Source organism: Lotus japonicus, chromosome 1 (assembly GCF_012489685.1).
Source record: "Lotus japonicus ecotype B-129 chromosome 1, LjGifu_v1.2".
NCBI classification, from domain to species: Eukaryota; Viridiplantae; Streptophyta; class Magnoliopsida; order Fabales; family Fabaceae; genus Lotus; species Lotus japonicus.
This window is the reverse complement of record NC_080041.1, coordinates 102,083,760-102,145,311: the sequence shown is the minus strand read 5'-3', so window position 1 is coordinate 102,145,311 and position 61,552 is coordinate 102,083,760. Positions and strand designations below refer to the sequence as shown.

Here is a 61,552-nt window from a genome sequence, read left to right as displayed (position 1 = left end):
GCTATTCAGGCCAAGTGTCAAAGGTTGGAAAAGAAATATGATCGTCTGAATGCATCTATTTTAGGGCGCGCCTCCCTCCAATATGCTCAAGGCTTTCTGGCGGCCAAAGAGCAGATAAGTGTGGTTGAGCCAGGCTTTGATCTTTCCCGCATTGGCTATTTGAAGGAGATTAAGGACGGCCAAGTTGTTGGCGAGGATGACGTTAGCCTCGATCTCCTTCCTCAATTTGATGATGAAAGTGAGCGTGAAGAAGAAGAAGATGGCAGAAATGGAAATGGCCAGAACAAGGGTGAGGACCAAGGAAAGGAAGACCCTCAAGTTATTGCAGGCCAGGGAAACAGCGCCAACAATGATAATGTAGCTTGAATTTGTAATTTGTTTTTATTTTGTTAAATTAATTTTATCTTTGGGCCTTGCCCTTTTGTTTGTCCTTTCAAATCATGTAATGCTTCGCCCCTTCCTTACTTTTTAACAAAGCTTGTTTAAGTTCTTCTGTTGTTTCCATGTTGTTACCTTGATGTTGTTTACCAGATCTTGTTGTTATTTAGGTCTATATACCTTAGCCGATTTTTCGACGAGGCTTGGTTTCTAGTGGCCACTAGAATTGCCAAGGCTTTTAACATTTGATGGCGATACTTTCTTATTCCGAAAGGTTTACTCGCGGTATTGCATACCTTGATACGATTTGCATTGCATGAACTCGTAATATAAATTAAAAAATATAGGCGATTCTGTTGAAATGATCTTTTCATTAATTTTCTTTCATACATGGGAATAATTGTCCCTTCATTACATATGTCGCCTCATTAAAAACCTTTCCAAAGAAAGGGAAAAAGAGTGCGACTTCATTCACCTTTGTTGTTTTTTGTCTTTTAACTAAAATATTGCTTCAGATGTGAGGCGTTCCATGATCGTGGGACCCTCTGACCATTAAGTTGCTCCAACTTATAAGCTCCTCCTCCAACATCGCCTATAATCCTGTAAGGCCCGCCCCAATTGGGTGAAAGTTTGTTGTGTTTGTCGGGTATTGTATTTTTTCGGAGCACTAAGTCTCCTACCCTCATCTTTCTTGGCACTACTTTCGTTGTGAATTTTCTTGCAATCTTCACTTTTCCCGCCTCATTTCTTATGTGTGCCTCCCGTTGTTCCTCTGGCAACATAATTAGATTTGCTATCAGATTTTCCCCGTTGTCATTCTCGTTAAACCGAGTCACTCGCCAACTCTGGTTTTCTATTTCCACTGGGAGCATGGCGTCAGTCCCATAAGTTAAACGATACGGGGTTTCCTTTGTGCTTGATTGTTCAGTAGTGTTATATGCCCAAAGAACGCCTGGTAATTCCTCCGCCCAACACCCTTTTGCTTTATCCAGCTTCTTTTTTAAGCCTTTCAAAATAACTTTATTAGCTGACTCGGCCTGTCCATTAGTTTGTGGGTGTTCTACCGAGGCAAATCTCATTTCGATTCCCATTTCTGCACAAAATTCCCGGGTGACATTACTTGTAAATTGGGTCCCATTGTCCATTACCAAAGCCATGGGAACCCCAAATCTGCACACAATTCTTCGCCACAGGAAATTCTTGACCTTGACCGCCGTGATAGTCGCCACTGCTTCAGCTTCTATCCATTTGGTGAAGTAATCAACCGCCACGATGATATACTTCATTTGTGCCCTCGCTACTGGGAATGGTCCCAAAATGTCAGTCCCCCACATAGCAAATGGCCAAGGTGCCATCATGGTGGTTAATTCCTCCGGCGGGGCCTTATGTAAATCAGAAAAGACTTGACATTTTCCACATTTCTTAACATATTCCAGACAATCCTTCTTCATTGTGGGCCAGTAGAATCCTGCTCTCAAAACTTTTACTGCCAAGGATAGCCCACCAATATGACTGGAGCATACTCCTTCGTGGACTTCCGCCATTATTCCCGGGGCATCCTTGGTGTCAACACACTTCAGCATAGGAGACATAATGCCTCGCCGATATAACTCACCATCTACCAGTGTGTAGAAACTGACCTCTCTACGTTTTGCTCTTGAGTTCAAATCGTCATCCTGTGGAGGGTTCTGTAGAAAAATCTTGATTGATTCCATCCATGAAGGCTCGCCTTCACTTATTGACTTCACTGCTTTGAACTTCACTTCCACTAAATCAATACTTGGGCGAGGCAGGGTTTCTTGAATGACTGTTTGGTAATTGCCCAATCGCCCTGTACTTGCTAATTTTGCTAACACATCAGCCCTCTCATTTTGTCCCCTCGGGACATGTTCTATTTTAACATCTTTGACCTCCATCATCAATCTGCGCACCACTTCCAAGTATTTGGAAAGTTGCGGATCCTTCACCTGATACTCGCCTTTCACCTGCTTAACCACTAACTGCGAATCTCCTTTGATAAATAACTTCTGGACCCCCAACTCAATGGCTAGCCTTAAGCCGGCGATCAGAGCCTCATATTCAGATTGATTGTTGCTCGCCTTGAACTCGAATTTTAGAGACTGTTCAATGATCATTTTATCTGGACTTTCAATTGTTATCCCAGCCCCGCTTCCAGTGTTATTGGAGGATCCATCCACAGATAGGACCCATTCTCCTTGAGTCTTTTCGCCTTCTGTGGGCGTTAATTTCGCCACGAAGTCGATCAAACTTTGGACTGTGACTTGGCCCCTTGGCTCATATTGTATATCGTATTCCGATAATTCAACTGACCAGCTAACCAATCGCCCGGATAAATCAGGCTTTTGAAGTACTTGCCTTAAGGGAACATCAGTTTTAACTTTGACTTGGAAACTTTGGAAATAAGGCCTGAGGCGCCTTGCTGTTTTTAGAATCGCCAAAGCCGCCTTTTCAATTTTTTGATACCGCAGTTCAGCGCCTTGCAGGGTGTGACTCACAAAATATATAATCTTCTGTTGTTTTCCTTCTTCCTAAAGTAATACTGTGCTGACCGCCCTGTCCGTGACAGCTAGGTAGAGCATCAGAGGAACGCCTGGCGTAGGCTTGGATAGTACTGGCAACGTTGCTAATGTTTCTTTCAACTTGGAAAAAGCTTGCTCGCATTCCTCCGTCCATTGGAACTTGGAATTCTTTTTTAAATAATTGAAGAAAGGAGCCGCTTTGTCTTCCGCCATTGGCAAGAAACGTGCTAAAGCCGCCATGCGTCCTGTTAATCGCTGTACTTCCTTGACGCTTGTTGGACTTTTCATTTCTAAGATCGCCTTGCCTTTATCTGGGTTTACTTCAATTCCTCTTGATGTTATCATAAAGCCCAAAAACTTTCCCCCTTGAATCCCAAACGAGCATTTCTCAGGATTTAGCTTCATTTGATATTTTCTTAATTGAGTAAATGCCTCCATATGATCGCCGCCGTGATCACCAGCCTTGGCGGACTTTACAATCATGTCATCCAAATATACCTCCATATTCCTGCCCACTTGTCTTGAAAAAATTTTATCCATGAGTCGTTGGTACGTAGCTCCTGCGTTCATCAAACCAAAAGGCATTGTCTTGTAACAATAATTCGCCTGATTGGTCATAAATGTTGTACTTTCCTCGTCCGAGGGATGCATCATAATTTGATTATAGCCCGAGTAAGCATCCATGAGACTTAAAAGTTCATTCCCGGAAGCTCCATCCACAAGTTTATCAACATTGGGAAGTGGATACGAATCTTTGGGGCACACTTTGTTCAAGCTTGTGTAGTCCGTGCACATTCGCCACTTTCCATTGGCTTTTTTGACCATTACCACATTGGCGAGCCACTTTGGGTATTGTACCTCACGGATGAAGCGAGCCTTGATTAGTTTCTCAGTCTCTAATTGTACGGCCTTGTTCTTTTCATCACTCATTCTTCGCCTTGGCTGGATGACTGGGGTCGCCCCTGGTCGTATGGCCAATTTATGAGTGATCACGTTGGGGTCAATCCCTGGCACATCATTGATGGTCCATGCAAAGAGATCCAAATTATCACCTAGAAGGGTGATTAGTCTTTCCTCTTGCTATTTTGTTAAACTGCTACCAATCTTTAAAAACTTGTCCTTGACTTGCACCTGCTTGGTTTCTTCCAGAGGTTGTGGGCGAAAATCATCAACATCATCTCTTGGGTCTAAACTAAATCCTTCTTGTGGGAAGATTTCTGTAATTCGATGACTTTCCTTGGCGGCCTTTCGTCCATAAAGCGCCACGCTTCTTAAATAGCACTCTCTTGCTGCATTCTGGTCTACGCGCAGTATCCCGACCTTCCCATTACAGGCTGGATACTTGACAGTTAAGTGAGCAGTTGAAATGACCGTACAGACCTTGTTGAGGGTGTCTCGCCCCAAGAGTACATTGTAGTTGGCTCTGCACGCCAAGACTAAGTACTTTACTTGAAATTTCTTAACAAACTCCCCTTCTCCAAAAGCAGTTGGTATTTCCACATATCCCCGCACATTGACACGGTCCCCTGTAAATCCTACCAAGGTTCCTTTATATGGCCTCAAATCGGATACCTTTAACCCCAGGCGATCAAATGCATCTCCATAAATGATATCCGCCGAAGATCCCTGGTCTAAAAGTACTTTCTTCGTCACATAATTGTTAACCCTGATTGTTACCACAATTGGATCGTTGTCATGGGGGATCACATGCGCAAAATCCTGAGGTGTGAATATAATAGGGGAATGATTCACCCAACACTCACCTTCGTTCGCCTCATGTACTGAGTGTACTGCCGCCACATAGCATTTTCTAGCCTTACTTGAAATCGCACCCCCGCCGAATCCTCCTGCAATAGATGAGCATTCCCCAACAGGATCGCCCAACTCTTCAACTATCTCCTTCCCTTTGCCTTTGTCCCCTTGAGTTATCTTAGCGGCCTCTGGCGTTGTTGTGTCTTTAACGAAATTTGCCAAATGGCCAGCCTTAATCAAACGATCAATTTCCCGCCTCAAGTTCCAACAATTATCTGTCGTATGTCCCAACCAAGGTTATTAAACTCGCGATTTAAATCGTAAAATCGTACGATTTTACGTTTTTAGGTAGTGAATTCGAGTTAAATCGAGTGTAAAATCGTTTTCGGGTAAACTCGGGTAAAATCGAGATAAACTCGCTAAACTCGTGTAAAATCGAGATAAACTCGCTAAACTCGATTTTACTTGATGATGATGATCATGATAGTGGTGGTGATGAATGATGGCCATGATGATGGATTTTAAGATGTTGAAGTATTTGAAATTTGATATCATGACTTGTTGGCTTTTGTTTAATGTTTTATTATGAGTTTATGACTTGTGAAACCTTTAATTTGGATTATTTAGTGCTTTTATGTATGAACTTAAACTTGTTAGTAATTTAATTTATGGTTTGAACTTGTTCTTATCACTATTGTTGGTGATTTGGTTCATTTTTAATGTTGTTAGTGTGCGTTCATCACCATAATAGTGTTTTTTATATGTATTTTTTGCATGTTGTAAACTCTTACGAGTTTACGAGTCGAGTTTACCCCCCCTCCACGAGTTTACCTAAACTCTCGAGTTTGATTACCTTGGTCCCAACACTTTGTGGTACTCGCACCACCTATTGGTATCTACATTAGCTGGCGGCCGCCGTGGTGGTGGCGGGTACTGCACAACGTTTGTTTGCCCAACTGCCCTTAAAATGGTGCTTAAGGGTGCATTCAATTTAGTAAGTGGAACTGGAGCTGGCGAAGCACCATGCTGACCAGTTGTGGCTGCAGTGGGACCTTGGGAATTTCTGTGCCATGTATTTTGAAATCCTGGTTTGGAGTTTTGATATGGTCCCGGTCTTGGTACACGGGGGGTTTGTGCTACCCTGGTTTCCTTCCCCGCCTTAGGTTTATCCTGTGACATCCCGCCGGATTGGGCTTGCTTGCGTCCTTCCTCTCTTTCTTGTTTTTTTTTTGATCATCTTGCTCAATTAATATGAATTCCTGAACACGGGCACGAAGGTCCATCATGTCTTTTGCTGGTCGCCTCGTTAAGTCCCGATTCAAATCACCCGCCCGGAGACCATTTTTGAAAGACGCCAAACATACGTCCGGATTGTCCTCCTCCAACTGAACCGCCATCTTGCTGAAGCGTGCCATGTAGGTTTTTAACTTTTCCCCTGGTTGCTGATGTATGCTGATAAGATCAAACATTGTTGCTTTTGTGGTTTTATTGGCGGAGAATTGAGTCAGAAACTTAGTAGATAGATCGGTGAAATTATCGATAGAGAAGGGCGGTTGTCTAATGAACCACTGCATCGCCATGCCTTTAAACGTAGAAGGCAACAATCGACACTTTACCGCATCCGTTGCCCCGCCGATCACCATCTTGGTGTTGAAATATCTCAAGTGTTCCATAGGATCAGAGTTGCCCGAGAAGGCGTCCAATGCCATGGTCTGCAGGTGCTTTGGTATACCCACCCGTGTGATGGCGGGAACAAAAGGCTGGAACTCGACAACATCCTCGGCCTCGAGCCGTTGTTCTTGCTTATAGTCTTGTCGTTGGGTTAAATACTCCACCTGGGCTTGCAACTGCTCGTTCTGGCTTTGTACTTTTTGCAAAGTATCCAACATTTGTTGCAAGGCCGCCGGAGTGATTCCCGTCACTACTTCTGGTGCTTTTCTTGGAACGCTGTTTTTGAAGTCGTCCAGATTCACGTATTCAGGCGGCGCTGATCGTCGCCTGACTCCTAGATCTGATCTAGCTATCAGATCTGAAGGTCTTCCCGGAGCAGCATTCACCAACGACACCGGTGACTGCGCCACCGAGTGAACCCCTTCCGAAGAAGCCTCCTGCTCCGGCTCTTGAGGTACTTCATGGTTGTTGTGTCGTCCACCGCCGCGGCCGCCGTGACGACCACCCCCCCTCCGGCGATGATCTCGGCGGCCCACACCACACGAACGGGTTTCCATGGATCTTAAAGCTCACCGTCTACGTCAAGTTGTAGATCGAGGTAAGACCCACAGACGGCGCCAATGTTCTGTACTAGGGAGATCTGACGTAGAAGACTGACAGAAAGTAAACCCTAGCAGAGTATTAAAAATATCATAAAAGGAATATTCTCATTAAATGTTCAAAAGGTACTTTTTACAAGGTGTTGACCTCTCCTTTTATAGAGAAAGTGATCATAATGTGGACTTTCACTGTAATTGAGCCTGACAACCGGGGCTCAAGTCTCTATGCATATAAGACAAATCTAAAGGAATCTTCCAGCTGGCGTGTGGGCCTGACTAAAGGAAATGCGGGATTCGATGTTGTTCCGTGAATCCCGCCAAGGTGTCTTTCGTTCATCTGATTACTCGATTTGGGCGGGCATAAGTATCCTTTATGTCCGGCCCATTCCATAATTTAATTTTAAAATTTGTATTTGAAGTTTGTCATGGATATATTTTTGTTATATTCTAATTAAATATATATTTATATATTATTTATTGGAAAAATATAAATACAATGATCCCCTCATATGTATTTTTAAAAATTATTTTCCCCGATCGACTTCTAAGCCTAAAGCTAGGTTTGATAGCATCATAACTGACCCAAAGAACTTGCACGTAAGAAAATGTCATAAGTGCAAACTTGATGACTAAGAAAAGGAACATCTTATCTAGACCAGTGTCCAAGTGATCACATGAAGGTCAAGATATAACAAGCAAATCAAAGCAAGGCAGCCCAAGACTGACCATGCGCTCAGAAGCTCCACATAAAGACTTCCCCTGCAGAGGCAACCACCATATAACATGAGCCTACAAACATAGTGTTGACAGTTCATTTGCATAACAAGTTATTCATTCTAGCATTCATTTGTGTTCTTTTAAAATTCAGAGATTCTCTCCTTAGCCTCTCCACTGACTCGAGTGTTAGAGCGTCTTCTGTAGGTACCCCACGCATCGTGGACAACACCACCATGTATTCAGAGCCACTCTTGGTGAGTGGCTCTGAATGCTTTTCTTATCGATGCTTTATCCCGCTTATTCTAACTCTATGGTTGAGCTAGAGCTATAAGATAACTAAGGAGAAGTTCTTAGTTGGAATGGTGATAAATTTATATTTTGTAGTGATTGTTCTATTTTTTCTGATTTTATAATGAGCTTAATTGTTGTAGTACTTTTATAAAACTCACATAGGGATGGCAATTAGCATGGTCTAGATAGGTTGTTATAATACCCATCCTTATACTTACGTTTACAAAAATTATACATACTCGTCTCTATACCGACATGGTAGCAACTAGAATGAATGCATGTCCCGTTTGGATACATATATAATGCCTGCAACATTTTAGTTATAATTTTCATTGTATTTATTTTTCAATAGAAAATAAAAATACAATTACTACTATAAAATAAAAAAATATTAATTAAATGATAAAAGATCATTCAAATACTTAACAAGTAATTATTTGAATAAACAAGGACGTCTTAGCATAAGAGAGGCGCACCATTTGAAGGTGGAAGCTACCATACTTGCCAAAGATAGCTAACTTGGGTTGCATACTTAACTAAAACATCTGCTACCATATTACGCTCCTGCAAAAAGTGTCTAACAAACACTTACCAACCTCTACATGACAGTTCACACATTTGTTGAATCAAGTTCATATGCCAGTACTGCCCCACATCTCTGTCACCCGTCACAACATCTACCAACTCAGTGCAATCCGAGGGAAAACCTAAAACATGAGACAATGCACCAATGAGCCAACACCGAAAACTAGGGGTGTAAGCGGGTACGGTCCGATCCGTGAATCCGATCAAACCGAACACATTATGGTGGGTTGGATTGGATCATCGGTTCGGTTCGGATTTTCCTTACTGCATCCGGTCACTATTGGTTTGAGTATTGGGTTTGGGAATTGAAAAACCAATCAATCCGAACCAAACCAATAAATTGAGAATTATTGTTTACACTCAACCCAAACACTCTAGTCCATTACATTGCCTATTAATATTTGTATTAGAGATGTTGGTTTTATTTGGATTATATGAATTATGTCATTATCAAAATGTTTTGCTCTTTAGAGATGTTGGATTTTTCTATATTTTTATAATTTTCACGTTTTTAGAATAATTTCTGTGCAAATTTTGGAATAATATTTTTTTTATTCCAAATCCGACCATCTGATCCGAACCAATCCAATTGAGATTGAGTTGGTTTGGTTCGGATTTAGGAGCAAAAATCAAGAAATCCGAACAAACTAAAACCGAACATGTTTGATTGGTTCGAACATTTAAACACACTAAATCCGAACAAATCCGGTCTGATTACACCCCTACCGAAAACCATCAAGAGATTTGAATACCACAACCTAACCCAAAACTTTAAAGCATTGAGTTTATGAGTCACACCTCTTACAAAGTTTTCACCTCACTCATTCTTGATCAATGTGATACTTCAACTCACTTGAATACTTAACAACACACCCACTCCAAACGACGATGCGAACCCGAAGATCCACCATCTCCATATCTCTAAGAACACCACCCTCTCCTATAGAATTGGAACCCGGAATCATGCTCCCATAAGTACACAATGTAAACATTCCAACACGCAACACCCATGTTATTATTCTAAACACTTTTAATTCCCGTGTGGAAATTTAAGAAAATTTTCCATAATCAATCTATTGGGAAGTGCTATACTGCCGCCTGCCGGGTTGTTAGTGCTCCTTGGTAAGGTTTTATGCAATTATTAGTTTTAATTTTAGAGTATAAACTTAATAAATAAGGGAAAACATTTCATGAGAAAAATGATTTTGTATGAGAATATGAATAGTTAATGATTTAGATTAAAATATGAAGTTATATATTACGTAACTATTAATTTATTTTAATTTGTATGTTTATGATTAGATTTAAGAGTTGTGATTAATTCTCATGTTCTCACATAAAATAACATTTATCATGAGAAACATATCTCTTTTTTTATATGTATACAATTAGAACTCTTTAAACAAAAAGATTTGATTTGACACACCACTCATTAGAAATGTCACCCCACTTAAAACATTTTCGGAAACTTAATTTCCGAAATATTTCAGAACTTATAAATTCGAAGTATTTTCCCACTCAAAAATAGGGTATTACATTGTATTTTACACCGCCGAATATTTAAATTATGAATTAATTTCGGAATATAAAATTTCGAAATAATTCGGAACTTAAAAATAAAAAATTGAGGGTGTGAAATCTAGTAGTGACGGTGCGAAATCCAACCCTCTTAAAATAGTGTGTTGCTTCAATTGCTAGCTCATGCCTGAAATTTGAAAACCTATGAACACACGGTCCCTATCAAACAAGAATCAATGTCTTTCTCTCCTAAACCTGTGTCGTTCCATCGACCAACTCCATCAAATCCAAGCACAGTTCCACATCCATGGTCACTACCACAACACATACTTGCTCTCAGAACTCGTCTACGTTTGCTCCCTCTCTCCCTCCAAGAATCTCACTCACGCCCGAAAACTCGTTCTTCACTCCGCCACCCCATCACCCATTTCATGGAACATCCTCATCAGGGGCTTCGCCACAAGCGATTCTCCCATTGAAGCCATCTGGGTATTCCGGAAAATGCGAGAACGAGGAGTTAAACCCAACAAGCTCACGTTCCCTTTTCTCCTCAAGTGCTGCGCGGTGGGTTCTGCGCTGAGAGAAGGGAAGCAGGTGCATGCGGATGCTGTGAAGTTTGGTTTGGACTCTGATGTTTACGTTGGTAATAATCTGATTAACTTTTATGGTCGTTGCAAGAAAATTCTGGATGCGAGAAAGGTGTTTGATGAAATGCCTGAGAGAACCCCTGTTTCTTGGAACTCGGTTATAACTGCTTGTGTTGAGAATCTTTGGTTACGTGATGGAGTTGAGTATTTTTTGAAGATGAGGGGTTCTGGGTTTGAGCCGGATGAGACTAGCATGGTGTTGATGCTCTCTGCTTGTGCAGAGTTAGGGTACTTGAGCCTGGGAAGATGGGTTCATTGTCAAGTTGTTTTGAGAGGAATGTTTTTGAGTTGTCAGTTGGGTACTGCTCTTGTTGACATGTATGGAAAGTCTGGAGCTTTGGGTTATGCTAGGCTTGTTTTTGAGAGAATGGAAAAGAGAAATGTGTTGACTTGGAGTGCAATGATATTAGGGTTAGCCCAACATGGTTTTGCTGAGGAAGCGCTATCTCTGTTTGAAATGATGAGTGAAAACCATGATAATATACGCCCAAATTATGTAACATATCTTGGAGTTCTATGTGCCTGCAGCCATGCTGGGATGGTAGATGAGGGGTACCGGTATTTCCGTGAAATGGAATATGTCCATGGGATCAAACCTCTGATGGTACACTATGGTGCAATGGTTGATATCTACGGCCGTGCTGGCCTTCTTAGAGAAGCTTATGAATTTATACAGAGCATGCCTGTTAATCCTGACCCAATTGTGTGGAGAACATTGCTTAGTGCATGCAGTGTTCACGATGCTCATGACCGTACAGGAATAGGGGATAAAGTGAGGAAGGAGTTACTTCTTGTGGAACCAAGAAGGGGAGGGAATTTAGTTATTGTTGCTAACTTGTATGCTGAAGCAGGGATGTGGGAGAGAGCAGCAAATGTGAGGAGGGTCATGAGAGATGGAGGGATGAAGAAGATGGCTGGAGAGAGTTGTGTTGATTTAGGTGGGTCCATGATTAGGTTCTTCGCAGGGTATGATTCTCGCCCTGATTTGATTCCCGTTTATCATCTGCTAGATGGACTGAACCTGCACTTGAAGATGGCTAATGAGTTGTAGTAGAAGTTGCTTTTATTGAATTCTACTTGGAGCTGAATTCGAAATTAAAATAGGACAATTGATTAGGGGTATGTTTGGAAACTCGTTGGTGCCCGTGACTCACTTTGAGGTAAAAAGTGAACGAAATTTTTTTGTAGATTGGAATGAATACGCTTTCACATTAGCTCTAGTATCCGAATAGTACCCACTAGTTCTTTGACATTTTGTAGTGTTGGTCATTTTTATAAACCAACAGTTTTACCATGTATTTGTAATTTGTTTTCTAGGATGTGTCATGTTGGCACATCCTAGTTATGAATATCTGGAAAATTCTTATAATCTTAATGTTTTCAAGCAATTATTCTGCATAAATAAGAAATTGATTTTGGCCTCAAAGCGCTTCTAAGTTATTAATTGTTGGATGTCAATAAATATGACAGGAACCAAAAATAATTTGTGAACGTAATTCATTCTCTAGAACAAACCGAGTCAAGCATTATCCAATTATACACTGATTTTAACATCTTTAGGTACAATTTCAAACATAAATTTTTTTTACCAATTTTTTTACAAATACACTTTTTTTTCTTTCTTCTCAATCTTTCAATTTTATTAGTGATCGCATCTCATCTCTTCCTGTCTGATTGTCAAAAAATAGTACAAATTTATTATGCAAGTATAATTTTAAAACAAGAATAGAATAAGGTGGCAAAACTTGAGCATATGATGCATCAACAGAAGTTTTGGTATTAATCCAAATTCCGAAAATTCCACACTGCCACTTCAATACTTCCAAGTGTATGGTTGTGACTTGTGATCATATAGATGATATTTTCTACAGTCCCTCGCTCTGTGCTCTTTTTGCCTGAGGCAATCACATCATTTGATATTACCATTTCTAAAGGAATCTGAGAGAGGAACATAGCAGAACCTTCATGAATGAAGAACAGGACAAACATAACAAATATCCCTACTTCAAGAAAATTCCAAATTAAAGCACCAGAAGCTTCCCATTTCTCACTATTTTAAAGCAAAATCTGCTCCTTCCCTCCAACTCAATTTTTGCGCACTACACAAGTCATTGAAGAAAGAGTGCAACACCACAAGCCTCTTGTATTATCTCATCACTACAAATTCAAACTAGGTAACTACTTTGCATTTATAAAATGTCTTCTGCTCTATCTCTCTCTGCCTCCCCCACTTTGATCCACAAGCCTCAAAATATTTCCAAGCACACCCCATGTCCACAAACTCCTTTAGATTTCAAAGTTAGCAAGAGGAAGCTATTATCATCAACTGTGATTGGATTGGGACCAAATTGGGTTGGGCTATCTGCTGCTCAGCCTACAAGAGCTGAGCCAGAGAGCCCTGTTGCTTCCACCTCAAGTAGAATGTCATACTCAAGGTTCCTGCAGTACTTGGATGAAGGTGTTGTCAAGAAGGTGGATCTCTTTGAGAATGGCACAGTTGCTATTGCAGAGATATTCAATCCAACATTGGGAAAAATCCAAAGAGTCAAAATTCAGTTACCCGGGCTACCTCAGGAGCTGCTCAAGAAAATGAAAGATAAAAATGTTGACTTTTCTGCTCACCCCATGGATGTAAATTGGGGGGATGCAATGCTTGATTTGTTGGGAAATTTGGCCTTTCCTTTGATACTCCTTGGCAGTCTACTCCTCAGGACATCTTCAAGAAATTCTCCTGGTGGTCCTAACTTGCCCTTTGGACTAGGAAGGTATGAATTTTAGTATATGTTGAGAATACACATTGACTAGAGATAAGACCAACATAAAAATTATAAAGACATGGGGAATCCTATTCATTAGAGCTAACTTTTGGTTTTGAGTTAGGCTAAGGTCCGGTCTGGAAGAGCTTATTAGCTTAAGAATATAAGTTTATTGTTATAAGTGCTTAATTAAGTTTCCAAGTCTAAGTTTTGAGAGCTTATGACTTTTCCATATTTATAAGTTAGTTATAGGTTGTACCCTTTGACATTATTTGGTTTTTTCATCTTTACTTCAGGAGTAAGGCGAAATTTCAGATGGAACCAAATACAGGAGTGACATTTGATGATGTGGCTGGAGTTGATGAAGCCAAGCAAGATTTCCAAGAGATTGTTGAGTTCTTGAAGACTCCAGAGAAGTTTTCAGCAGTTGGAGCCAAAATTCCCAAAGGAGTTCTCTTGGTTGGGCCACCAGGGACTGGAAAGACATTGCTGGCCAAGGCAATTGCAGGAGAAGCAGGGGTTCCATTCTTTTCTCTGTCTGGGTCAGAGTTCATTGAGATGTTTGTTGGTGTAGGGGCTTCAAGGGTGAGGGATTTGTTCAACAAGGCCAAAGAAAATTCACCTTGTTTGATATTCATTGATGAGATAGATGCTGTGGGGAGGCAGAGAGGTACAGGTATAGGTGGAGGGAATGATGAAAGAGAGCAAACACTGAATCAATTGCTCACTGAAATGGATGGTTTCACTGGAAACACTGGAGTTATAGTTATTGCTGCCACTAACAGACCTGAAATTCTTGATGCAGCATTGCTCAGACCTGGGAGGTTTGATAGGCAGGTAAAGTTTACTTATTGCTACTAGTTTTCAAATTTTCTTTATAATTGAAGTTGAAGCCAGAGTGGGTGAGCCTCAACACAACAATAAAGTTGATTGCATGTGACTTTGTACTCACAAGTTCAAAGTCTCAATATCTTGCAAAAATGCAAGGTAAAACAAATTACATTAAATCCACTAAGTGGATCCAGCCCTTCCTTATACTTCGCACATTGCGGAAGTTTTATAGCACCAGGTTTTCCCTTTAATTGAAGTCGAAGCTAGAGAGCGCGAGCTTTGGCTCAACGGTAAGGTTGCTACCATGTGATTTTTACTGTCACAGGTTCGAGCCTTGGCCTCCTCAGCCTCTTGTAAAAATGAAAGTTAAGACTGCTTACATTTGATCCATAAAGTGAGTCCGGCCCCTTCCTGGATCTCATGCATAGCGGGAACTTTATAGCACCAAATTTTTCCTTGATTTGAAGTTGAAGCCAAACCAAAATATAGCTGATCAAGTTTGTGGTTGTTCCAATAGGTTTCTGTTGGACTACCAGATATTAGAGGGAGGGAAGACATACTGAAAGTTCATAGTAACAACAAGAAACTTGACAAGGATGTATCTCTTAGTGTTATTGCCATGAGAACTCCGGGTTTCAGTGGTGCAGACCTGGCAAACCTCATGAATGAAGCCGCCATTCTAGCCGGTCGTAGGGGCAAAGAGAAGATCACAATGAGAGAAATTGATGACTCCATAGATCGCATTGTGGCAGGGATGGAAGGAACCAAGATGACTGATGGCAAGAGCAAAATTCTTGTGGCTTACCATGAAGTTGGACATGCTGTTTGTGCGTAAGTATATCAAATCATCAAATACTTGTTCATAGTGTCGATAGGAAAAATATGAAAAATATTGTAAGTGTGAATCTAGAGTCTCATATTGATTAATGAATGTGATAAAGAAACTCTAACAGACTCACATACCCAAAGCTTTAAGGTTTTGCGTAAAAATGTGGTATCAGGTTCTCTTGGTAGTCTTTGGTGTCGGTCCATCCGTGTAGGTTCTCTTGCTTTCAGCTCCAGCTGTCTTCCCAGTACTTTGTATTGTTGAAATTTAAATTGATGTCTTCTCTCTGCAGGACACTGACCCCAGGGCATGATCCAGTACAGAAAGTTACTCTAGTTCCCAGAGGCCAAGCTAGGGGCTTAACATGGTTCATACCAGGTGAAGATCCTACTCTTATCTCTAAGATGCAACTGTTTGCTAGGATAGTTGGAGGCTTAGGGGGTAGAGCAGCAGAGGAAGTCATATTTGGTGAAACTGAGATAACCACCGGAGCTGCTGGGGACTTGCAACAAATTACACAAATAGCAAGACAGGTAAATTCATGTCTTCTACAATTGATTCTTAAAGTTAAAACAAATTTCGGAGTAATCTTTTGTGAGTAGCTTTTTGGCTGTGAAAAAATAAGTTGATTCAAACATGTTATTAGTTTCAGGCTTGTCTAAATCACTTTAAATAAATGAGGTAAAATCACCATAGGGTTAGGTGGTACATGTCAAAATATTACTGGGCCGTCTAAACTAGAGTAATCTTATCCTTATTTACTTGGGGTCATTTAGACAACCCTGTTTCGGGCTTGAGAGAGGAAATTGCATTCTTCTGAATAATGGTTCTATTTTGCAACAGATGGTGACAATGTATGGCATGTCTGAGATTGGACCATGGGCATTAACTGATCCTGCAGTGCAAAGCGGTGATGTAGTGCTGAGGATGCTGGCAAGGAACTCAATGTCAGAGAAACTAGCTGAGGACATTGATCAAGCTGTGAAGCAGATAATAGAGAAAGCATATGCAATCGCAAAGAATCACATAAGGAATAACCGGGATGCAATTGATAAACTTGTGGATGTGCTGCTTGAGAAGGAGACTCTAACTGGAGATGAATTCAGAGCAATCTTATCAGAGTTCACTGATATTTCTTCAATTAAGATAGATAGAACCTCTATCAGAGAAATGATCGAAGCATAAGTATAGTTTCAGTGACAAGGCAGACTGTTATAGCTTTGTAGGACAGTAGGATGACTTTGTACATGAGTATATAAGGATTCTAATCCAGCAGCATTCACACATTCAAAGATTTTGAGTCATCCGATCACTCACTCATTCAAGGATTTTGAATCATCCAATTAAGGTTGGATGACTCCGATTCTGAGTTACTATTTCAATTTACTTATTATATATAACTTAGAACGTGAGTTGTCCAATTAAAATCATACGACTAAAAATGCTTGACTGCGTGAATATGAATGCAGAGAATGACCTCCATGAAAAAAGAAAAACAACAATTATCTAGTAATACTATACGAGAAACTAATATAATAAGTCATGGGCAATTGAAATTCAAGTTCTGACAGAAGGAGCACAAGATCAGACACACAACCTTGGAGGTTCCGCTTGTATACAAGTTCAGCAAAAAAATTTAAGTCTAACTTCATTAGTCAGGTTCAAGCGTGCTTCAAAAGTCCAAAAATTACAAATGATGGACTATCTCATTGAGTGACATGTATGTTCCAGATATTCCCATTGTTATACCTAACAATACTATTACCACTATGGCTATTGTCTCAAACCTAAATTTCTTGTAACTCTGTGAAATTTTGAAGTAGCACAAGCATGGAAGTAGAATAGAAGTTGTGACGTTTAGAAGTGCTCCAACTAAGGACATGAGATACCCAAAGAAAGGAATCGTGAGAGCAATAATGACAGTGCTGATCACAAGAATAGTGCTAACTAGGATGTCAGTGACTTTATTCTTGTACCTCCTTGGAAGCAAATCTTTCAAAGCAATCTTAATTGGTGTTATCATCAAAGCATACTTGCATATGGGATTGGCCAACGTTGTATATATTGCTATTCTTGAGCTTATTTTGTCTAGTGGTAGGTTTAAGGTTACTTGTGATTCAACTTCTCCACCAAACATTAGGTAACCAATTATAGCCATGGATGCATAACCAATGGTGGCTAGAATAAAGCATACAAGTAAGACCTGAAACATTAAGAAAACAAAATTTGTTGAGAAAGAGATTAATCAGAAGCAAACACACCCAAAAGGGAAAGCACTTACACTAGAAAACTGATGTTTGTTTCTCATGGAATTATATAGAGTAGGGAAGAGTGAATGTGCACCAAAACAGAAGGTGTACAAGCTAATAGCTGTTGGGATTCCATTCCAATGAACAAGAGTTCCCTTTTGATGAAAACCAATTCCATCAAATGTTGCAGTCCATAATATTGATAAGATGATGATACCAGTCCCAAACACACCACTTGCAGATATGTAAGAAAGTAGACCCAAGTTGTTCATGAAAACTGTAGGCAAGATAACAAGAGCAACCAGTACTACAAAGAAATGTTTTCGACCAATTGCTAATCCAGCCACTTGAATCTCCCCAATATGGAATAAGTTACTCAAATTATCTCCTTCAAGAATCAAGAAGCCTGTTGAAACCAAGAAGAGCTCGGTGTATATGGATATTGTTACTGTTAGTCTTCCTATCTTTCCAAATGCAAGCTCACCTATATCAGCATAGGTTCTAATATTCGCATTCTTGTCCATACAATTCTTTATCAACAAGCCTGTGTAAAAGGTTACAACAGCAATAACAAATAGAAGAATTAAGCTTAACCACCCTCCGGATGCTAGAGCAAATGGAATCGAAAGTATCCCAACACCTGGAAACCAAAGCCACACAAGACATTAGCATCTTATATGACTCTATTCCAACAACATCTTGAGGTTGGGATGACACCAAATGTTAAGGAAAAACATTAAGGCTTAAATACTCTAGGGGTCCCTGAAATTGTACCCCGTATCAAAATAAGTCCCTGAAAATTTTTTTTCCGATTCCGGATCCCTGGAATTGTTTTTTTAATCAGAATAAGTCCCTACGCCGGAGAAGACGGTGGTTGACGACGGCGGTCATGGCGGCGCTACGACCAGGGTGTTGGGCCGGCTTCGTCTCGTCCTCAGGAACTCAGTGGTGGTGGTCTCGTGGGCTGGTTCGTCACAGTTGAAGAGAAAAGGCCAGTCGCAAGTTGATTTCTTCTCGCCGGAATTTATGGAGCTTCTCGGTTTCTTCGTTTTAGCTTTGATTCTTGCGATTTCTTCGCCCAGATCAGATATATGAAGGTCTAGGAGTGTTTTAAACATGTTATTTCATGGTTTGTGGAAACAATGAGGAGGCAACCACTGTCTTCTCCGGCGTAGGGACTTATTTTGATCAAACAAATTTTTCTAGGGACCCGGAATCGGAAAAAAAAATTTCAGGGACTTATTTTGATACGGGGTACAATTTCAGGGACCTACAGAGTATTTAAGCCAAACATTAAATAAGACATGGCGAAATCAGAATGATACATGCATTATATTGTCACACATAAAGTTTTAGAACTCATGTTAGTACTAGCTCTATTTGGAAAGCTAGTGCAAGGAAAAAAAAATGTTCTACCATTTATAAGGACTTATACTATCATATTTGTGTAGTCAATATGTAATCTTAACACACTCACATTCAGAATTTGGTAAATCAAGACTGTGTTGTTTCAGAATTGGAAATCTATGAGGGAATTTATTTATGAATGACCAAATAAATGAATCTTGGATAAGATCTAATACAATTTTAGAATTCGAGTTAGACATAATTAACTCTGAGCTAGCTTTAGAGTTAGGTTGCCTAACCCAGGATAAAATTTGATATTTCAAGAGGAACATCTACCGATATTAATGTGCTTGTTAAAAATTAGAATGCCCCAAATTGGTGGGTTTACAACTAAAATCATATTGTATTAGTGAATATGTAGGAGCTTCTTAAACATGTTAAGGCATTTCTGCATCACACCACACCCAGAACTAAGTTCTTTTTTTGAAACACAACTAAGTTTAGTACACTCTTTTCGACCTTGAGAACTAATTTGGGTCTACGCTTCCAAGTCCAACAAGTGGACTCACGAAAAATCTATATATCAAAAAAAGAGAAAAATAAGGTTACAAAAAAGAAGGAATGGGCCCAATGACAAAACATAAAAGAAAAAAAATTTGTCACCTGAGCTCAGCTGAGGTTCGACCTGAGTGCAGACTCATGTAGAACAAGAAAACTAGAAAGTCCCTCATTCGTGGGTCTACAACTAAAATCAATTTATAATATACAAGTGAATGTATATAAGTCAACAAGTGTCTCAAGCCATTTTTAGACCACACTAGATTCACAACTAAGCCTAATATACTCTCTTGAACCTAGAGAATCAATTTGGGTCCATACTTCTAAGTCCAACAAGTGTCCTCAAACATCCAGATGATTTTATTGAAGAAAAAAAAGAAATTCATATAACTAAAAAATGGGGTGTGTTGTGGATATAGGAAAACCTGATATTGCATTGAGTCCGTTAAAACACGTGCGAAAGAAAGACACGTTACAATTTGTGGTAGGAGGGGAAGTGACAATAGTTTTCTCCGCATCTGTGGCACAACGTAGCTCATAGGAATAGTTGCCATGTTTTTCTTCCATTGGGACAAAATCTGATGAGAAAACTTGGATTATCTCGTGGTTTGCAAATTTATAAGGTTTAGTATACGTATATATAATAGGTGGTGGGTCGCAATCTAAGTATCAGCTGGCCAAAATATCTAAATGTTCAACTCTGAGAGTGTGTGTGATCGTTACCAAAAAGCATGGGATATATGCAAAAAAGACTAGACAACATCACCAACTGTATATTTACTTGCATGAAACAATAATCAGCAACAAAGACATGGCATTACATATTTGGCAAATCATTAAATTTAAATCCATTAAGAAATATGTGGCAAATCATTGCAAGAACCGTTATACCTGAAATTGGTAGAGAAGGAGTGTGTTTTTGTATTTGGTTATTACTTCATCTAATTAAGTACAAGACGTATTCATTTGGCAAGCAAATTGATGGTCCCGATTCAAGTCAAAGTTCGGCTCTAGTTTGCTAGAAACACTATATTAGCAAAGTTTTTCTTTGTGAGCTTAATTAATTTAGCTACATTCTTAGACTTGGATCCGGACATTAGATTAGTCAAGATAGATCAACTCTTAATTAGTCCTCGCTCATGTGGTGGTGGAATTTATGATTTATGAGCTAAAATTTACTCCCTCTAATCTGTCCCCTATTATAAGTCACTTTTACCTAATTTTCTAGGATTAAGAAAAGTTGTTATTAGCAATAAATTTGTAAAAAGCTTTATTAACTTTCCAAAATTATCCATCAATTTCTCTCTCCAATTAAAGAAATTTTCAAAACCACACCATCTCTTTCATATTAAATATGAGGGTAAATTTGGAAAAATGTAAGAAATGTTTCATTGGTACTCTAAAGTGACTTATATTTTGAGACTAAAAAAACTCTCAAAATGTGACTTATAAATGGGGACGGAGGGAGTAATATGGTAGGATTACAAAACCAATATAATCACTTTCTTGGTTCCAACAACCGCTCGCCACCACAGCGAACACAAATGATTAGTAAACATATGGTTTTAGTTGGCCATAAATCGACACACAATTTTGTGGCGGTTTATAATGGCTGCTAATATTTGTCATAATTAAAAGTTCTTCGGCCTCCCAAGCCCCTTTCATCTCCTTTCAAACCATAACAAACCCTCATGAGTCGCGCCATACCTCGACTACCATCCTTGGTGTCTCCCCTGCTATGAACCGCTTCCCAAACCTTCACTTATCTCATCTTTGGTGGCCGAAAGCTTCACACGCAACCACCGCGTTGCGAGCTCTGACACCTCGTTTCTCTCTCTCTCTTGATCTCTCTGAAGACACTACTCTCTCGTAGGGTTTCTAGAAATGTGCTAATTTCGTAATGGAAAATAATTTAATTGACATTTTAATTTCACCTCCACCTATTGATATGGGAGGGTGGGAACCAAGGAAAGGACCTTTGGAAGTCGGGGCTCGTCCCCGGTTAAGGAGGGAGGGAGAGAGAGAGAGAATGAAAATGAAATGGAAAAGAATTAGGTATAAATCTATAAAAAAAATTATGATTGAATTAGACTCTTACGTTTGCTTAAAATTGTATGTGGGTCAAGGACATACATGGACATCGGCCCAGTTTCTAGTTTGAGGAGCGATCTTTGTTTTAAAGGTTTTAAATGTTAAGTCAGGTTAATGTTTTTTTTTTTTGCTTAATAGCTCTTTTGGTCCCTCACTTATCACAATTTTTCACTTTTGGTCCCTCCAGAAAAAATTAGTAAAATTAGTCCCTCACATTTACACACTTTTTCCGTTTAGTTCCAAGTAGGGATCATTTTTGCAAAAAATTAAGCAATGTAGTTTGTAGAGGACCAAAAGTGCTAATTTTTTTTATTGGGGACCAAAAGTGAAAAATCGTGATAAGTGAGGGACCAAAAGAGCTATTTAGCCTTTTTTTAACAAGTCAGGTTAATGTTTTTTTTTTACGGTCCAGGTTCATGTTATCAAAGAAGAAAAGAATCAGCAAAAATTGGTAGGTTAGATACTAGTTGGGCCGAGAACCTCACTCACATATTCGAGGTTATTTGTTATTGTAGGTTAGAAGGGCTCCATTTAAACTTATGTTAAGAAAAAAGTGTTGCACTATTCAGGGACGGACCTACATGTACTAAACTGGGGCGGTCACCCTTTAAGTGAAAAATATTTCAATAGAATATTATTTTCGCCCTCTAAATTTTTCTGTGTGTGAATGCCTAATTTGGTCCTTTAACTTGTAAACCTATGGCTGGTTGGCCCTCCAACGTAACTTAGAAAATATCTTCAGAAGTCCCTCAACTTGCAAAGCACTTTCACGTTGGTCCTTTTACTTTTCTACCGTTAGTCCATGGATGGAAAAGCTCACGTATCGCGTCCTGTGTCACATGGGTTTCAATTTGGTCCCTAACATTTTGAACTTAAAGCCAATTTAGTTTGTGCGTTGAAGAATGAAATGAACACAAGGGAGAGAAGAGTGGGGCTAGTGAGAATGGGTGAAGGAAAAGAGGGGTGAGAGAAGGGTGGTGGTGGTGGTGGAGAGTGAAAGGGTGAAGTCTGAGGGTGGAAGAAGGGTAGTGGTTGTGGAGAAAAAAGGGGTGGTGAAGGGAGAGAAATTTCATTTTTCAACGCGACAACTAAATTGAGATTAAGTTGAGAATGTCAGGGACCAGATTGAAACCCACATGGCACATAATGTGACACGTGATCTTTTCCGTCTCAAGGACTAATGGCTGAAATGAAACAGGACCAATGTAAAAGCGTTTTGCAAGTTAAGGGGCTTATGAAGCTATTTTCTAAGTTGGAGGACCAACCTACTATAAGCGCACAAGTTCGGGACCCAATTGGATATTCACTAAAGAAAAAATCATACTGTCTATTTCACTTAGTGACGGTTAATTTTGCTTTATATACTAAATTTTCGCCCTTTTACCCAACTTTTCTCGTTCCGTCCTTGACATTAAAGAAATTGATAAAATTAAGTGTCGTTATTTTTTTTTTGAAATCAACCTTGAATATATTATGAAGAAACATGCATAAAAAACAATGCATCAGAGTTTACAAAAGATAAAGCCTCAGAAGGAATCTCCTCCACCCAAACTACATTAGAGAAAGTGGATGCGTCTTGACCAGATAATAAACAATTGAGTTTCCACTTCTACGATTCGTTTAAAAATAAACTGAATAATATTTTCAGATTATAGTAACTTGAAGTTTAATATTATTTTATTATAATATTTCTAGCACATAAATTAGCACTTTTCAATTTAGAAATATCAAAGGTAATTTTTCATTTCCGCCAACTTTTTTATTTTATTTTTTGTTCATACTTACTAGTCATCATATGTATCTCTGTCACCCTCCCTTTTATTCTCATATCTCCATAAGGTAAGGTGGAGGTAAATTTGGGTGGTGGAGGAAAATTTTCCATACCTATTACAAAGCAAAACCGATACACCGCAAATTATCTATGGAAGTTGTCAATGCTAGTAAGTTAGCGAGCAAAAGTATCGTCGCTAATTCCTAGCTAATTGACAGCTATGTATAGCTAATCATCCTGTATTTGATTACATCTCTATGACATATGATGAACTATTTTATTGAGTGACATGTATGTCCCAGACATTCCTATTGCTATACCTGATAATAGTATTACCACTATGGTTATTGTCTCAAACCTAAATTTGTTGTAATTGCATGAAATCTTTAAGTAGCACAAGCATGGAAGTAGAATAGAAGCTGTGACACTTAGAAGTGCTCCAACTAGTGACATGAGATACCCAAAGAAAGGAACAGCTAGGGCAACAATGACAGTGCTCATGACCAAGATAGCGCTAACTATGATGTCTGTGACTTTGCTATTGTATCCCCTTGGAAGCAAATCTTTCAAAGCATTGGTAATTGGTGTTGTCATCAAAACATATTTGGATATGGGATTGACCAATGTAGTATATATTGCTATTCTTGAGCTTATTTTGTCTAGTGGCAGGTTTAAGGTTACTTGTGATTCAACTCCTCCGCCAAACATTGTGTAACCAATCATAGCCATGGACGCATAACCTACAGTGGCTATGATAAAGCATACAAGTAAGACCTGCAAAGTTAAGAAAACAAATTTGTTGAGTGATCAAATAAAGGGAAAATTCTCTGGCACTAATGTTATGTAGACATCTATGAGCCTGTTTGATTACAGTTTTTAAAATCTATTTTTTTTATTTTTAAGAATTGAATCGGTTTGTCACAACCTGTTTTTTAGAAATTAAACTATCTTTAAAAACATTTATTATTTTCAGTTTTAAAACTAAAATATTAAACATGTCAGAGATTTCTAGTTTTGTTTTTTGTTTTCAAAATGAAATTGAAATCAAACAAATTTTCACTCTCACCTAGAGTGAAAAAGAAAGAGATGAACTAGAAGCAAACAGGCCCAAAGGCAAAATACTTACATTTGAGAACTGATGTTTGTTTCCCATAGAATTATATATGGTGGGGAAGAGTGGATGTGCACAGAAACAAAAGGTGTACAAGCTAACAGCTGTTGGGATTCCATTCCAATGAACAAGAGTTCCCTTTTGATGAAAACCAACTCCATCAAATGTTGCAGTCCATAATATTGATAAGATGATGATAGCAGTAGCAAACACACCACTTGCAGATATATAAGAGAGTAGACTCAAGTTATTCATCCAAACTATGGGCAAAATAACAAGAGCAACCATTACTATAAAGAAATGCTTTTGACCAATTTCTAAACCAGCCACTTGAAGCTTCCCAATAGGAAATAAGTTACTCAAATTATCGCCTTCAAGAATCAAGAAGCCTGTTGCAACCAAGAAGAGCTCTGCATACATGGATATTGTTACTATCAATCTTCCTATCTTTCCAAATGCAAGCTCACCTATATCAGCATAGGTTCTAATATTCGAATTCTTATCCATGCAATTTTTTATCAGCAATCCTGTATAGAAGGTTACGGCCGCAACGACAAATAGAAGAAATAAGCTCAACCACCCTCCGGATGCTAGAGCAAGTGGAACTGAGAGTATCCCAATACCTGGAAACCAAAGCCACACAAAACATTAGTTATTAGCATTATCATAAGATTCTATTCAAACATATATGTTGAGGTTGGGGGTGACACGAAGCTTAAAGATTGATTCCTAGAATATGACAAAATCAAAATCATTACTCTATCTTTTATAAGGACTTATATGTATCATTGTATCTTTAATCAATGTTGGACATTAAGACACCCTTCTCATGTCCAGGGATTGAAATATAGAGCGTGAAGTTTGCAAGAATTTATAAATGCCAGTGGACTATTTATGAGTTGTCTAATATACAGATCAAAGATAATGTGTGATACTATTTGAGAATTCGAATTTGACATATAACTTCATCCCGAGTTAGCTTTTGGAATAGAGCTAACCTGAATCCTAAGGTAAAGCTTGATATATATTTCAAGAGGAACATGTCTACCTATATTGTGTAAATGAAATTGTAGATGTATAAAACTAGAAATCTATAACTAAAAAAATGGTGTGTATTGTGGATAGGGAAACCTGATATTGCATTGAGTCCGTTGAAACACGTGTGAAAGAAAGACATCTTACTATCTGTGGTAGGAGGAGCAGTGGCTATAGCTTTGTCCTCATCTTTGGTAAACCGTAGCTCATGATATGAATTGTTGTTATGTTTCTCTTCCATTGAAACAATAACTGATTCAGTATAGCAGACAGGAAAACATGGATTTTCTCAAGTAAGTTGGGGTTTGCAAATTTATAAGGTTAGCTCACGATGCTAAGTATATTTATATATATATACAAAGTAGGTGTGGGATTCACGATGCTAATTAAGTAGTTGGCCAAAATATCTATGTCTGTTCAACTATGAGATATGTGAATTTTTTTTCCAAAGCAAAATACAATTTTATTTAGGCTTAAAGGGTCCAAAGGCCCCTGAGATTACAAAAGGAATTAAATCCAGGACCTAGAAAATTATTTCATCAAATTGGGTCCCTAAAATTTTTTTTTAATTCAATTAAGGTCAAATGTTGCCACAGCTCAATTTTGTCCTAGTCACCTTTACCACGTGGCTTTTTTATTTTTTTTAATTAGAAAAATTAATTAAAAATTATTTTAAATTGTTTTCTCAACACGCACAACATGGAGAAGTCACCATTTTCCACTTCAAAATCTCATGGTCATAATTTATGACCCACTTGCATTATAATTCTACTCACCTGCGGGTTGTTTCTGCTCTGCAGGCTTCACTTGAAATGTAGTGGGCTAGAAGAGCCCTGTCGTTGCTGCGCTTGCTCAGATGCACAATGACCAGCAGAATGGGAATCACCCAGATCCAAACAGGACCCAATAACCTAAGAAGAAGGAGCAGTCGTGATTTCATGGAGAGGCAATGATTGTTTGGCAGCGTGAGAGTTAGCGGCGTGGCGACGACACGGTGGTGCACAACGGTAAAGGTGGTCCAAAACAGAAATTGATTGAGGGCTTTTGTTCTCCTTGTGGCAAGGATCATCGTGGTCCAACTCGTTTTCCCATTGGTGGCCGGATTTGGCCGGAAAACACCTTTGAAAGCGGCGATTGTGGCGGTCGATGGCGACGGAATGAGGATCCGAAGCATGGGTTTTGTTGTGGAACTCACCAAGACCCCAATGGTGGTGGACTTGCTGCGGACAGAGGCCGGAGCATGTCGGAACCGAGAAGAGAGGGTGGTGGCGGTGACACTTTATTCTTTGCATGGTGGCTGCCATTTGGAGAGAAAGAAAGAAGATGATCTTAAATTTAGGGTTTAGTTTAGGTTAGAGATTAATTAGATTAGAGATTTTATTATGTTTTTTTTTCTATTTAAATAAATGATTTGGAATTATAAAAAAAATTAATTAATTTTTTTAATTAAAAAAATAAAAAAAAAGCCACGTGGTAAAGGTGACTAGGACAAAATTGAGTTCTGGCACACTTTGGCCTTAATTGAATTAAAAAAAAAAATTCTAGGGACCCAATTTGATGCAAAAATTTTCTAGGCTCTGGATTTGATTCCCTTTGTAATTTCAGGGGCCTTTGGACCCTTTAAGCCTTTTATTTAATTAATATAAACTTGAGAAAACTCTCTGAAGTGAGTACAAGAATGCTAGCAACACTCACTCTGTCACTCTTTTTCACCACGTTCTCATGTATTTAGTTGAAATTCATATATATATCACACTGAGTTGAAGGTGGATTCCATAATTTTAACGGACATCACATGAATTTCAACTGAATAATGAGATAGTGTTGTATTTTTGCAAGTGAGTATATTGTAACCCTCAACATAAAATCCTAATAAACTTGATAGTACAACCTACTACCATATAACAAGTACGTGAGTGTGTGATTGTTATTAAAGAACATTCATGGGATTTGGGAAATAGACAAGGGCACATCACCTACTGATAGTTATAGCCTTATAGAGTTTTAGTGACAAAGGTTAAGGAGTACATGTTTGGTAAATCATTAAATAAATTGGTACAGGTTAAGAAAAATGTGGGGCTGTTGCAGGGACTTTGATACCAGAAATTTGGCTTCTTTGAACTTTGAAGGCATTGCTGGTTTTGGTCTACAGTTTGTGGAAATGTGTGGACTCCATCATCATAACACTGCCACTCACCTTGCATTGTCAGAGAGAATGTGTACTATTGTGTTTGGTTATTAGGTTTACTGAAATATGACATGTCCAGACGGATACCAGACATTTGATTAAGGTATAAGATTAACTCAATCCCCTCGCTATTTGGTGGTGGAAATTTATGATTTATGGGCTAAGAACGAGTTATTAATGTTTTTATTTTTGGGTAAATAGTCAAGTGAAGGTGCGAAAAACACTAGAAAGGGGGGTTTGAATAGAGTTTTTAACAAAAGATATCCCTTTTTAAGTTTTACAAAACTTAAGGATAAGAACTAGGTGCAAGATATAAACAAAATAGCACACAGGTATTTTATCCTGGTTCACTTGAGATAAAAGCTCAAGCTAATCCAGTCCACCTGTTAAGGTGATTTTTTCCTTCTTCTGATGAAGGCAATTCACTAAGATCAATGAGTGTTACAACTGCACTTGCAACCTACAAGTGACTAACAATACAAAGACCTTCTCACTAGTATCCTCTCAAGAAGCTGATCTACCGATCCTCTCAAGACTAGCTAATCACTGAATCAACCTTGATTCAGTCCTCTCAAGATCTGACCAACCTTGGTCTCTTAAGGAATTACAATAAGATTGTAGTAGGTTTGTGTTTACAAATGAATGCTTTTGATAAGCAGGGTAAACTTAGAATTGTAAGCGAATGAAGAATATTGCTTGGGAGCTTTGTAAGTATGTTTGCTAAATTCGTGCAATGCTTCTTACTTTCTTCATCTTGATGCAGCGTTCTTATACTTCTGGATTCAAAGAATGTTACCGTTGTATGATCTGCTTTTGCAGAGACCGGTTGTAGTGGAATTCAGAGAATAAAGAATATTGTGCTGCCCGAGGTAGGTGTGCCATCGAGAATAAACATCCATGTCCAGGATATTCTATTCTATGACAACTTGTCTTAGTGCGCGACAATACCAGTGCACTTAATCATTACTTAATGCTTCAGATGTTCTCTCGTGAAGTTAAATGATTAGTGTAATTCTGAAAGCTTGTAATCCTTATGTCAGCTTCCAGTGGATCTTCTGAGCTATGTACAGTAGCTTCTGAACCGTTCCTCAGAACTTCTGATCTTCAGAACTTCTAATCTTGGTTCTTCTGAGCCAACTTCTTAAGTCTTCAGAACTTTGAGTCCTCTGCTTCTGGACCGTTCCATCTGAACTATCTGGTCCTCAGAACTTCTGACTCCGGTTCTTCATAACTTCAAGTTGTCTTGATCCATATCAATGCTTTCTTGTAGCTTCAGATCTTCTGAAGGATTTGTCACTGTTCTGAACGAACATGATCAGCTTTAAGATCTTTCTTATAGTTACCTTTTTGGTTTCTATCTTCTGAAATAATGTGCTTGGATCAGAATGAGAACCTGTTTGTCACACTTGGAAAAGACAAACGTTAGGGTACCATAATTGTTCATCATCACAAAACTAAATTGTAATCATCAAAATATAGAGATGCAACCACTGATCAAATCTTGATCTTACATCAAGTTGGTCCCTAAATGTGTTAGCCGCCTTCAAGTTGGTCCCTAAACTTCTAAAATGCATTCCGCGGTCCTTGAATGTGACAAAAGTCCTTCAAGTTAGTCCCTGACCTAAAAATCGTTAACGGCCGTTAACGAAAATGCTGAGATGGAATTTATTTTCCATGCTGGAGTGTCTATTTGTAAAATTAACGTCAATTTAGTCCCTCCTTAAATTAAAACAATCTTCACCTTCTTCATCTTCATCCTGTTCATCTTCACCTTCTTCATCTTCCCCAAAAACCCAGAACTCCACCCCCTCCGGCCACCACTCCAGCCACCTCCCCATTTAAACGACCCACAACCTCCACCATGTAAGTTCTTCGGTCACCACCCCCCTCACTCCTCCGCCAATCATCAAAATCAGATCTGGTTCTTAAACCTCAATCCTGGCTGTTACAACCATCGTGCTGCACCGTAGCTCGCAATCACCATCGATATGAACTCTGACCCTAAACCCTCGTCCACCACGCCGCACCGCGCTGTCGCAAGGGATGCCGCATCCTCTCCACTGTGAGCATCGCCACACTGTTCAGCCAAGCTCCCACCTCGAACCCCCCTCCGAAAGCTAAGCCTCCATCTCCTTCTCGATCCAACATGCTCCCAGGTCTCTATCGGTGCGCTTCAGATTTGATTTTGTGGTGTGTGTGCATTTGATGAGTGTGTGCATTTTGAGTGTGTTTGTGCTGGGCTAAAGGAATCTTCCAGCTGGCGTGTGGGCCTGACTAAAGGAAGGGCGGGATTCGATGTTGTTCCGTGAATCCCGCCAAGGTGTCTTTCGTTCATCTGATTACTCGATTTGGGCGGGCATAAGTATCCTTTATGTCCGGCCCATTCCACATGCCCCCAAGACATGAGGCTTAGGTTCCTTGAGTCGAGATGTCTTTAATGCGCTGCCTTATAGTATATCGCCATTCTTTGTAGTCGTGGACCTGTTGCCGCATTCTTGCTTATGAATTAATCGCCATTTTGCTGTTCGCCAATATGGCGCCGTTTTCGCGTCCCTTATTATGTTGATATATCGCCATCATCATAACCGTCAGTCACGTCTTTTCAACTGACGCACGTATCCTTGTTTTCCGGGATTTTGTCATCATTGGCCATGAATGCAGTTTCTAATTGTGCGTCTCGAGGAATTATGTCTTTTCGCTTCGCACCTTTTCAAATTTCAAATCCCACGACTCTTCACGATCTTTCCCACTCGTTCTCTCTCTTCCCTTTTCTTCTATAAAAACCCTTTTCACTTTTCACTTTTTCACTTTTCTGAAAACCCTTTCCCTCAGACTTCCTCTGCGATTTTCATCTTCTCCTCTTTGAACTCCGGCGAACCTCCGTCACCCCGGCCGTCGTCATTGCGCGGTGCTCTCCCATAGCCGACATCCTCTTTACTCAATCCTCCACTTCGTCCTCCGGTGAGTCCTTTCTCTTTCTTCTTTCCTGACACTGTTCGTCTTCTTCTTTTTTCTTTCTGCATCTGTTCATCTTCTTTTTATTTTTTATGAAATTTCCCAGTATGTCCACCCAAAATTTCAGCCTTTCTTCCTTAGAACTCTCTTCACCCTCTACGGAGGGGGAAGTTTCTACCCCCATTGGGGAAGTTTCTGCCCCCACTGTTATTGAAATTCATTCCTCGCCTTCACCCACGAGGATTCCGGTCCCGCCGGCTCCGTAGATTCTATTCTCTCCTCCAATGGAGACTTGTCTTCACCCGAATGGCGTTCAAACGCACATTTGGTTGAAGATAAATGTCTCTAGCGCTCCATCTGGGCAGTATTGGGAGCATCAACTTGCTTCGAATATCTTCCCAAGGGTTTACAAAGATAAATCCCGCCACCTCTAATAACGAAGATCACCTGTTGAATGTTCTTCCATGTGGCGAGGATGATTGTGTTCTTTTACGCAAGGAACCTTTTGATGAATCGCCCGATTTCTTTTTTGTTTATGATTATTTCTTCTTGGATTTGAATATCAAACTCCCTTTCTCGCCCTTTATATGTCACGTTCTTACCTTTTTGAACGTGGCGCCTTGTCAACTCCAACCCAACGCCTGGGGTTTTATTCGCTGCTTTGAAATTCTCTGTGAACATTTGAGTTGCACTCCCACCTATCCCTTGTTTTTCCTTTTCTATAAGACAGTCACCACAAAACCTACATCTGTCAAGTGGGTTCCCCTTTTGGCCCGCAAGAACATGAGCCGATTCACCGCCCTTAAAAGCCATTACAAAGTGTGGCAGAAAAAATACTTCAAAGTTATGGAGTCACCTGAAATGAATAACTTATTTCGAGATTCCGATAATAACCCTCTCTTCCCCTTTTACTGGACAAAAAACCCTCGCCGAAAAATATCCGTTTCATACGACGCCTTGGATGAATCTGAGCAGGGCATCGCCGATTACCTTCGCACATTACCAGTAATCTCTGGTCATGACTTGATTGAGGCGTCGAAATCCGGCACTTTAAATCAATTTTTTAGTAAGTTTATAATTTTTGCACATAACTTGTTTTTCTTTTTGTTCTTGTACCTCGCCTAATTGATGCTTTCCATGCAGCCACGATGGGAAAAAGCAAGGTTGACGCGAACCCCCTCAAGATGAAGGAGTACCTCGCCCAGTCTACTGCGGCGGCGAAGAAGAGGGCCGCCGAAGCTGAGCAAAAGAAGAAGAATGACGGCGCTTCGGGCTTTGACAACGTCAGGGACCCAAAGCGCCAAAAGACTTCAGGCGCTGCTGGCAGCAGACCTCTTCATCAATCCACACTCGATCCAGCCGGTTTAGCTTCTAAAAGTAATCCGGCGGAAAAAAAGAAAGGGAACGACAACGTCCCGCCACCCCACCAAGACTCAAGCATTATCAACCGCCCGCCAACTCCGTTTGGCCAAGCTAGCCCTAGTTCAGCCACTGGTGGCGAGGCTCCTCCCCCTTTGTTGAGCTTATCAGATCCTCACTTCAACGGGTTGGACTTTATGACTCGTACTTTTGACAACCGGATCCATAAGGATGTTTCCGGTCAAGGCCCCCCCAACATTGCTTCTGTGGCGATCCATCACGCCCTTTCTACCGCCAGCACTGTGGCGGGGATGACTCAGTGTGTAAAGGAGTTGATTTCAGCCAAGAACCGTCTTGAGAAGAAGGCAGCCGATTACAAGACTGCATATGAGCGAGCTAAGACTGATGCTGAGACTGCCCACAAAAAGCTGAAATCTGCTGAGGAGAAGTGTGCTAAGTTAACTGATGACTTGGCGGCTTCGGACCTGCTTCTTCAAAAGACCAAGTCTTTGAAAGAAGCCATCAATGACAAACATACTGCTATTCAGGCCAAGTGTCAAAGGCTGGAAAAGAAATATGATCGTCTGAATGCATCTATTTTAGGGCGCGCCTCCCTCCAATATGCTCAAGGCTTTCTGGCGGCCAAAGAGCAGATAAGTGTGGTTGAGCCAGGCTTTGATCTTTCCCGCATTGGCTATTTGAAGGAGATTAAGGACGGCCAAGTTGTTGGCGAGGATGACGTTAGCCTCGATCTCCTTCCTCAATTTGATGATGAAAGTGAGCGTGAAGAAGAAGAAGATGGCGGAAATGGAAATGGCCAGAACAAGGGTGAGGACCAAGGAAAGGAAGACCCTCAAGTTATTGCAGGCCAGGGAAACAGCGCCAACAATGATAACGTAGCTTGAATTTGTAATTTGTTTTTTTTTCTATTTAAATAAATGATTTGGAATTATAAAAAAAATTAATTAATTTTTTTAATTAAAAAAATAAAAAAAAGCCACGTGGTAAAGGTGACTAGGACAAAATTGAGTTCTGGCACACTTTGGCCTTAATTGAATTAAAAAAAAAATTCTAGGGACCCAATTTGATGCAAAAATTTTCTAGGCTCTGGATTTGATTCCCTTTGTAATTTCAGGGGCCTTTGGACCCTTTAAGCCTTTTATTTAATTAATATAAACTTGAGAAAACTCTCTGAAGTGAGTACAAGAATGCTAGCAACACTCACTCTGTCACTCTTTTTCACCACGTTCTCATGTATTTAGTTGAAATTCATATATATATCACACTGAGTTGAAGGTGGATTCCATAATTTTAACGGACATCACATGAATTTCAACTGAATAATGAGATAGTGTTGTATTTTTGCAAGTGAGTATATTGTAACCCTCAACATAAAATCCTAATAAACTTGATAGTACAACCTACTACCATATAACAAGTACGTGAGTGTGTGATTGTTATTAAAGAACATTCATGGGATTTGGGAAATAGACAAGGGCACATCACCTACTGATAGTTATAGCCTTATAGAGTTTTAGTGACAAAGGTTAAGGAGTACATGTTTGGTAAATCATTAAATAAATTGGTACAGGTTAAGAAAAATGTGGGGCTGTTGCAGGGACTTTGATACCAGAAATTTGGCTTCTTTGAACTTTGAAGGCATTGCTGGTTTTGGTCTACAGTTTGTGGAAATGTGTGGACTCCATCATCATAACACTGCCACTCACCTTGCATTGTCAGAGAGAATGTGTACTATTGTGTTTGGTTATTAGGTTTACTGAAATATGACATGTCCAGACGGATACCAGACATTTGATTAAGGTATAAGATTAACTCAATCCCCTCGCTATTTGGTGGTGGAAATTTATGATTTATGGGCTAAGAACGAGTTATTAATGTTTTTATTTTTGGGTAAATAGTCAAGTGAAGGTGCGAAAAACACTAGAAAGGGGGGTTTGAATAGAGTTTTTAACAAAAGATATCCCTTTTTAAGTTTTACAAAACTTAAGGATAAGAACTAGGTGCAAGATATAAACAAAATAGCACACAGGTATTTTATCCTGGTTCACTTGAGATAAAAGCTCAAGCTAATCCAGTCCACCTGTTAAGGTGATTTTTTCCTTCTTCTGATGAAGGCAATTCACTAAGATCAATGAGTGTTACAACTGCACTTGCAACCTACAAGTGACTAACAATACAAAGACCTTCTCACTAGTATCCTCTCAAGAAGCTGATCTACCGATCCTCTCAAGACTAGCTAATCACTGAATCAACCTTGATTCAGTCCTCTCAAGATCTGACCAACCTTGGTCTCTTAAGGAATTACAATAAGATTGTAGTAGGTTTGTGTTTACAAATGAATGCTTTTGATAAGCAGGGTAAACTTAGAATTGTAAGCGAATGAAGAATATTGCTTGGGAGCTTTGTAAGTATGTTTGCTAAATTCGTGCAATGCTTCTTACTTTCTTCATCTTGATGCAGCGTTCTTATACTTCTGGATTCAAAGAATGTTACCGTTGTATGATCTGCTTTTGCAGAGACCGGTTGTAGTGGAATTCAGAGAATAAAGAATATTGTGCTGCCCGAGGTAGGTGTGCCATCGAGAATAAACATCCATGTCCAGGATATTCTATTCTATGACAACTTGTCTTAGTGCGCGACAATACCAGTGCACTTAATCATTACTTAATGCTTCAGATGTTCTCTCGTGAAGTTAAATGATTAGTGTAATTCTGAAAGCTTGTAATCCTTATGTCAGCTTCCGGTGGATCTTCTGAGCTATGTACAGTAGCTTCTGAACCGTTCCTCAGAACTTCTGATCTTGGTTTTTCTGAGCCAACTTCTTAAGTCTTCAGAACTTTGAGTCCTCTGCTTCTGGACCGTTCCATCTGAACTATCTGATCCTCAGAACTTCTGACTCCGGTTCTTCATAACTTCAAGTTGTCTTGATCCATATCAATGCTTTCTTGTAGCTTCAGATCTTCTGAAGGATTTGTCACTGTTCTGAACGAACATGATCAGCTTTAAGATCTTTCTTATAGTTACCTTTTTGGTTTCTATCTTCTGAAATAATGTGCTTGGATCAGAATGAGAACCTGTTTGTCACACTTGGAAAAGACAAACGTTAGGGTACCATAATTGTTCATCATCACAAAACTAAATTGTAATCATCAAAATATAGAGATGCAACCACTGATCAAATCTTGATCTTACATCAAGTTGGTCCCTAAATGTGTTAGCCGCCTTCAAGTTGGTCCCTAAACTTCTAAAATGCATTCCGCGGTCCTTGAATGTGACAAAAGTCCTTTAAGTTAGTCCCTGACCTTAAAATCGTTAACGGCCGTTAACGAAAATGCTGAGATGGAATTTATTTTCCATGCTGGAGTGTCTATTTGTAAAATTAACGTCAATTTAGTCCCTCCTTAAATTAAAACAATCTTCACCTTCTTCATCTTCATCCTGTTCATCTTCACCTTCTTCATCTTCCCCAAAAACCCAGAACTCCACCCCCTCCGGCCACCACTCCAGCCACCTCCCCATTTAAACGACCCACAACCTCCACCATGTAAGTTCTTCGGTCACCACCCCCCTCACTCCTCCGCCAATCATCAAAATCAGATCTGGTTCTTAAACCTCAATCCTGGCTGTTACAACCATCGTGCTGCACTGTAGCTCGCAATCACCATCGATATGAACTCTGACCCTAAACCCTCGTCCACCACGCCGCACCGCGCTGTCGCAAGGGATGCCGCATCCTCTCCACTGTGAGCATCGCCACACTGTTCAGCCAAGCTCCCACCTCGAACCCCCCTCCGAAAGCTAAGCCTCCATCTCCTTCTCGATCCAACATGCTCCCAGGTCTCTATCGGTGCGCTTCAGATTTGATTTTGTGGTGTGTGTGCATTTGATGAGTGTGTGCATTTTGAGTGTGTTTGTGCTGGGCTTTTCAGATGGGTATCTCCAAATTGAAGATCTTGGGCATCCGATTCTGTTTTTTGATCTGATCGGAGTCCAAAAAATCAATCTTTCTTTTATTCTCTGACCAAATCTGAATCTGGGTCCTGAAAAGCTCTGAAGATTATTCATCAGTGCGCATGGCTGAAGCTGACCACAACACTCGCAAGGTTACCCAGATGGGTGAAAGCCAGGATTTGAAGAAGATTAAAGAAGATTGGGAGATTGAAAAGGGATTAGCTTTCTATTCCAGCAATAAACTTGATACACCATGCGTATAGTGTATTTTGTTTTTGGTATAATCATGTATGGTGTTTATTTTTGAATTAGAAGTTGCTGTAGTGTTGTTTTGTTGTTCTGTTGCTTTGTTTCGTGGGTTCTTTCTTAATTGTAGTTAGTGTCATTGACCATTATATTGAGAAAGTGGTACTGAGTGACGATAGATCTTGATGGTGAAAGTGCTGAAAGTCTTCTCATATCTTGCTCTGTAACAAAGTTGTCAAGGTGGGGAAAGGGGTAAGGGTGAAAAAGGTTGGTGGTGGTGGAGGGGTGGGGGTGGGTAGTGGGGGAGGGAGGTGGGAGGTGGGAGGAAGACAGAGGTGATGGTGGTGAGGGAGAGGAGAAAGAAGGTGGGTGAGAGAGAGAAGTTGACTTTTTCAGCTTGGATCAAACTGACATTAAGTTGGCAATATCAAGGACTCAATTGATATCCAAGTGGCAAAAAACATGACATGTCAGCCTTCCGTTAACGTCCGTCTCTTTTATTTTAACGTAAGGACTAACTTGAATGGCTTTTGCCACATTCAGGGACCGCGCGATGCATTTTAGAATTTTAGGGAGCAACTTGAAGGCGGCTGACACATTCAGGGACCAACTTGGCTATTTACCTTTTTATTTTTTGTTTTTTGCAAATTACAGAAAATTTTATTTAACAACTCAGATAAGGGAATACAAATATAGGCAATTTTGATATATCTATTAAGGTCCAAGTATCACCTACCCAATACACCCAGCCTTTATTTCCCATACACTGATTTGGGCATGATCATTGCCAAAACCCCACACATTGTCAAAAGCACACAAAGAAAGTAAGAAACCCCCAACATTTAATCTTACACAAATAAACCCCTAATTATTTATTAATTTTTGTTGGGTACAATGAATTGTAATTTTATTTTATTAAAAATGGTCTAATTCATGATCAAGAATGAGTGCATAGGTGGCTTGTTAATTCAAAAATGATCTTTTATTTGAACTTGGATTTATTTTTTGATGGGGAGGGGGTAAATGGTAAACTACCATCAAAGCCTAAGGTACATTTCTGACCTCCTCTTGAAGTTCAACCCTGAGGTTCATCAATTTGTTGAGTCTGCTCCAATGAAGAAGAGGAAATCCCTTAATGCTGCCAGTGAAACTATTGCTTCCTGAAGACTCTTGAACCACCATTTATAGAATCTAAGGCAGATGACCGACAACTGCCTCAGATTCTACAAATGGGCCATTGGTTACATAGTTTTCCTATGATGATTCGCACCCTTTTGAATTTTTTATTTTGAGTTAACTTCAATTAATTAACTATCATTTTTGTTTGCTTTTTAGCATCTTTTTTTCTTTTTTTTTTTCATCTGAATCCATATTAGTTGTTAATTGTTATAAACTAAGTTAAGGGTTATTGTTGCAAACTGCAGTGCAACCTTATTATATGTCTGACATGGCTGATATAATTTCTTATGTCAGTGACCTCCATTTTATTCCTAAGCCTTTCCTGCAAAAGAGGAGGTAAGAAACAGCCAAGTGAACTTAGTAGAGGGAAACATCCAAGTATTTTGCAAGGTAAGATTCTGTTTTCTTATCATTAATTGGAAGTTGGAATTAGGATTGTTCTTGTTCTTGCTCTGTCAGATTTTGTGAATTTGATGCTTTTGTTTTAGGTACTTCAGCAATTTGTTATTCAGTTTTTTGTTCTCCCCTGCTATCCACACAATGAACCTCCACTTAAATTGTGAGAGATTACTCCATTTGGAAACTATTTTCGCTCCGAACTCCTTCAAAACAATCTTTCAGTTCTAGTAAAATAAAATATGAAAACAGAGCAAGCATGAGCATCAACCATCAAACCAAGATTTGTACAATTGTACATGAACTAATAATTAGACCAACTATGTGGTTGTTGATTACTTGATTACATTTACTCCAACTGTAACAATAGAGAAATATGCTTCCTGCATCAAAGAAATTTATTAAGCATTTTGTAGCATGCAGGAAAGTCCATAAACCAAAAAGGTTAAAAAGAAAAGCAGACAGAGGACCTCTCATTTTTAATCATTTTTTCCATTAAGGATAAGTAAATTAATTAACAGAGAATTGATATCACCAGCTTCTTTCTCTAAATAGCCTACAATCACCTAAATATGAAATACTTACAGAGACCATGATCAATGAGTAGAAATGTAGATTACAACCACTTGTGTTCAATGGCAGAAATGCATGACATAATAGAGAATAAAACCTCTCTTTCCCCCTCTAATTCTCTTGTTCACAAATCATGACATAAAACTTAAGATGGTTTCATAGTATTCATTGGGGTCTCTGTAGTTTATGTATTTTGTGTTTTAATAATATGGTATCCTAACACATGTATATTGCCTTGTGTAAAACAATCACAAGAGTTAAAAAATCTATAGCATTTAATTAAACCTTTTGCCTCTCAGGTTAGGCTACTGAATTCCTTGACTTTGGCAAAATCAGCAAAATTCATAGTTGATAGAGTAGGGCAGGTGAAGTTTTTCTCTGTTAATCAGCTATAAATTAACTTATGATATCTATCAACTGTTGTGTATATTCTTTCTATGTTTACCAGCTTGATGAATTTCATGCCACTTTGTTGATTACTACTGCACACAGTTTACCTCACCCCAAATCAGGTCAAATAAAATCTTCATCAGAAAAATAAAGGAGGCCAAAAAAATATGGAATACAAATTTAATTGTGTATAAAATATAATAGGCCACTACAGTGCCTTTACAAATGGTGGATTATTTCAAGCAGTGACGTATATGTCCCAGATATTCCCATTGCTATAGCTGCCAATATGATAGCAACTATGGTGAACATCTCACACCCAAAATTTTTGTATTTACCTGAAATCTTTAAGTAGCATAAGCATGGAAGCAAAATAGAAGCTGTGACACTTAAAATTGCTCCAACTAGGGACATGAGGTACCCAAAGAAAGGAACAGCAAGGGCAATAATGACAGTGCTGATTACTAGCATAGTGCTTATTGAGATGTTGGTGACTCTATTCTTGTATTTCCTTGGAAGCAAATCCTTCAAAGCATTGGTGATTGGTGTTGTCATCAAAGCATACTTGGTTATGGGATTGACTAAGGTAGTATATATTGCTATTTTTGAGCTGATTTTGTTCAGTGGCAAGTTTAATGTTACCTGTGATTCAACCTTGGAACCAAACATTAGATAGCCAATTATACCCATAGATGCATAACCAGCTGTGGTGAACAAAAAGCATACAAGTAGAACCTGCAATGTAATAAGAAACAAATAAAAAATTGTTTAGAAACAAGAAAAAGCTAGCATGAGTACCATATCTAAAATCTATGATCATAACAAATAAGAATTTTAGTATATTAAAATGACAATTGAAAAGGCAGCAAATTAATTAGAACCCTTACTAAAGGTTTCTTAATACTATTTTAGAAGCAAAACAAACCCCAAAAAGCAGAACACTTACATTAGAGAATTGGTGTTTCTTTCTCATGGAATTGTACAGGGTGGGGAAGACAGGATGTGCACAATAGCAAAAGGCATACAAGCTAACAGCTGTAGGGATTCCATTCCAACTAATGAGAGTTCCCTTTTCATGAAAACCAACTCCATCAAATGTTGCAGTCCATGATATTGAAAAGATGATGATAGCAGAAGCAAACACTCCACTTGCAGATACATAAGAAAGTAGACTCAAGTTATCTAACCACATTGTAGGTAAGATAACCAAAGCAGCTACCACCACAAAGAATTGCTTTCCACCAATTGCTAAACCAGCCACTTGAATCTCCATAATGGGAAATAAATTGCTCAAGTTATCCCCTTCTAAAATTAAGAACCCTATTGAAACTAAGTAGAGCTCTGTGTACATGGATGTTGATACTACTAGTCTTCCTATCTTTCCAAATGCAAGCTCACCTATATCTGGATATGTTTTGATATTTGAATTCTTATCCATACATCTTTGCATCAACAACCCTGAGTAAAAGGCTACAGCAGCAATAGCAAACAGAAGAGCCAAACTTAACCACCCTCCAGATGCTAGAGCATATGGAACCGACAGTATCCCAACACCTGAAACACAAACCACAAAAACATAGCACTAATTTTATAAGATTTCTTTTAATGGAATAACAAACATGACCTGCCAAAATGAGAATGATTAATGCATTGTCATAGAAAGTTTGATGTTTCATAGCATTTTGGGTTTCACCATTTGGAAACTCTTCTACAATTAGTTCTATTGCTAGAATCAGTTTAGTGGAGAAACTTATTTACATGCCTAGATACATGGTGAAAAATTACGGTGAAGCCAAAATCACGGTCGACAATGGCAAAAGTTAAGAGAACTTGCTTCTGCCCACTGTGATTTTAGCTGACCATGGTTTTAGCTCACTGTGATTTTGGCTCACTTATATCCAAACATGCCTTTCAGAATTGATTCCGATGAAAGAGAAGCTTGTCCAAACATCATAAGTAAAACATGTTTGGATTCTATACAAAGGAAAAATGCATTTCAGAATTGATTCTAGATTCATTTCTAGTTAGAAAAGCCATAGCTTCTAAGTAAACATGTACTATAATCTATACAAAAGGAAAAATGCACTCACTTAAGAACAATTATCTAAATAGTGCACAATGACAAAGAACCATATGAGAAATTAAATTAAATTAAATGAGGTGTGAAACCTGATATTGCATTGAGTCCATTAAGACAGGATTGGAAGAAGGATAAAGTGTTTTTAGTTGGAGAATGAGAGGCTATAAGTTTCTCCTCATCTATGGCATACCCTGACTCATGGAGCTTCCACTCAGATAGTAATGGCACACCCAGACCCAATGATGAGTTGTTCTGAATTTTTTCAGACATTTGAACAAAATCTCACACAGTAAGTATATAGACTATAGAGGATGCTAAAACTTGAATTTTCTCAGAGAACACAGATGGCTCACAAAATCTCAAAGGTAGGTTGGTTGGTACTAGCTAAGGAGTAATGAAATATCTTGCCAAGTGATATATAACATGTTCTAGTCTAGTCAACGGCGGCGTTTATGACTCACCCTAGATCATTAGCCTTTTGAGTGAAAGACTGAAAGTACAAGAATGACCTTTATTTTCATAATATTACTTTTCCACCCAAGAAAGAGTGGCTACTCAATTTTTGTCCCTAAAACAGGGAGAGCGAGAGTTAGGGGCATACTTGTCATTAGGGTTATTTTTAATGTTGAATCGTGTCCACTCAATTTTCAAACGCTATATCCAACCATGTGTGTTTGAGTAAACTATGGTGGTACACATTTTGGAGTGACGCATCCTTTACAAAACCTTTCGGAGTTTTAAAAAACGTTTAAGGCATGAGCAAACAAGTTCAACAGTTTTTCCGATAAATCTGAGCCGGCAACACAGTGTCACACTACTTGCTGGAGTAGGACAGGATGAGGATTGGTGGGTGATGAGGAATCACATCATTCTACTTTGTAAAGAAAAACAACAATTCCCACATGAAAAATAACATTATTGTTTCTAATAGAGTAAACTTCATTCACGCTTTATTAAAAGTGGATATGAAGTGGATAAAAAAGAGATATAAAGAAGAGAAAAAAAAATGTGATCGGTGATATGATTGAAAGAGAACAGGAAGATCCAGGACAAATTTAGGCACTATAGAATCATGTTTTTTTCTTGTCTCTTAGCATTAGAACTATACTCAACATGCAACCTATATGCAATCCAAGTTGAAGATCTCAAACTCAAGTCATCTCGTGACAACTTAAATGAACAATGCTCCGGTGAACATTGGTCTTAACATAAAAACAACATGAGTAACAATTTGTTTGTTAACAACTTGAAAGTTCAACACTCCAATGAGTGTTGATTCAAGGAAGATCAACATTACTAATTTACTAATATTAGTAACGACTAACATTTGTCTATAAAAAACTCAATAAAAATTGCATATAATAATAAATACTACTATAAAATACAAGTTGTATGTAATTAAGTGGTAGCTCATTAGTTGCTTATTCATACTCTTTAAATTCGGACCATGCGGAAATTAAGCCCTTTTTAAATTTAGTTTAACTTATTCACACTAGTAGCAAGTTAAAATTGATCTAAAGTGTCAGGATCGGGATTTTTCTTAGAATCGATTAGGGGGTAAAAGATCGTAAATCCTAGGATCGGGATCGAATCTTAGATTCTTTAAGATCCTACTAAGAATGCTAACATATATTCTTAAATTACATATACATAAAAATTCACATACGTAAGAAAAATAACTCATGATTCACATCAAAATTCACACACAACGACATAATAAATCAGAACATAAGAATCCTAGGTCGACAGCTTCTGACGGCGGAGAAGCTTAATTCCTAGTCCTGGGTCAACGCAAAACAGAGTTAGAGACGGTGAAGGTTCACTGTATTAGTTCAATCGTCAATGGTTCGAGACTTGGAAAGTTAGGGGTTGCGTTTAGGGATTATAAGGTATCACTTTTATTTTTTTATTAAAAACATTTATTACTTTATGAGTTTTGGCTGAAATTCATCTTTTTTTTTTAGTTTTGAAATGGGACGTTGAAATGAGCCAAAAAATATAAAAGTCCAAGTGTGAAACACCCTCTCTTCAGGATCGCAAGATCGGGATCCGATGGATCCTTGCTTCACGGATCGTGATCCCGGTGAGATCCAATCCAATCTTTGATCCTACAATAGATCCAGATCGTTGAGGTTTTCTCAAATCCTAAAATTGTAAGATCTTGGGATCCAGATCAGGATCTAAACAACATTGGTGATTACTGAACTTGTCATGAGTAGTGCTTGATAGAAAGATAAAGAAAGGGTAGAAGTAGTACATGACGTATTTGGATATCCTCATGTGTTAATTTCACATGTTAATGTCATGTGTCATGTGAAAGATCTGGATCTTTAATTACTTTCTTTAATGAAATCTGATAGTCAATATAAATTAAGGATCTGAATTTCATTAAAATAGAATTATAGGCTGAGATCTTCACATCACATTATCATATGAGATTAACACATGAGAAAATCCAAATCTAGGACACGTAAAGGATGGTGAAATTCATTTAAAAAAGAAAAACCACAACCAAACTTTGCAGTGTTTTTCAAGAAGTATTAGGGGTTGTAATTAATGCAGCAAAGACAAGCCATGTTAACTACTCCTACTTTCGTAATGTTATTGCCATTTATAGAATAAAATAATTAATAAATAACGTTAGTTTGATCCAAAATACAACATTGGAACTTGAATTGGATTCTTTGATTTCATTCCTAGGTTCCATCTTATTCCAAGTGATTGTTAATACTTGAAGCTAGCTATATGCTCTATCTAGGGATGGCAATGGGTAGGGTCTGGGTAGGGTACTAGTACCCATCTCCATACCCGCGTTTTCAAAAATTACTCGTACCCGTCCCCATACCCGCGTGGGTAGCAACTTAAATGCCCGTCCCCGTACCCTCTGGGTACCTATTTGCCCATACCCGTGCCCATTACCCGCAATTTAGCTAACCAAAATATATTTTTCACTATTATTGTTATTAGTAAACAAAAATACAACTACAATTTTAAATAAAAAACACTAATAAAAATACAAAAGATTATTCAAATACTTAACAAATAAAATCATTCAACTAAGCATATTTTTTAGAAGAAATAAACGAAAAAGATATAATTTTAAATTTATAATTTAGATTTATAATATAGCCCTAAAGTTGTAGGTTAATAACTTACAAATTTTAAAAATAAGTGGGAGTAAATTAGTGATGATTATGAATACCTTAAATACTCACCTATTTTAAAAAAAAAGTAAGTTTGAAAGCTATTGCTTAAGTTAATTTGTTATATATTACCAAATAATAATAATAATAATAATAATAATAATAATAATAATAATAATAATAATAATAATAATAATATGTGTGTGCGGGTATGAGATGGATTGGGTACTATAACACCCATACCCGCTACTTTTTGCGGGTAATTACCCATACCCAACCCCATACACATCTAGCGGGTTTTTACCCTACCCATAGTGGGTATTTTTTGCGGGTACCCTATGGGTCCTAGACCCATTGCCAGCCTCCACCCGTTGCTCTAACCTAAATTTATGTGGTCTGCGACGTCCTATGTCTGTGTGGACAGTTTCAAAGGAAAACAGATATAAAGAAATAAAACATTTGTAAACATTTGCGTAGCGCTAACACCCCAATAGACATCAAGATTGAAAATAAACTGAAGTGTGAATGTGAATATATACAATATGTGTGTGAACAACGAATTAGACTTTTTTTTTGGAATTGTTATTCAGATCCCCCTCACAGCTATTCAGACCCTGATAAATTTGTAAAATTCAAAAAAGCCCTTTATAAATTTTTTTCGCTCGCACTTTCAAAGTGCGATAGTCACACACTTTCAAAGTGCGAGCGCAACATAGATATTTCTTTTTTTTTTCCTGTTTAATTTCCGGAAGGAATTTTGGACTGTCACTTATTAGTAGGTAATAGAATCATTCTAAGCTCAAATATGCAGTTAGAATCTCCAAATTCCTACACCTTCTAGTAGTCTCACGATTTTTAAAAATCATCTAATATTAATTATGTACAAATTTGCAGCAAAACGCACTTTAAAAGTGTTAAAGTGCGTGAGTAACGCACTTCTAAAGTGCGTTTATTTGTAGAAAAAAAATAAAAAACGACAGAAACAACTCCCTAAAGTTTGATATTTTCAAAAACGACAGAAGATGGAGGTTGTGGTGTTGGTGGTGGTGGTGGCAGCGGCGGTGGTGGCGGTTGGTGGTGGTGGGTGGTGTTGGGTGGAAGAAAGAGGAAAGAGGTAAGGAGAGAGGAGAGAGAAAGAATGTAAAGAGAGTGAAAAAAAATTTATATTTTTTTTCATGAAGGACATTTAGGACTTTTCATACATTAATGAGGGGTCTGAATAATAATTCTTTTTTTTTTGATGCTTCGGAAAATTCAAATTAGACTGTTTTGTGGCTAATAAAGAAATAACACATTACAATGCATTTGTTATTTCAACAAAAAATGCATAAAGTTGCTCGGATGTGTTATTTGGTATCCAAACGAGTTATAAGTTTTTTTTTAATCCATGATTGATACTAATCCAATTTTTTTTAACAAGTAAGATTGAACGTATTTGGATATTTATCGGTACAAATATATAAATGAATGTTAAGACTCAAGTAAATAAATACCGACGAAATTTCATTCATATGCGCACTTCTAATATTCAAACATTAAAAGGTGTTTCTGATCTCAGCTAAGGAGATAGTAACACAAGTTTTTTATTTTGAAAAGTAAAAGTTCATCTCATGATTATAGAACAATGACAAATTAAACGATCTTATCAAGAAGGAAAGAAAGTCCCATTAAAGATAAACACCTTCAAATAGGCTAATGCGTACACACACCTCATAGACATGGGAGTCAAGAACATGGATAATGTTCTTTTCCCATTCAGATTCAAGCTACACCAATTGGATGAGAACACAAAATTAAATAAAAGATATGACATGTGATGCGATAGAAAAATTTAATAAAATGAAGATAAAAAGAAGTGAATTATAAATGAATTAAAATTTTAAAAACATAACATCCCATAGATTAATGTTCTCTTTACGCCTCTCCACCTTCCACTTCTAGTGAGAGATAGGAATAGAGGAAAAATAAGAGTGTAAATAATATATAAGAGAAACAAGGATTGAACATATCAAAGGTCCACCTGATATTATCCTCTTATGAAAAACCTACAACCTTAAAACCCAAACCAGACCATGACAAACCGCACTAATTAGGTTGGTTCCAAAGCAAACCAAAAGAATCCAAACTGATTGATTAAGCATATGCGTACGATTCCAAGATAATGTATTTTATTTTGATCTAAAATTATTATCTTCTTACTAAAACTGGCATTGGAATCTAAATTAGTATTTAAAAATCCAACAAAAGACCCCATAACTAATAATAATCTGAGAATATGCAACTCTAACACAGGAAAATTGTTCATTCAATTCTCTTACATAGAACAACCGTAATGGACAAAAGGGCAGAACAAATAAGACATGTTTGAAAATACATACCTGCCAAAGCATTGAGGCCATTGAAACAGGTTTTGAGGAAAGTGGCGGCGCCGCCACCATTGCCGGAGCTGTTACCGGAAGTTTGCTGCAAACCACCACCTGCAGCCTGAGGGTTTTGGTCTGCAATAATTAGGGGAATCTTCAGGGAGATATCATCATCACAGTACTGCTGCTGCTGCAAACCATGCATTGGTGCTGTCTGGGGAAGAAGCCAGAGAGAGAGTTTGGTATTTGGTTTGGCAGCTAGTAAAAACACAACAGCAAGAATGTTTAGGGAAAATGAATGAAGTGTGTGAGGTTTAAAAAATAATTAATAGGTGGAATGGGTGAAGTTCATCTTTATTCTTTCTTTCTTGTCAGAAAGGGATAGTACTAGTAGTGACTTATGAGTATGCAAAAGACAAAAATTCACCACGCTGGAGTTTTTATCATGGGAGACGGAATGATAGATAAGCATACATCGCTGGACTACTTTCCGACACACGTATTTGTGATGATTTTTAACTATAAGTAATGTTTATAGGTAAAAACCAAGCTACTATCTCGTATATATATGTTATATATAATATATGTGCTGCAGAAACCATATCGCTACATATTATTACTCTTTTATCATATAGGTGGCTGCTTATTATTACTAAATTTTTTAATTTCAAAGTTAAAAAATAATTTCGTATGGATCACTCTCGCAATTAAAAAATGTAAAGAAAGTTTCCTAAAGGAGAAAATAAAAAAGGATGAAATGAAAAACGTGTCCACACTTAAGACTTAATCCAAAGGTTAGGAAGTATATATTAAAAAAATAAGTTACTTTCAAAAAGAAAAAATAAAATAATAAGTTAGTAACACATGTTTCATGGATGATTAATTTTAACAAGACTTTAAATTTTAAAATAGATAAAAAGAATGTAGATTATAAAAATTTTGGTCCATTGTTGGTATAATTAGACCGAACCGGTTGTCCCGGCTAGGACCTTGGGACGTATCATCCAGTTGTAGGATCGATTTGATTGAAATTGGTGAGAGTTGACTGTAAAAACTAAAAAGAGATCTGATCCAGCCGGTTCACACCACCATTGCATGTTTTTTTTTTATAAATTGTGATTCCATGTTGGAAGGACCATATTACATTATATATGCCACTACACCAAAACAAGGCATTTAGCGGCGGTTGAAGTTATGAATAGCGGCGGTTTAAACCGCCGCGAATATTTTTCCCATCAGTTGTACAACCGCCAGTGTTTTTTGCGCCGCAAGGCCACCTAACGTCGGTTTTAATCAACCGCCGGATTAACCGCCGCTATATTCTAGCGGCGGTTTAAACCGCCGTAAAGGAGCAAAAAAATTTCAACGTCGTTTGCAACCGACGTGGATCAAGAAAAAATTCATCACATTTTTAGCAGCGGTTTCAGCCGCTGCAAGATAAATCAGTATTTCCTTCCAGCGGTTCTAGCCGCTGCAAAAGAAAGAATTCCAACAATTTTTATTTTATTTTGCAACCACATAATTATTACTCTTGTTGGATTCCAAGTAGCAAAAATTGATTGTCACTAAAGCCATCATATCCCCTTTGTATTACGACATCAATAAAGTTTTCAATGAAACAAAGGTATGAAAAACAAAAATTATACTACACATACCAGTTTTTATAAATTTGTTGGAAAGCCTTGCAAAATCTCTCTGCTTCCTCTGTACCGACCTGTTGGAAAATTGGAACCAATAGCTAAGTCTCATTCAAGGTCTTGTTGAAAACTTATTTAGAATCACTGGTAAATGACATAAATCCTCTGTAACATCACCATCAAAATTAAAGTAGAGATAGATACTATGAAATACCCCCTCCCCCACCCCCTCCAAAAGAAATAAAAAATTCTTTTTAACTTCTGTGTGCATAGTGCCATAGTCTGTAGGTATGCAGAGTTACAGCCCTCACTAACAAGATCTCCAAATTAAAGGGTCATCAATAAATGAAATTTTCAACTGAACATGGAAATCAACAATCACTTCCTATGAAATAATATTTTCAATATAAAGATAGAGGACTTCAGTTTTATCAACTAAGAAAATAACCAATAACAAATACATAAAGGAAAATCAATGTATCCCTCCATAAATCCAACTCTCTTTATGCAATGTAAGTCAAACTGGGCTTGAAATGCAGTCTGATGAAGAAAAACAAAACTTTAGAATTGAAGATAAGATTAAAAACTCACATAATCATATTCAAGCTTTTGAGTTAAAGCCTACTATATTGTTTTTGTATAGATTGGACGGTAAGGAAAGAGTTAACAAGGGTGTGATAAAATCCCAATGAAAATGAGCTAGGTTACCTTCATAATAATTTCAATAATGATGATAATTAAATTGCAAAATCAGTATGGATATAATAACAAACAGATGAATTCAGAATACCTTCCTAGCAAATTATTATAATTTACAACACAATCTATTATAATTTCAGAAACACAATCAGCAAATTATTATAATTTACAACACAAACTATTGACTGAAGTTTAACAATAGTCACTTGTCAATTTAGTACCTAAATCCATTCTCAAATATAGAGTTTTGCAAATTATTCATAGTATGCTGTGAGGATCAATATTTCAAATTCATGAAAAAACACATATGCCAAATCTTGCCCTTGTGAAAACTTTCAAGGTAGGAAAAAAACCAAGGATTTGTTTCCTATAACATGCCCATCTCTTGCATATCACAAATGCAAAAGAGCACAAAAAGGGAAAATATTCCACACTGACTCAAATTTTTTCTGGACAATCCTAACATATGTAAGTATGTAACCAATCACCATAATGAACAGCCAGTACCACACTGAAACACCTTCATCTAAGTGAAATGAAGATGTATTGTCAAAACCATGTCTTTCATAAGAGACAACCCATAAGAAAGCAGTTTTATGACTTCATTAGAACTTACACAACGCATCCCCACTTCGCCTACACTTTCTGCACCCAAGTCTTTCTATCCCACCAGCAGCGGCTGCTTCCGGTGCATAAATAGGTCTGGCATAATCACCGATCAAAGCTAAAGTTGAACATAAACATGTGAGACACGGACGCCTGGAAATTGGTACTACTCGGAACTCCTGCACGAGAGGATGAACTTTCAGTAGGTAATTGACATATTACATTCAATTATGGGATTCATTCTGCACTTCTTGACTAACTTGCACACATAACTACCAAACAGCAATCAGGGCACAAGTCTTTGAATAACTTTCATATTTGAGGTTGGGAGATGTTGGCTATGCACATGCTAGTGAAACAATATACTATTTATGGCACATGTTCACTAGAGCTTATAAATAAAATAATCATAAGCTGAAAATAGGTTATAAGTAAGCATAAGCTGAAACAATTTACAATTTATGGCACATATGCTAGATGAATTACGAGTCATTACATTAGTAACAATTGTTTTTAATATCAATGAGTAATAAGCATAAAAGTTGCAGGACATTTTGGTTTGTTTGTGCACCTTTGGGGAGTGGTTTGATTGACTCGAAGCAGAGAAATGGATAGATGCTTAGAAACAAGGGACATATATCCTTAAATACAACACCAAACCTTCCTAAAAGAAAAGGAATCAGCCTATAAATTGTGTAAAACAGTTGAATGAGCACACTATAAAAATCAGCTTTCAAATCAATTAACAGAACAAATTGGATTTAAGGGGAAACATACCAAAATGTGAAGGAATGATAAACCATAAGAAAATTACCTTCCTTCTAACTTGTTTCGATTGAAATGAAACATTTGCTTCATTGACCATATGATATTTTCCTTCTTCCAGTCTTAAAAGTGGAGTAGCATCATTTGTCCCAAAGAAGAAGTTGAACTAGAGTCAATAAAAAAATATCTAGAAGGATAAAGTTCTTCTCATTTTTACTATTTGTTCTCCTATAGGCCCCAAACACTGAAGATTTTTTCAAAGGTTCTTAATAAAGTACCCAAACTGCACACTGCAGCAAATTACAAGCTCTGATGAAAAACTCTAGAATGCAACAAATTAGATAAGAAAGTTCCAGAACACTGATCAAAGCAAAATTAAATATCCAACTTGAATTTAAATTAAAAGAACTTATCAGATGATATGATCATAAAGAAATATTGAAAAATTAAAATATTGCGTCGGTTTAAACCGCCAATAAATAAAACAAACCGCTGCAATTTCCCATCGGTTCTGCAACCGCCTCTAAGAACAACACTTCCTGGCGGTTTCCATCAACCGCCGCTATACCAGCGCCACGAAACCGCGCGCACTGTAGTAGTGTGCACTATGTTCCTAAAATTAACTATTAAAAATTTATGTATTAATCATGTGAAGTTTTCATTAATATATATACAATTATATAAATATATATGTGTATATATATATTTATCTAAAAAATATTATTTAGATTGTAATCGAACCAATATATATATTGGTTCGATTACAATCTGATCATTGAACCTTGTAGTTGTACCAATTCGGTTAAATATTTGAACCAGACATTATGATACTAGACATCCACCGCCAACCAACATCAACAACTAATTTACGTGTGCTCGCACCCAGTAGTAAATGACTGGTCATAAAAATGTGTTTTATTCTCAAAGACGATGATCAAACCACCGATCTCATGGTTAAGAAACGAGATGAGCAACCACCACACAACATCTCATGGTTCATGATAGGATTTTAATGTTAAAGTATGAGGGGTACCAAGAGAGGGAGAACTCTATAATAATAAGCTTAAGAGATAAAACCCGAACAATTTTCCAAGACTACTTTTTGACAGAAAACCTTAGGACAACGAATTTGTGAGTCTTCACACTTACATTAATTATGTAATACTCCCTCCGGTCCTATTTATAAGCATGAAAGAGAAGAAAAATCTTGGTCTTTTTTATAAGAACCAAATGAAAGTTTGAGCTATATTAATTAATTTTTTCCAATGATGCCCTTATTAATTCTAACTTGTAAAATGTGTCTCATTAATTATTCTCTCTCTTTTCCACTTTCCAACACTAATAACAAAGGGTAATTTTCGAAGTTCATTTTAATTTAAGACAAATTTAATGCATTTTATCTAGTTTAACTACATTTCTTAAACTATGTGAATTTTTTTTTTTGTTGCTTATAAATAGGACCGGAGGGAGTAATTAAACTATTTTAAACAATATGAGAACATTGAGTGATATATATTAGGAAAATAAAAGAAAAATAGAGACATAAATAGTGAAATGGAAAACATAAGATGTCGTAAATAATTATTACCTATTTTCGTACCGCATTTAATTATTTATTTTGAAACCTTCTTACCGCATTTAGACCTAACATTTCAATATCAAAACGTTGACAAAAAATTAGTTATGAACTAACATACTATGACTTCAATATTGCATGTCGTGCATACAGTTGAACATTGGTTAACTATTAAATATTTAAATACAACCATTATTGTACGTGATTGAGATCTCCACCAATTTTTTCAGCGCATTAAAAGTTAATGTTACTAGTGCGATAACCCGTGCGTTGCACGAAATTTTATGTTATATTTTTTAATAAATAAATTAGTTTTCATATATATAATTTAAATTATAAATAAGTCAATCGTGTATAAGTTAACCATATAATAATATATGAAGAGAAAAATGAAATAAAAAAATGAAATTGTGTTGTATATATCAAACAATTTCAAAGACTTTCTTAAGCACTACATTTACAATACTGGTCTATTATTTGCCCGACTCATCCAGTTAGGAATGATAATTTTCACTTGTGTGTGGGGATCCCTGTGGGGATTACCCCATTTGGGGACCCTATCTTGAGAAATTTTCTTCCGTGAGGGTGGAGGTGAGGACGAAATTCCCCCGAGACAAATTTGGGGATGGGGTTGGGGACCACCCTCTCTGCGCCCATGTGCATAGGTAAAAATTCAATAATACGCTTAATAACTAATAAAAAAATATAAAGGATCATAAACGTAGCCGATTAGGTACTTCAAAATTTTAGTTTGAACAACATATTTTTAATGAAGATGAAGATGTTATTGAGGTAAAAAAAAAATATGTGGTTTCTATATTTAAACATTTGTGTCCCAGGTATAAATGTTTAAATACAACCATTATTGTACGTGATTGAGATCTCCACCAATTTTTTCAGCGCATTAAAGTTATTAAATACCACGTGCAAATTATTTTAAACTTTAGAGGATCTAATTTATCTGCAAAGACCTTGAGATGAAGATATATTGACTAAAAAAAATTTAAGCAAGTCTTTTTTTTGGTACAGTTTCTTTTAAGCAAGTCTATTTCTACGTTCAAAAAAAGTCTATTTCTTTAAATATGTTAAAAATGTATTGAAATTTAGATAATAACAAAAAAAAAAATTGGTGGGTTAAGTATGAGGCCGGGCTGCGAAGTTTAGGAGGATGCTTGTACTGTTAAAACTCGTAATGGAATTATGGCCATTATATATGTGTATTGTTTGAATTAGTCAAAAAAGGGAGGAAAGACAGTAAAATCCTTGTTCCATTCTTTGCTTGAGAGATGGAATTTTTAATTTCATGGAGAGAAAATGAGAAATCAGGTAGAGGCAATTCTAGTGGATACAGCGGAGGAACGAAATTTTAGGGTCCTCTCCCACTATGGTAAGGGGAGGAGACCATTTACAAGGAGACATCTAATGGGCCCAAAACCCCAATAATTAAAAAGGGAATTTTAAAATTAATTAATGTTTCTATTTTTAGTGCTATAAATAAAAGCTGAAAAGTAAATTGGGTCAGATCAAAATTATTTTTTTTCAAAAAAAGGGGTCCAACTCATTGCTGGTCCATTTTTCTTTGGCTTTTTAATAAAAGCAATACATCCCAAAAAAATTCCTTTTTTTCAAAGCTGATATTCCTAAAGTATTTATGGTAAAGGTTGCTACTTGGACATCTAAAATTAGAACATTCAATTGACAAAATTTTTGATAGATTTTTACTAGAGTTAAATAAAAGCCTTAAAAAAGATTCTGGATATAAAAACATACATGCATTTTGGTGGCCTCATACGTACTGTCAGAAATGCATTTTATAGTTTTTCAATGTAATTTATGACAGCTCCAAGTGTCAATTAGATGGCTCAATTTTAGGAAGTCTAACAATCATTTATCCTATTGCGATACGAAGAGGCTCTAAGGGCTAAAAATCTTGTTAAAGAGGGATGCTGCTTGATCATTTACCATTATTTGTGCTAGGTTTCCCCTAAGTACATGTATTCTTCATAGAACGCAATCATTTCCCCTACTCTGTTTAAGAGAAATCAAACATATATCACTTAAACTAATAACTCATATAATTTGTGCTTGGGTTTAAAATAATAGTTTTTCTTTATAGTAGAGTGATATTTTGGCTGAGCCATTAATATGATAAGTCTTAGTTATCCTGCAACTGAAATGTGCCAGAAAATTGCTTTTATGAGCTTAAATAGTTGTTGAATGTTAAGGCACGCAATGGATTGCTTTGATAAGTATTTGGGGATACCGACTATGATTATTAGTAAGTTAAAGACCCATATATTTAACTTTGTCAAAGAACGTATTTTCATGAAGCTGAAAAGGTGGAGGGAAAAGACCTATCTAGAGCGGGTAGAGAGGTTTTGGTAAAGATAGTGGCTCAAACCATTCCCTCTAACATTATGTCTTGCATTTTATTGCCTGATAGCCTTTGTTCTCAAATCGAAGGAATGATTAGCATGTTTTATTGGAGTGGCAATGTCACTAAAAGGAGAATGCATTGGCTCCACTGGAATAGCTTGTGTCGTTCAGAGGATCATGGAGGTCTTGGCTTCAATGATTTAAGGCCTTTAACATGGCTTTGGTGGGTAAGAATTGGGGGTGTGTTATGTCCATCCTGATGCTTTGTTTAGTCGAGTTATTTATTTCCCTCCTTGAGATATTTTTGTGGCTAATAAAGGTTATTGGTCTAGTTTTTCTTAGTATTGTTTGTTCTTGTTGGATTTTCTAAAAAAGTGTGATGTGGAAAATTAGGGATGACAATTCTGAGAATTCGAAGATAACTAGATTCCTAATGGAGCCCCTAGTTTATAAAGAGGATGTGGCAAACGAACTTGGTATTAAGTTTTTTCTAGATTATTTGTCATTTTTTCGGTTGTGGAATCATGATCTTATTGATTATTTGTTATAGCCTCCCACAACCTGAATTTTTTTGTCCATACCTTTGATGGAGTCTTTATATTCTGGTTGGGGTATGAGTCGTATGACTTTATTCGGCATCATAATGATATGGTTTCATCGTCGAATTCCTTCTATCCATCACTTCCTAAAGATAATTGGAAGTATGGGTAGGAATAGGCCAAGTCGTTCATAGATGCATGTGGCCTAGCCTACCACAGGCCCATGCCCAGGTCAGGCCAGACTAAATTGGTAAATATGCAAGATTTAGGCTTTTTGAAAAGCCTATTTAGTTTAAAAGGCCAGACTCAGGCCATTTAAAAAGTCTTGTAAGCCTTATAGGCTAGCTTATTTAAGTGAATATGATTAGTATTTTTATGATGCATTGTAAATATGACTAGTATAAGTATATTTTACCGTTGATGATGTCTATATATTAGAAATTTATCATAATATCTTGATATTATATACTTATTGACATTTTTATATATTTAAGCAAATTGACTTACATAATAATTCAAAGTTATAAGTCTATTTAGAAATAAATATATGACATATTTAAATACCTTAATTTGAAGTGTGATTTTAAATTGGCTCTCCAACTCTAAGAAATTACATAATCTCGTTTAGTTGCATCTCTACCCAGTAGCTTATAATATTATAAGTCTGATTGTTGAAAAAATTGTGTTAGTATAATTTAACCCGTTAGCTTATAAGTTTAATAGCTTCTTTACAGATAAATTTGTTAGAAAATGTAAAAATCTTGTTGTGAAACTGGCTTTTAAATAGGCTACCAGGCAAAGCCAGGCTTTTTGGGAAGACCAGGCCAGACTCGAAAAAAAGCCTTTGACAGGCCACAGGTCAGGCTCAGGCCTAAAGATTTTTAAACAGGCTAGGCCTATTTATGCAAAGCCTATCAAGTCTCAGCCTATTCCTGCCCCTACTTGGAAGAAACATTGAAAGCTTGATACCTTTCGTAGGTGTAAAGAGACAACATGGAGGGCTTGTCTTGAGCTTCTGGTGCATTCTTCTCTTTCGTTGTGATATTCAGAAGGACTCCTCTTACCTCTGGTGTGCCTTAGAGCCATAAATTGTTCAGGATGCTTTACTTTTTTGTCATGTCCTGTGATTAGACGTTTATGGGTTGCCTATCCTTTGTGTTTGAGGTTGGATAATGATTGTGCTTTGCGTATTTTTTTTTTCTTGCACGTACATGTTGTTCCTCATAGCATTTATTGCTTTGTTGTATTATATTTGATAGGCTAGAAACACATTTTTATTCCTTTAGGGTCGGACTACGTTGTGGTCAATGTTGCAGCATGCAACTTCCATGCGCCCTTCCCTGGTGGCGTCGCAGACACCTGTTCAGATGTTCCTATTCTTCAACCGGTTTCTTAGGCGCATTAGGAAGCCCAACTAGAAGTGTTTTCAATCTCAATTTTTATGCATATGCATATTTCTCAGGTGAGTTGGGTATGATTTGGTTGTGTGGTTCGTGATCAAAATGGTGAGGTAAGGAGATCAGCGACTTCATATTTTGTTGAAGCCCTCTCCCCGGAGATTGCGGAGGCCCTTACTTCCTGATGTTTTTTTGTTTCTGATATTTGTTTCTGCGGGGTTTACTTTGAGACAGACTATCTTACCATCTTTTAGGTATGGAAAAGTCCTCTAGTGGTAGTTCCTATTTTGCCACGGTGATTTCTGAATGCCGTGGTTTGATTCCCTTTTCGATATTTTAAACCTTTTTTTTTTTGCGTAGAACCAACGACCCTATTGCTGATTTAAGCCAAATTTTCATTTTCTGTTGGGATGTTTGTTTATGGGCTGAGGAAGCTCCTGGTGGAGCTCTTCCTTTTCTTGAAAATGATGTACTGATTTCTGCACCTGTTTCGTTTGCTTAATATGAGCACGTTTACTTTTTTAAAAAAATTATATTGATCTACTAGTCCTCTTCAGCCATCGATAATGTTATAATCAATATTATCACATTAACTATTACAAAAATATCGCATCCATGGCATTTATTTTCGAAATTATAAGTAGTAGTATGAACATGGCCGGCAAGTATAAGCAACGTTGCCTCCCGACCCAACAACCAAAGGCAACAAACAAATCCACCAATAAGAATTAAATGATCCATGTCCATATATAACAAAGTTACCGCCATGATATAATATGAACCAAAACTTAAAGTGAATTATGCTTATAGTTAACAACTCCCTTAATCTATTATTAAAACATGTCCATTATACATGACTCGTGGTTTCGTCCACCACCTGCATTGTGTCTTCAGTCCACGACTTTACTCTATGAATTCGATTCACATGGAATTAATGGTTAGGGAGGCCCACGAGAGGGAGATTATAAAAGGGCTATGAATCATAGCCATATTACTACTTGTGGTAAGCAACATATATATATAAGATCACATTCACATCACATTCTGAAATATATTTCCCGATAAGGTATAAACAACGATGGAGGGGACTAACCCAAAAGCAAGCAGCTTCGCCATTGATACAAATGAGCTGCAAAATACCACAACCTCGAAGCGATCTTTTGCGGAGAACTACCCTACTGGCTTTCTGCGAAAGGTAATTAGAAAACTCTCAATTTGGATGTAGTTGAGTAAGACCGGCCGGGGAGCCAAAATTAGAAAATTAACACCACATATTTAGATAAAACTTAAGACATGCATATGTCGATTAGAGTTATCTAAATCACTCAAGTGAATAATTTAACTCAAACTAATGGACTAATATTTTTAAGATATAAATGATTCTATTAGTTCATTAGACTTGTATAAAACTAGTCAGATGAGTAATTTGTGATTTTAACAACCTGTTGTGTGATATGTCATATTATCTCCTAACAATTCATTATTAAACAATGTGAGAATTCAAAATATAAAAAGAGCCCATACAAATACAGACACATAAGCAATTTTGTGCTATTAAACAATTATGTGTGTATGCTCACTATATGCTGTATGTGAGAGTTATTTTGAATCTTGGGTACATATATAAACTAATGTAGTATAATCAATTTCTTTATCTGGTGGTCCAAAATAACAGGTATTTGCAGAGATAATAGGCACATTCCTATTGGTGTTTGTGGGAAGTGGTGCTGCAGCTCTGAATGCTGTTGATGAAAACAAAGTTTCAAAGCTTGCAGCTACACTTGCAGGAGGACTCATCGTGACGGTGATGATTTATGCGATTGGACACATCTCTGGCGCACACATGAATCCAGCAGTTTCCTTAGCTTTTGCCACCATCAGGCATTTTCCTTGGAAACAGGTTTTGCGTGAATTCTCAATGCTAGTTCGTTTATTCTGTTATATATAAGGTTCTTCTGCACGTATGTGCTTTCTAATTAGTTCCATATATATAAACCACTATGGGGATGTAAAATATGGATGTAACAAATGTTACTTAATTACATATTACGCGTCACACTTTTCATCCCTCATAGTGGTATATTGTTAAGGAGTGATCATATAACTTTTGTCGAAGTTAATCAAGAAGATTTAGCATAGTTGATAGTTGGTAGATAGTTGATTTTTTTAATATCTAATCCAAGGTTCGATTCATGTGTAGCGCGTATAGAAAATGATTTTTTGGGAGAAATTTACTCATTTAATATGATCTCTGAGCTCAGAAAAAATTAATCTCATGACTATCGGCTGTGAGGATAAACTAAAAAAACATTTGTTCAAGTTAATTTATCTTAGAGTCTATATTTTTTTTCAAAATAATTACTTGTACATAGAAGAAAATCAGAAATAACATATCTAACAATTAATTTACTAACATTTCTAACAATTAATATTTGCCTATAAAAAAAATCAGAAATAACATATCTTTTTGTAAAAAGAAAAAACATATCATATGCGAAAATGACCTTAAAGCCATCCAGCATGTTGTGTTGGATCAAACCCACATCAAAATTCTTCAGCCAAGCAATAAACAAGTATAGATCAATATCATGTCTCACCATGGGCCCTTCGATCCACATGTCATAGCTTCTTATTTGTTTGAGCCCATAAGTAAGTTGCATACATGCATACATTTGCATCCAGAAATAATGTGAATGGTTTATTAAAGAAATGGCCCACACATCCTCCATGAATAATCCATAATAAATTAAATCCAAATAATTAAGAAGCACAACTATATATATATTATTTTTTTAAAAAGGGAAACACAACTATATTACACTAACTATTTTATTGTATTCTTGTTATTTAATTAACATTATTGACTAAAATAGTAATAGACCTTAATCAACTTATTTTATTTTATTGATTAGTCGTCAGAATTTCTTTTCAGGTGCCATTTTACATTGGAGCTCAATTCACAGGAGCCATTTCTGCTTCATACACACTGCAAGTGCTATTACAGCCAGCAAAACAGCTTGGGACAACTTCACCTTCTGGATCAAACATTCAAGCACTAGTCATGGAAGTTGTGTTCACTTTTATCTTGATGTTCATTGCCACAGCCGTCACCATTGACACAAAAGCTGTAAAATTATGCCAACAAACACTACTATGTTCTATTTTCTTTCCTCCTTGCAATGCTAACCTATTACCTTGAAACGTTGTTATTTGGCAGATTGGACAGCTAGCAGGAGTAGCGGTAGGGTCTTCTATTTGCATAGCAAGCATTGTTGCCGGGTAAGTACATGAAATAATGTGTCTCCCTATGTTAGTCATAAATGAACTAGTTTAAAATGATGAGAGTAATTTGAGTGAATGATAAAATTGGTCCTTGAAAGTGTTTGTAACTGTTTCAATTTGTGCCTAGAAGAAGGAAGTTCGCTCCGATCCACAGTCAGTCACTGATTATGTAAAATATCGATCAAGTTAGCCTATATATATGGTCAAATAAAACGCCAGTTAAATTAGTCCCTATTAACCCATGTAGAAATTAACTTGATCGACATTTTACCTAAACATGAATCGTTGGAGATATTTCGTTCTTCTATGACCAATCTGACCAACACCTAACACTTTCAGGGTCAATTTTACCATTCACTCAAATAGTCTTATACGTTCAATTATTATTTACATCTTACATTCTTTCAATTTCTTAATTTTATAATTTAATTAAAAAACTTATTTACTCAATATACAATTATGAAAGTCTTAAATAAAAATAAACTTTCTTTTTCAAAAGTGCCTATTGAGTATGCTTGAATTGAACGTTAGAAACATACATGACATAAACCTATATGTGTTTCGAAAATTAATGATACTTGCAAATGAAAAAGTTGTTTTGTCCACTATACAGACCAATATCAGGGGCATCAATGAACCCAGCACGGACACTAGGTCCTGCAATTGCCAGTGCATCCTACAAGGGAATTTGGATCTATTTTGTTGGACCAGTTATTGGGGCAATTTTAGGAGCAGTGTCTTATGATGTAATTCAAGACAAAGAAAAGCAAGCTCTTGAAACTTCACCATCTTCCCTTTCATTCAAGCTCTGCCAGAGTAGTGCAACTGACCAAGTTTAGTATAATAGCAACCCCCATTGCTCCGTATGAGCACAGTTTCTGGCCACCACCCATGGAATCTGATAAGGAGGGTCTCATGTCCAATATATGTATCAAATTTCACGATGAACCATGTACAATAACTATGCTTCAATGTAAGTTGATTTGAGCAGAAAATGCTGTATCCAACAGAGAACGTGAATATATATATATATATATATATATATATTAATTGGGAAAAATTAATTGCAAGCCTAAACTAGAATAAGAGATTCACTAGTGATCATGACATCCTCAAATATAATATGAATAATGTTTAGTTGAGACTCTAAACACACCTAAAATAAGTGAGATACTAACGGCCAAAAGAGAAATGAAAGATATAATAATTTGTGTGATAAGAACTAAAGAAAAAAATAGAAAAAGAAAGTAAGTGGAAATAAAATAAAAATGTAGGGTGAATGATAAATACTAATTTAACATTAGGAATACAGTTACAAATATATCAAGAGGTTTGAAATATGAATGCCCGAAATTGATAAATCCTAACTAGTTAGCAGCCAAGCTTATGATGAACTGAAGTTATTCGGTGATGACTTAAATGAACACTACTTCAGTGAGCGCAAACTCTAATGCAAGAATAAGAAAAAAATAGTAAGTTTTTCGTTAACAACTTGAAGGTTCAATGCTTTGGTGAATGTTGATTCAAATAAGAACTTGAGTATAAAGTAAGAACAATGAAGATTAAATTGCCTAAAACAAGTAAAAAGGAAGGAAAATCGGTTTACTTGATACTCTTAGAAGTCATTGTCATACGTTGCAGACTTGAACGTTCAGAGTGCTTCAGTAATCAAATGTCCAACCTTGATTTCAAATTAAAAACTACTACTTATAGTGCTTAAAGAAAATAATTGCAACTAGATCCTATGGATGAAATTACTGTTAATAATAGTAATACAAAGAAAGTAGGGAGAGGGAGAAAGAGAGAACGTGAAACGGCTAGGGTTACATTGTGAATATTCAGGTTCCAATTGAAAGCTACAGAATAAATATAAATAGGCAATAAGCAAAAGGCTAAAGACTTAACTACCCTTAGACCTAAATAATACAATACGCATAATATAATCTAACAATTACAACTTAAAAGGAACTTACTAATCTAGTGTCATACATTTGGCATAACAATGCCGCTTAAACGTGGGAACTAATCCTGGAACTGCCTTTGAATGTGGGCGGCTGAAGCCTTTTCAACCTTTGGGTGTTTTGAACTTCCAACAGATCTTGTATAACATGACTTCGAATTAACTTGGAGATCTTGAGTGTAACTTGGTCTGGAAGACTTGTATTAGAATTGGTGTTGGAGGCTTACCTTCGATTTGGTCACAAAGCATATATCTTGAGTTGGTTTTCGAACTAGTCATGAAAACACATTTGAACTGTTTCACTACAAGAATAAGTTGTTTTAGTGTCCAAAATTAGTTTCGACCACAACACCGACACAAATTTGACGAGTTAGGAATGGGCTAGATTGACGCAAAGTTACGCAAGTCATACAGAAAACACATTTTTAGCTAGCGTTGGCTTGACTAACACTACATTGCGTCAGCTAAGTAGTATATAGCGCCAGTTTAGACAAATGCTAAATAAACTAGCTAACACATCGTCTGCCTGGAGATAAATTGCGGCGGCTATGAGTTGACACTAAATTCACCGGCCAACTTAGCGTCGGTTGAAACTGAC

General features: G+C 37.3%; 6 protein-coding genes and 1 long non-coding RNA gene across 9 annotated transcripts; 4 read left to right on the top strand and 3 right to left on the bottom strand.

The window, feature by feature from the left end:
* The first annotated feature begins 10,090 nt into the window (after positions 1 to 10,090).
* LOC130728522 (pentatricopeptide repeat-containing protein At2g36730) lies at positions 10,091 to 12,115 on the top strand. The gene has a single exon (XM_057580020.1). The coding sequence runs from the start codon at positions 10,256 to 10,258 to the stop codon at positions 11,747 to 11,749; it is 1,494 nt and encodes a 497-aa protein (XP_057436003.1). The 5' UTR covers positions 10,091 to 10,255; the 3' UTR covers positions 11,750 to 12,115.
* Positions 12,116 to 12,515: 400 nt separating this feature from the next.
* Positions 12,516 to 16,511, top strand: LOC130728519 (ATP-dependent zinc metalloprotease FTSH 6, chloroplastic). Its single transcript, XM_057580015.1, has 5 exons — positions 12,516 to 13,463; positions 13,751 to 14,291; positions 14,803 to 15,116; positions 15,404 to 15,644; positions 15,955 to 16,511. The coding sequence occupies exons 1-5, from the start codon at positions 12,895 to 12,897 to the stop codon at positions 16,294 to 16,296; spliced, it is 2,007 nt and encodes a 668-aa protein (XP_057435998.1). The 5' UTR covers positions 12,516 to 12,894; the 3' UTR covers positions 16,297 to 16,511.
* A 149-nt stretch (positions 16,512 to 16,660) lies between these two features.
* Positions 16,661 to 19,886, bottom strand: LOC130728521 (amino acid transporter AVT1I-like). The gene is made up of 3 exons (XM_057580018.1): positions 19,691 to 19,886; positions 17,393 to 18,000; positions 16,661 to 17,314 (listed from the first exon to the last, which is right to left on the bottom strand). The coding sequence occupies exons 1-3, from the start codon at positions 19,830 to 19,832 to the stop codon at positions 16,799 to 16,801; spliced, it is 1,266 nt and encodes a 421-aa protein (XP_057436001.1). The 5' UTR covers positions 19,833 to 19,886; the 3' UTR covers positions 16,661 to 16,798.
* Positions 19,887 to 23,271: 3,385 nt separating this feature from the next.
* On the bottom strand, positions 23,272 to 25,603 carry LOC130728520 (amino acid transporter AVT1I-like). Of its 2 annotated transcripts, none has more exons than XM_057580017.1 (3): positions 25,421 to 25,603; positions 24,254 to 24,861; positions 23,272 to 23,901 (listed from the first exon to the last, which is right to left on the bottom strand). In XM_057580017.1, exons 1-3 carry the CDS (start codon positions 25,512 to 25,514, stop codon positions 23,383 to 23,385), a joined length of 1,221 nt encoding a protein of 406 aa, XP_057436000.1. In that variant the 5' UTR covers positions 25,515 to 25,603; the 3' UTR covers positions 23,272 to 23,382. The 2 variants fall into 2 exon arrangements, with proteins under 2 accessions (XP_057436000.1, XP_057435999.1); XM_057580016.1 differs by having other exon boundaries at positions 25,370 to 25,602.
* Positions 25,604 to 33,649: 8,046 nt separating this feature from the next.
* On the top strand, positions 33,650 to 36,087 carry LOC130728517 (uncharacterized). Its single transcript, XR_009015702.1, has 2 exons — positions 33,650 to 35,633; positions 35,726 to 36,087. It is a non-coding gene; the product is annotated as an uncharacterized LOC130728517 (long non-coding RNA).
* A 2,597-nt stretch (positions 36,088 to 38,684) lies between these two features.
* On the bottom strand, positions 38,685 to 46,458 carry LOC130728516 (amino acid transporter AVT1I-like). 2 transcript variants are annotated; one of them, XM_057580013.1, is made up of 3 exons: positions 46,133 to 46,458; positions 39,478 to 40,085; positions 38,685 to 39,266 (listed from the first exon to the last, which is right to left on the bottom strand). In XM_057580013.1, exons 1-3 carry the CDS (start codon positions 46,320 to 46,322, stop codon positions 38,751 to 38,753), a joined length of 1,314 nt encoding a protein of 437 aa, XP_057435996.1. In that variant the 5' UTR covers positions 46,323 to 46,458; the 3' UTR covers positions 38,685 to 38,750. The 2 variants fall into 2 exon arrangements, with proteins under 2 accessions (XP_057435996.1, XP_057435997.1); XM_057580014.1 differs by lacking the exon at positions 46,133 to 46,458 and adding an exon at positions 40,701 to 41,064.
* An 8,811-nt stretch (positions 46,459 to 55,269) lies between these two features.
* Positions 55,270 to 59,983, top strand: LOC130732348 (aquaporin NIP2-1-like). Its single transcript, XM_057584414.1, has 5 exons — positions 55,270 to 56,907; positions 57,388 to 57,612; positions 58,645 to 58,839; positions 58,930 to 58,991; positions 59,608 to 59,983. Exons 1-5 carry the CDS (start codon positions 56,791 to 56,793, stop codon positions 59,831 to 59,833), a joined length of 825 nt encoding a protein of 274 aa, XP_057440397.1. The 5' UTR covers positions 55,270 to 56,790; the 3' UTR covers positions 59,834 to 59,983.
* The last annotated feature ends 1,569 nt before the right edge of the window (positions 59,984 to 61,552 follow it).

Bases quoted from the DNA above. Each gene is read 5' to 3' on its own strand.
- LOC130728521 (XM_057580018.1), bottom strand. From the start codon at position 19,832: ATGGAAGAAAAACATGGCAACTATTCCTATGAGCTACGTTGTGCCACA. The intron at 18,001-19,690 runs GTTTTCCTATAT...TTTGGTTTCCAG, and splicing joins CGGACTCAATGCAATATCAG to GTGTTGGGATACTTTCGATT. The intron at 17,315-17,392 runs GTAAGTGCTTTC...TTAATGTTTCAG, and splicing joins ACAAACATCAGTTTTCTAGT to GTCTTACTTGTATGCTTTAT.
- LOC130728519 (XM_057580015.1), top strand. From the start codon at position 12,895: ATGTCTTCTGCTCTATCTCTCTCTGCCTCCCCCACTTTGATCCACAAG. The intron at 13,464-13,750 runs GTATGAATTTTA...TCTTTACTTCAG, and splicing joins TTGCCCTTTGGACTAGGAAG to GAGTAAGGCGAAATTTCAGA. The intron at 15,645-15,954 runs GTAAATTCATGT...ATTTTGCAACAG, and splicing joins TTACACAAATAGCAAGACAG to ATGGTGACAATGTATGGCAT.
- LOC130732348 (XM_057584414.1), top strand. From the start codon at position 56,791: ATGGAGGGGACTAACCCAAAAGCAAGCAGCTTCGCCATTGATACAAAT. The intron at 56,908-57,387 runs GTAATTAGAAAA...CCAAAATAACAG, and splicing joins CTACTGGCTTTCTGCGAAAG to GTATTTGCAGAGATAATAGG. The intron at 58,992-59,607 runs GTAAGTACATGA...TCCACTATACAG, and splicing joins ATAGCAAGCATTGTTGCCGG to ACCAATATCAGGGGCATCAA.
- LOC130728522 (XM_057580020.1), top strand. From the start codon at position 10,256: ATGAACACACGGTCCCTATCAAACAAGAATCAATGTCTTTCTCTCCTA.
- LOC130728516 (XM_057580013.1), bottom strand. From the start codon at position 46,322: ATGCATGGTTTGCAGCAGCAGCAGTACTGTGATGATGATATCTCCCTG. The intron at 40,086-46,132 runs GTATGTATTTTC...TTTGTGTTTCAG, and splicing joins TGGCCTCAATGCTTTGGCAG to GTGTTGGGATACTGTCGGTT. The intron at 39,267-39,477 runs GTAAGTGTTCTG...ATTACATTGCAG, and splicing joins AGAAACACCAATTCTCTAAT to GTTCTACTTGTATGCTTTTT.
- LOC130728520 (XM_057580016.1), bottom strand. From the start codon at position 25,514: ATGGAAGAGAAACATAACAACAATTCATATCATGAGCTACGGTTTACC. The intron at 24,862-25,369 runs GTTTCCCTATCC...TTTGGTTTCCAG, and splicing joins CGGACTCAATGCAATATCAG to GTATTGGGATACTCTCAGTT. The intron at 23,902-24,253 runs GTAAGTATTTTG...TTAACTTTGCAG, and splicing joins ACAAACATCAGTTCTCAAAT to GTCTTACTTGTATGCTTTAT.